Consider the following 72,089-nt stretch of genomic DNA (forward strand, 5'->3'; position numbering starts at 1 on the left):
AGATATGCAAGATTTTTAGCTTTGTATTTATGAGATTCATATATAAAATCCAAGGATTTGCATGCAAATTGCAAGGCTCACATCCAACATTTGAAGATTCGAATTCTGGAGATTCATATTCAAATTTTGGTGATTCACACCCAAAGGTTAAAACTTCAGGGATTCACTTCTTAAATGTCAAAGATTTTATTCAAAAATTTCTCACTTAAAAACTTTAGGATTTCGTCCTAAATTGTCAAAACTCTTCATTTGACTTCAAAGATTCACATTCAATAAATCTTAGAATTTCACATCTAAGTTCAAAGGTTCTTATTCAAAATTTAGAGATTTGCATCCAAAATTTTGAAGCCTCTTATTCGATTTCAAGGATTCATATTCGATAATTTTAGAGTTTCACATCTAAAATTCAAACATTCTCATTTAGAATATTTAGAGGTTCACATCCAAAAGTTTGAAGTTTTTCATTTGAGTTTAAAGATTCACATTTGAAAAAATTTAGAGTTTCACATCTAGAATTTCAAAGTTACTCATTTGAAAACTTTTGGTGATTCACATCCAATAAAATTTAGAGTTTAACATATAAAATTTCAAAAGTTCTCATTTGAGTTCTTCTTAAAGACTTTCATTTAAGAGTCAAAGATTTTCATTTGAAAATTTCTTAAAGATTCTCATTTAAGACTCAAAGATTCTTATTTGAAAATTTCTCAAAGATTCTCATTTAAGACTCAAAGATTCTCACTTGAAACTTTTTTAAAGGTTTTTTAAAACCTTCTCAAAGATTCTCATTTAAGGCTCAAAGATTCTCATTTGAAACTTTCTTAAAGATTATCATTTAAGACTCAAAGATTCTCATTTGAAACTCAAAGATTCTCATTTGAAAACTCAAAGATTCTCATTTATCACTCAAAGATTCTTATTTAAAACTGAAATATTCTTATTTGAAAATTCATAGATTCTCATTTGAAACTCATTATTTTATCTTAAAAGAATTCATAAAAAATATTCAAAATTTTTTTTCCAAATGACTGTCAAAGTCAAAATTTTGTATGTAATGAATGTTATGCAACAATCAAGATTCTCACAACAATGTAGATTCCATATTCTTAGTCCTAATTCAAATGTTTACTAACTGATGCATATCCAAACCAAATTATGATGACACAAACATAATGCATGTAATGTGGATAAATGTCATGAAATTCTAATTAATTATGGTAATATGGCTCTCAAGACTCCATCATCTCATCTTTTACCTTTTTAGCTTCCCAACTTGTTACAATAAGTTTTGTCAATGGATCATCATTATTTCCATCACTTTATCACAATTCACAGGCTTCTCAGCATTAATTATTTCAGACCAAATTCCTTCAACTGTTTTACATTAGGTTCATCACTTAGATCACCATTCATAAGCTTTTTCAACACTAACCATGAATTTCATCCTCTGATCCATATTACTTCCATCATTTGATCACATCTCATAAGTTATGACGATAAATCCATCACCATATTCATTTGGTCACACCATGTGTCATTCCAAATCATCTTTTCAGGTTTTTGCCATCTTTTCATTTTTTGCCCCTATCATCCTAGATTTACTTTTAAAAGAATGAAAGAATCTTTTATGCGCATTATTATTCATTCATTATCATTTCAAATCATGAAAAATATAATGCGTTCATACATTCTCAATTTATTTTAGGAATGCAAAAATAAGGGGGCACAAGGTGAATTAGAAGAAAGGTAATCAATAAGGAGTAAGTTCGATACAAAAACAAATGGACAAAGGAATGAATTCAAAGCATATCAATAAGAATGGTGTTGGATGGTGTGACAATGTCCAAACAATGAATACTTTGAGAATTCTTATCATTAATCCATAATTCTTTCTCAAAAACTCAGTCCATTGACTTTCAAAGTCATTTTGAGCTCATTGAATTTTTTCTCAACTTTAAGAGATTTTTAAATATCTCTGATCTTCCATCCATGTGAACTGTTCATCTAACTCTTAACTCAAAGATTTTTCTACCCAAATTACCTTTTCAGGTTTTCAATTTGAGTCTTTTTTTTCTTTTTCATTTTTTTTCTCATTTTTTTCATTTTTTTAATCCATTATTGGTATCTTTCACTTATCAATCTCTAAAACATAGGAACATAGCACAATTACATTACTCTATCACAAGCATGCCTTAGTCCAACATACGATCATTCAATTCGAGCATTCATATTTAATCGAAATGGACTTATAAGGGTCATAATGTAAGCTAGGGTGAGGAGTCATGAAAGAAATGGATGAAATAGGCTTAAAACATGTGTTAAATCAAAAGATCATTTTTCTTCATGTGTTACACTTTGGCATTTTGTCCCACTTTACATCATTTTACTACTTTTTCCTTTTTCCATTCATTTTATTCCTTACAAAAAGGATTCTCATTAATTTGCCCTATCTCATTTGTGGCATTCATTTTTTTTTCTTTCTTCTTGCTTGTTTTTTTTTTTTTTTACTTTCTATCTTTAAGACCTTTTATGAACATTTACCTTTTTTCTTTCAAAAATTACCCCTCAGTATAAAAGGTGATCCTTGGTTGTGGGTTCTTTTGAAAAGAATCATAATAGGCTCAAAGGAGTAACAAAGAATGGTTTTACACATGGTAAAAGAACAACGACCAATTTTCATCTTAAATGTGAATACTTTCTTTGAAAATCATCTATTGAACAGAAACAAGCTTATGGATCTTTATAAAAGATTGCATATCTTCAAGACATATCTATTCTATATCTGTCAGTAGCTTGTTTCCTATGTTAAAATGGTCTTCATAGATCAATGTGAATGAGTTTCCAAAATTATTATTATCATTATCTAAATATTCACCATCTAGAATTTGAGAATGGGAATGAAAAGTTATGAAAGGTGATAAAGCATGGAATAATGGTTGAATGAAAGAGAAAATGTAATTAAAAGCATTAACTTGCCTTTTATTAAAATGATAATAAATAAAATCTTATTGCATAAAAGAAATCCTAATATTACTCTAAAAGAAATCTCAAAATAACAAACAACTTTCAATTAGCCTTAACATCATTCTCAAAATTATGCTCCTGTGCAATCAGGTGAAAGATCTTTATTGACATCTTGCCCTTTTGATTTGTCAAAGTTGACCAAGCCTTTTCAAACCAAACTTTGCACCTTGTATTTGAAAATAGGGTAAGTTTAAATAGAATGACCCACATTCCCTTATGATAATCGCATGTCGTGTTAGCATCATACCATTTTGGATAGGGTGGTTTCAATGGTTCAAGACTAACTGAAGATACCAAGTTTTTTTTGACCAGTTCTAAAAATAATTCAGTGTAAGTCATAGGGATGGGATCAATATGAGCCTTTTCTTTGTTATTCTGAGATCTTTTTATACCACTCTCTTGGTTGTTAGGCTTTGAAGCTGATTTAGTTATATGACTAGAATCATATGCAAGTACTTAAAAGGCTAATTGGTAGGTTGGTGAGTAAGTTAATTGTGGATATGGTTAGTAAGGGTAAGGTGAGGTATTATTCACTACAGAATAGTACGAAGAGTAACCTTATGGTAGATAGGGTTGATATCCCATAAATTATCTATCAAAGCTCACGGCTTGAGCTTTAGTCTTTCTCTTTTCTGGTGCTTTTTTTATTTCTCCTCCTTTCAACTTGCCTATTTTAATGGCATTATCAATGATCTTGCCTAAGATCACTATGTTGGCAAAATTTTTTATTGTATTTTTTATTATCTTTTCATAATAAAGAGATTTCAAAGTGTTAGCAAATAACACTGTGGTATTTTTTTCAGTTAGAGAAGGTTGCACTTGAATAGCCATGTCTCTCCATCTCTAGGCGTATTCTTTGAAAGATTCAGTCACCTTCTTTTTCATATTCTGTAAAGATAGGCGATCAGGGGATAAGTCTATAATATGTCGGTATTGATTGATAAAGTCATGGGTCATATCACTCCAAGAATGAATACAGGTTCTATCCAGTTGAATATACCACTTAGCAGCAGAGCTTATAAGGCTATCTTAAAAAACATGCATTAATAGCTTTTCATTATGAGCATAGGCAGACATCTTTCGATAGTATATGGTAATGTGAGTTTTTGGACATTTTGTACCATCATACTTTTCACACTCCGGGACCTTGAACTTTTAAGGAATAATCACATCTGGGACTAAACAGAGCTTAATAGCATCTACTGAACCATAAAAACCAATGCTTTCTATGGCCCATAAACTTTCCTCTAATAAGTTTATTTTCTATTCAACTTTTGAGGCTTTTAAAGTCTCCTTAGGCTTCAATTTCTCTTTTTTTTTCAAATCATCTAAGTTGGTGATTTGCACTGGTTTTACTACCTTTTAAGTAAAGTCAAGATTTATATAACTCTGGTACTGCCCTGCGTTCAAAACTGATGGCATTCCAAGATATGTATACTTGATAGGATATGTGAACTATTGTAAAGGTGGACCTTGTGTGGATTGGACTTGATGCGACCTAAAACTAAGAGGATACAGAGGGTCATCCACCTATTGTGATGGATGGTCCTACTGGCTAGTATTTTTCTCGATATTCTTCCCTTTGTTTAACTTATTCAAAGCCTCTAAAATCCTATTCAATTCCTCTTCAAGCTTGTCTTGGGCTTTCTCTATCCTCTCAAGATGGTTGAAAATTTCTTGTTCTATCTATCTAGCTCGAGCCCTTGCATTGTATTGGTGAGTGAAGTTCTTGCTTGGTGGAGCTATCTTTGAACCTTGAACACCACAATTATGTTATTAGAAATGCTATGCTTTATGCATGATATGTTGATGCATAAATGGAATGTGTATTTTCATGGATGAAATCTAATATGAAAGTGATGCACAATGTTAAAAATGACAGTGGAAATGATGCATAATAATACAAATGCACTAAATTAAACAAACAAAATGGTTAGATAATCACGCTATTCCTTATTGTGTCCTAACTTTGGGTTACATCTATCAATGGGTAGAAATAGCTCTATCTCAAGGCTCGCCTCTTAAGTGTAAACTATGTGCAGGGTTAGGTGACTTTGACCACTTAAGGTTCCCAAATTATTCCTTGCATCATCATCCATCACAAACTAGTAAGGCAACCCAATCTTTACCTATCATAGGCTACTAATGGAAATGATTCAATTTGAGTTGGAGTATTTCGCTAGCTATTATAGAGATTATGATCTTACGAGAGCGTAGATACTTTACTCCCTCCTAAGAAAGACGGAGCTCGAGTATAGAGCTCATGAAATGCAAAGGCATGTGATAGTATATGTGAAAGAATATATAGGTTTTCAAACCCCATAAATAAGAGAAAAAAAAAACAATGTTAGCAAACAAAAAAACATAATTATTACACTTCACAACCATTAGACCTAAAGATAGGATAAACTTAAAATTGTTATGGCTTGACTCTCTATAGCATCCCCAGTGGAGTTGCCAAACTATCATAACATATAAATCTGAAAATCTATAGCTAGACTTAACAAATGGAGTCGCCACCAATCTTTTTTATCTAGGTGTAATTGGTCACCTAAGGAATCTATCCTCTTAAAGAGCTCTTAAGCTTGACTAAGGATCTCTAAAAGAATAGGTTCGAGTCTACTAACCAAAATAGGGTTCAGGAGTTCGGTTACATATGGGGAAGGTTATAGCACCCCTATATGCCCATCCATAGGATGGTACCATTTTTATTTTAAATTTATCCTAAGGTTTTGATTCTAAAGGTTTTAAATTTTAATATTCAAATATTGAAAATAATTCTTAAGACTCTCTATCGAATTAGTAAAACTCTTAAAAATATTTTCTCACCTTAAGAGTATTCAAGAATCCTACTTGATTTCTTGAAAAGGCTCCATTGTCGAAAAGATTTTTTTTAGTTTTACTTTTGGTTTTTGTCAAAAATATATCTAATTATTCTACCATTTGGGCCAAATTAGAAATATTTTCTCTTTTGAATTTCTAAATTCTCCACAATTTTGGCCTATTTAGAAATTCTTTTTATTTTTTTTTTATTTCTAAATTTTCCATCATTTGGGTAAATTTAATTTTTTTTTATTTTTTGAAAAAAAATAATATGACAACTATTTTTTTAATTGAAATTTCATTTAAATTCTTCCACCATTTGGGACAAATTTAAAGAAATTTCTCACCTAGAGATTTCTTAAGAAATTTACCATTTGAAATTTCTAAGAATCTCATCATTGGATAATTGTCAAATATTTTTAACTAAAAAATTTTAGTTTTTCTTTTTTTTTGTTTGAAAATAAATATTAATTATTGTTATTGAAATTTTATCTAAATTATTCCATCATTTGGGACAAATTTAGAAAAAATTTCTCACCTAAGAATTTTATAGAGATTTACCATTTGAAATTTCTAAAAATTTCATTATTGGATAATTATTATTTATTCTAAAAAATATTTTATTTTTAGTTTTTAAATTTTTTTAATTTTTAAAATTTAATCATACAAAAATACTTTAAAAATAAATAATCAAATAAGATAACCAAATAAATACCAAAATTAATATTATTATATATTTTATCAATATCAAGTATAAAAATACTTTTTTAAGAATTATACATAAAGTAAAGTAACTAAATAATCAAATAAAGAATTATGAGCTAAGAAAAGTTAGAAAAAGTACCAAAGTTTGACTAAAATAAAGACAAGCACGTGGGTCTCTCTGGAAAGTCTTCAATCAATGCAAGCTTTATCAAATCACTCTACTTTCCTTGTTTTTTCGCTTATGCTTCCTGCATAGTTTCTCTTTTAAGCAAAAACACCCTCTTTTTTTTTTTTATTATTTCCAACACCTTCTTTTCCCTCTATCTCTCAACACTACGTGTGCTTTTTTTTCTCTATATCTCTCTCTTTCAGATCTATGTTTTTGTGTGATTCTCTATTTTTTGCCTTCGATCTCTATTTTTTATTACTTGGTATAGGGCTGTACTTATAGGGTTTAAATTTAAAGAACCCAATACTAAAAAAAAGTTCTAATTCTTTTTAAATTCTCCTTTTAGATTTTAAATCCAACCCAAACTCAGACAATCCACCTCAAACTCTTCAATCCAAGTTTTACCCAAACCAACCACCGATTTTTCTTTTTTTGTTTTTTCATTTTTTATTTTTATTAACAAAATCAATTAGACCCTCAGACAAATTAGGATGTCTATAATGATTTTATCTCACAAAAGACACCTCACAAGTTAAAAGTAATGTGAACATTCTAAACCAACTCGAGTACATAGCCGATGTGAGATTTATGGCACTTATCGAGGACCATAACACCATGCCTACTTGGGATTATTAAATATGACTCGTAGCCACCCATATTGTCTTATATATAAGATAAAAATGAGGTTTAGGTACATAAAAAGAACACAACCATACTTCACACTTAAGCAATTTCTCTCAATTGTAACTTCCTTCACACACCTCACATTCTTTTTCACCTTATCTCCTATACTCCACTAACTTGAGCGTCAAAGCAAGTCTTGAAAAAATGACTCTAGCACCTCTTGATTGTGCTTTCTGGTTGCAAGTTTAGACCATCCAACCTTTAATAACCTCTAACTAGCTCCCTTTAACTAAGATATAAAAAATTTGCACTGTCTATGGGAACAATAACCATGTTTCACCATCCTCACTATTCTAAAATTGCAACACCCATCATAAATGCAACAACCCAACTTACAACTATCTTAAATGTTGTAGCCATGCTAACCAACCCCTCTATAAATCCTATTGCTAGAGTTTCCCTCATGAAATCCTTAGTATGACCTTACATCCCCATTCCCCAGTAACCCACCTCATTAAATGCTGAGACTGCATAACCCTTAAGATATTACCATAACTTGATGGAAATTTTATCTCTAAATGTAACATTAATTCCATTATTTGTCCACACCATTACCGTTAGACCCTCAAACCCAATACCCCAACCATCCCACGCACAAGTCCAATCTTGACATCTTATTAATGCTTCCCAGTGGCAAAACATTCTCTCTTCAACATCCACTATACATATCATACTCCCTATCCAGCAAATTGCAATATACCAACCAAACATGTAACAACCTTCCACAGACTTTTACCCAGCACTAATGACCTAAATATAGCTTTTAAATGCCCAAATGGCCACACAACAGAGGCTATTTCAATAATACCAACAACTAACCCTACAACCCTTATAGAAAAAATCATACTTAAGAGAAAGCTCCGCTTCATCCTTCAGAGAACCACCAGAAAACTCTACCCACCTTGAGAAAAGCTACCAACCCATCTAAGATAGTGTTTACCCCAATGACCCCATTATACAAAACCAAACCCATACAAACCCTAACCCTGACAAAGAACTACATACATAAATGGCTATCGTATGTAAGGAATTTTCTGACCTAAAAAAGGAAAAAAACAAAGATCTCCAATGGCTTGAAGATGACAACAACCCTTTTACCCCCACCATCAGACAAGCATATATCCCCACCTTCTTCAAGCTTTTCAAAAAAAATACAATAGGGTCACTGATCTAAAAGACCACTTAGATCATTTCAGAACTTTCATGAACTTACATAATGCCTCAAATGCAGTAAAGTACAAAGTTTTTCGATAACTCTATAGGGAAGAGCTAGAACCTAGTTCTACTCGATGGCCCTAACCACTATGGATAGTGTTGACACCCTTAGCAGTAGTTTTTGGCCTATTTTTTGAGTAATAGAGTTACAGTGCACTCTTCTATAAGCTTACTGACTGTAGAATAAAAACTAAATAAAACTTTGTGGTAATATTTAATGAGGTTTAATGTTGTCACATTGGAGATCAAATACCTCAACACTAAATGGGCTATCTAGGCTTTTATTTCTAGGGTCAAACATGACCATCTCAAGTATTCTCTAATAGAGAACAAGCCAAAATAGTTATAACAACTCTATGAAAAGGCCTAAAAATTTACCAAGGTAGAGGAGATTAAGGCCATAGATAAAGTTGAGAGATGTGAACAATACCCCAAATGTTTGTAAGGTAACAATAGGTGGATAAACATCTTAAGATAATAATTCCATAACAACTGCCAAGTCATAATGAACCCCAAAAAAGAGATTGGCAAAACAGTAGTAGTCGTTCATCCCAATCACAGCTTAGCCATTACTAAGGTTCAAACATAACTCTTAATGCCATAACCTAATGCCCCACCTAAATACCTAATCAAAGAATGAACCAAGCAAGGCCTCCCCTTAAAAGACCTGATAACCAACCCCTACCAAAATGACATTACAACTTCCATTCAATTGGGGGGCACTGATTTGATAAGTGCATCACCTTTTAAAAAGAGAATGAGAAATTAGAGGGTTTGATAAACACCTAACATAACCACTATGATAATAACCATAATAACATCCCACCCTGACTGATATGAGATGCACTCGTCCACCCTCAAGGTGAAGGCTCATCCCCTCATGACGAGAAAGCTCTCCAAGAAAAAGTTATTGGCAAATAGCCAATCCAAAGAATAACTTATGTAATTGTAAAGGCAATGGAGGATTGGGCTAACAACAAGTCGAAGCATTAATCCCACTTGCACAGTGTTATGGCCATTAATGTGGCTTCCAAGAAATAAAAAATGAAAGATTAGTAGATTCAATTCTTAGATGAAGACATTGACATTTTGGTAAATAATGGCAATGATCCCATAATAGCCATTTCCAATTATCAAGTACAAAAGATCCTAGTAGACAATGGAAGCATAGTGGATTTGATGCAATACAAGACTTTCAAATAGATGGAATTTTTTAACAAAAATTTAAGGTCATCAGGTCCTATATTTGGTTTCACTAACCAACCTATTGCAGTGAAAGGTTCCATCACCCTACCAATCACTATAGGAGATGGCAAGTACACGCTCATGACGTTGGCAAATTTTTTAGTAGTGGACCAACCTTTAGCCTAAAATGTTATTTTTGGTAGGCCACTGATGAAGAAAGTCAAAATGGTAATAGTTATCTACTACTTGAAAGTTAAGTTTCGTATGCTCATAAGAGGGATACATGAAAACAAACCTAGTTACAACCCATCAGTACTATCTGCTAAACCTTTTGTTAATATAGAATTAAGACCTAATAGCAAACATATCACCCCTACCTCAAGAAGAACTTGAAAAATAGTCTAACCCCCAACTTCAGTACACTTAATAAACCCTGTCTTAGCCCAAACACTTAGTCTAGATAGCTTGGATGTCCATGATGAAACAAGGGAGTCCAAAGCTCTCTTGTTCGAACAAACATTGCTAGTCTAGCTACACATGCCAAATTCAAAGTTGGTTACACAAGTAGGTTCTTTGTTAGATATTAAGGCAAAAGGCATGCTACCTAGGTTTTTACAATGTAATACAGATGTGTGTACTTGGTTTACTATGGATATAACAGGTATACATAACTGTGTTATCACCCATCACTTAAATGTGGACCTAGCTGCCAAACCAAAGAAGTAGAAGAAAAGATAGCTTACACTTGAGCGAATACAAGCAGTTAAAAAGAAAGTTGACAAACTGTTGGTGGTAGATATATTAAGGAAGTATAATACCTAGAGTGGACCTCAACCATTGGCAACATTGCAAGGTATGCTGCTAATTATACTAAAATTTTAACATTTTATCATTTTTTTAATGGAATTTCAAGTACATATGTGCTTGTCTCTTAAGAAATTTGGCAAAAATACACCTAATTGCTTAAATATTGAATTTTAGGTAAAAATATGAGAAAAGAGGAAAAATGAAGCTTTTAGACCCATTTTCGATGCATTTTGGTCCAAAAAGTTTTATTTGAATGAAATTAGTATGCATTTGTTCAAGTGCCATACTTGAGAGATTTTTTCTACCTTTTTTTTAGTAGAATTTTATTTTTTTTACCTCTATTTTACATGTATTTTAATATTCAATCAATAAAAGTTCAATGCCTTTAAGATTTCTAGTTCAATTTCATGCATTTTCATTGATTACTCAAACCTGTTTGGTAAAATTTTCTTTTAAAGAAGTTGTAGTTTTCATGCAAGATCTTTTTTAAATCTTGTGAGCTTTCATTCAAATTTTTTTCTATAAATTCTCAATTCATATCTCTATAAATCTAGAAAATTTTTGTGTTCAAATTCATTCTACAAAAAACTACAAAAATTTGGAAAGTTTCAGTTTGAATTTAGCAATATATTAGGTGATCAAGTGAGTGACAGCACTTGAAGACTCAACTTTCCTTGCTAGGTGATCAGTTCAATCTTTTTTCACTTTACTCTTGTTATTTCATGTGTTTACTTGCTTAGATTCAATTTCTTACTTTTAATTCCATGTTTTCAATTCTATTTGGATGATTTTATATTAACTATTCTATTTTATTCTTCACTACACTTAATTTTTTATTAAGTTCATTGAGCTTGATTTTTCATTGTTTTCTTTAATTTTTTTATTGAATTTTGCAGCAATATTGTAGGTCTAGTTTGTTGTAGCTCAGTTTTAGTTTGTTTGATCTGTACACTTGTAGATCTAAGTTTTTCTATTCATTCAGTTAGTTTTTGAATTTGAATTTTCAAGTTGCGGTTTGTGTTTTCTTGATGTTCTTGAAAATTTTCTTCTTTAATTGCCTTTCAATTGTGTTTTGATCTTTGTTTACTTACTATTTTATCAATTTAGGAGTTGTTTGGATCAATTTTTAGGAAGTTTCTAGATCACATTTCCTTTAGAAGTTAGGAGGTAGTTAGTTGTAGTTGAAGTTAGTTATTTTCAATTTTTCTTTGTTAGTTACTACTTGGGTAACACTTGAGCTGTATAATTTTAGTTCTATAGTTTAGATTTACTTTCAAAACATGTTAGATTTAATTCACAATAGTTTAGCTCCTGTTTTGATTAGTTTTTCAAGTATGCTTGCTTCATATGTTATAGATATGCTTTTTGTTACTAGTATTTCTTGCTTATGGTTTTCTATACTTGTTGATACTAGTTTAATCTTGTATACTCTTAATGATTGAATTAACTTTAGATGGAGTGTAGAGATAACAGGTATTTAGACTAAGCAATTTTAGCTAATCCCTTTGGGATGATATGTTGATCTTAGGTCACTATTATTACTTGAACTATCAGTTAGAAGGCACGAGTTGATACCTCTAGATCTTGAGATATAAAGCACAATTAGAAGACTTAAAAGGTAGAGTCAACTTGATTCTACCACAATGGTCGAACAAGCTAGCTCTAAAGCCCTTAGAGACTATGTTATGCCCAATCTTATTGGTTTTCAACCTAGTATTAAAAGGCCAGCTATTTAAACAAATAACTTTGAGATTAAGCCTGCATTCATCTAGATGATTCAAAATTTAGTGCAATTTAATGAACATATGAGCGAGGACCCCAAGGCTCATCTAGGGGATTTCTTAGAGATATGTGATACATTTAAATATAATGGTGTTACTGAAGATGCCATTAAGCTTAGGTTATTTTTTTCCATTAGAGATAAAGCTAAAAGTTGGTTAGCCTCTATGCCACCAAATTCCATTACTACTTGGGATGATTTAGTTTAAAAGTTTATGGGTAAGTCTTTTCTTTTGGCCTAGATGACCAAGTTAAGAAATTACATTACCATTTTTGGCCAACATGACTTAGAGACCTTGTATGAGACATGAGAAAGATATAAAGAGCTCTTTAGGAGGTGTCCATACCATGGACTACCAAGATGGCTGAAGATCCAAATTTTCTATAGTGAGTTGATACCTATCATTAGGACTATTCTAGATGCCGTCGCAGGTAGTGCCTTAATGAGTAAGACTTTTGATGTTGCTTATGATTTGATTGAGGACATGGCTACCAATAATTATCAATGGTCTAATAAGAGACAGCATCCTAAGAAAGTCTAAAAAGTGTACGAACTCAGTGAGTTTCATGCTTTTTGTCCTAAGGTAGATTTCCTTGCCAAATCTATTGAATCTTTGAATTTTAAGGTTACATCTTTTGAGCCTAGTCCTAGTCAACAAAAGTTCACCCATAGTTCAGTTATATGTTTTGAAGTTTGTGGGATAGGTCATATAGGTGATTCATGTCATAGTCAGATCGAGAGTGTCTAATCCTTAAATCAGAACACTAGGTAACCTAATAACCCCTATGCTTTCACATATAACACTAGATAAAGGATTAACCTAATGTTTTCATGAAATCAACAGCAAGGTCAAAATGTTATTCCTATTCAGTTTACTCATGCTACTCAATAGCTTCATTCTATTAAACCACAAAACCCCTTGGTTTTTACCCTATTCCAACTAGTAATAGCACACATATCCATACACCTCTTAATACCAACCTTTGCCACCTTTTGAGAAGAAATTTTTAATTAAGAATCTTTTGAATTCCTTGATCAAAGCTTAGACTTCTTTCATGCAAACTTAGAATACCATGTTTCATAACCACATTGCATACATTAAGAGCCTAAAGACATAGATAGTCCAGGTAACTACTCTCCTTAATACCTGACCCTAAGGTACTTTACCTAGTAACACTAAGCTTAACTTAAAAAAAAAGAAAAGAATAATGCAAGGCAATCACCTTTAGGAGTGGTAAAGAGTTAGCTAGTGGCCTTGTCTAGACTGTACTTATGGATATAGTAAATAAGTTAAAGGATGAGAAAAAAGAAGTTGTAGTTTAAAAAAAAAAAAAAAGGTAAGAAGGTTGTTGAGATGGTTGTACCTACTTAGACACCTACCCAGATTTTTGTACCTAGTTACTTTTGGCCTGTTGCTTCTAAAATTGAGCCATCTAAGCTTTAAATTCATTTTCGTTAGAGATTTCAAAAGTAGAAAGAGGAGATGTAATTCTCTAAATTTTTATAGGTGTTTAAGAAACTTTAAATTAACATCCATTTTTTGGATGCTTTAAAATAGATGTCTACCTATGTTATATTTATAAAGGACATTATCTCTAAAAAAAAAAAAAACTAGAAGATTATAAGACAATGGCACTCACCAACAAGTGTAGCTCACTATTCAGAAAGAACTACCGATAAAGCTTAAGAACCCTAACAGTTTTACCATTCTTTGCTCTTTTGGTATTAATTTGTGTGACTTAGGTGCCAATATTAATTTGATGCCCTAGTTAATTTTGCAAAAAGCTAGGTATAGGAGAAATAAAGCTGACCTTTATTACACTATAGTTGGCTAATTATTTATTGAAATATTTGAGAGGGATAATAGAGGATGTGCTAGTTAGGGTAGCGAAATTCATTTTTCTTGTTGATTTTATGGTCATAAATATAGGGGTAGATCATGAGATCTTAATCATTATAAGGAGACCTTTCTTAACTATTGGTAGAGCTATCACAAATGTGCAAAAAAGAAGAGTTGACTATGAGAATTTAGGATCAAGAGGTCAAAGTTAATGTTTTTAAGGCTTTCAAGTATCCTGATGATTTTGATGAGTGTTTTAAGATAGAGGTGCCTAGTAGTTCATGGATGATATTTTTTTGATTAAGCACCTAAGTTCTCATTTCAAGAAACCTTTTGAGATTGATGATGTAGTAGACAAAGATTTAGATGATGATGATGATAAAAATATAGTTATGGTCTTTACATATCGATTTGCACATACTAGTAGTGAACCTTTAGATGTTTTAGAGTGTGTCCTAAAAATGTTAAAACCTTTCACTGCAGAGACACCAGTTTTAGAGCTTAAACCATTACCCTCACATGGTTACCTAAGAGATGATGATCTTTACATGTAATCATTTAAGCTTTCTTAACTAATGATCAAGAAGACCAGTTGTTGTTTATGCTTAGAGAGCATAAGTTAGCTTTAGAATGGTCCATAGCTGAGATCAAAAGAATCAATCTTTCATTTTGCACATAAAAAATGGAGGATGGATATAAACTGACCATAAAGCTTTGCATCATTTGAACCCAATTAAAAAGGAAATCATCAAATGGCTTGATGCTGGAATCATTTATTTGATTTTGGATAGCTCATGGGTCAATCCAATCTAGTGTATGCTAAAAAAGAGTAGGATAAGTGCAGTGTAAAATGAAAGTAATGAGTTGATACCTTTTAGGACTATAATTGAATGGAGAGTTTGTATGGATTACTGAGAGCTAAACAAGGCTACTAGGAAAGACTAATTTCCTTTGCCTTTCATTGATTAGATATTGGATAGGTTCTCTAGACATGTGTTTTATTGTTTTTTTGATGGATACTTTGAATATAACCAGATAGCTATAACACCTAAAAATAAAAAGAAAATGACCTTTACCTGTCCTTTTAGAACTTTTACTTTTAGGAAAATGCCATTTTGGATAATGTAATGCCCTAGCTACATTTCAAAAATGTATGATGGCTATATTTTTTAACATGGTAGAAGATTTCCTAGAGGTTTTCATGGACAATTTCTCTATCCTAAGTGATATCTTTGGGATGTGTCTTACTCATCTAGCTCTAGTTTTGAATAGGTGTGAAAAAACATAGTACTTAATTGGGAAAATTGTCATTTCATGGTAAGAGAAGGGATAGTGCTAGGTCTTAAGGCTTCTTTTGCCAAAATAGAGATGGATAAAGCTAAGATTGAAATCATAAAGAAATTTTCACCTTCGAATTCAGTTAAGGGTGTTAGGAGTTTTCTTGGACATGTAGGGCTTTATAAAAGATTTATTAAAGATTTTTCCAAGATCTTTAAACCCTTATGCAAGTTGTTAGAAAATGAGGTGAAGTTTTGTTTTGATGATGAGTGCTTGCATGCTTTCAAGGTGATTAAAAAAAAGCTAATTACTATTCTGGTCTTTGTATCACCTAATTGGGCTTTACCATCTAAGCTCATATATAATGCTAGTAACTATACAATAAGAGCTATTCTAAGGCAAAGAATTGGAAAGCAATTTCATGCAATCTATTATTCAAGTAGAACTATTAATGAAATTCCATTAAATCATGCAACCATTGAGAAAAAGTTGTTAGTGGTTGTTTTTGTGTTTGATAAATTTTGCTCTTATCTCATAGGTTCTAAATTCATAGTTTATACTGATCATATTGCTATTAGGTTTTTCTTGACTAAAAAAGATGCAAAGCCTAGGTTGATTAGGTGGATTCTCTTATTTTAGGTATTTGATTTGGAAATTAAGCATAAATGAGGATCGAAGAACTATGTGGTCGACCATATTTCTCGATTAGATAATGGCAATACTGACAATGATTTAAGCATTAATGGAAGTTTTCTTAATAATTAGTTGGTGGCATTTAGGCATGATGTGTTGTCTTAGTATGCCAGTTTTGTCAATTACCTTGTTGGAGAAGTTTTATCCCTTTAGCTATCATTCTATCAAAAGAAAAAATTCTTGCATGATGTTCAATATTATGTTTGGTGTAGACACTGAATTTTATCCTAAATGTTTTAACCCAATTGACACGAACTCGTTTTTTGAATGTGGGCAAGACCTTTATTTTTGGGCCCATTTTACATCCCATTATGTAGACCATTTTATGTGCTCATTCATAACTCGAAAAAAGGCCCAGGTGTGAGTTTAATTCACATCTAATTTATAGCCCAGTTAAAGCCTAAGATGTAGCCCATAATGTAACCTTTTTAGAGGCTTTTTATGAAGCTCCAAATGGAGCCCAAATCAATCTAAACAAAGCCTAAATTGATAGTTTCAAATGGCCTATTTTTATTTTTTTGGTTATTATTTATTATTTTTTGGCCTAGAAAGGACTCAAGACATGGTCCTAATTTGGACATTAAAAATAACCTAAATGGTGAAGCCTAAACCAAAAAAAAAAAAAAAATCTAAACCTAAGCAAATAAAATGCAAAATCAAGCCTGAAAATAAGCTTAAAGGAAAATAAACCTAAACTAAAAAAGTAAGAGAAAAAGGACAAGGAACAACAAAAGCCCAAAGTAAAAAATATATGTATATATCATGTGAAGGAAGCATGAGAGGAGGGATGTAAGGAAACATTCAGTTAAAGAGGGGATAATGGTTTGTTATACTAGACAAAAAGGAGTGGTCTAACAATGGGCAGAAGGTAGTAGAGCTAGTGATATAGGAAAAATGAAGACAATAGGAAAACTTGGGTAGCAAGAACTTGGGTGGTAAAAAAAAGGGGTTGGATTTGTGAAAAAAAAAAGAAGAAAAGAGTTTTTGGAGAAGGTAGAGGTGACAGTTCTCTGGAAAAAGAAATGAAAGAAAAAATGAAGAAGTAAAATAAACTTTTAAAAATGGTGGAAAAAAGTTGTGAAAGAGGGCTAAGAAAGAAGACACAAAGACAGAAGAAAAGGTGAAAGCTTTGTAAAAAAAAGAAAAAGAAAAAAAAAAGAAGGTAGCTTCAAACCTAGAAAAAATTGGTATATATAAGCCTATAGTTTCATTATCCTCACATCTATTACTTAGTTTTTGTTTGATTTTTTGACAGAAACCCATAGCTTGTTATTTTCTATGTTTCATGGTTCTATCCTTTGTAAGGTCTATGGGTGGAAGTCAAAAAATTCATTCCTTCATGTTTTATCATTCCTTTGTTTCTACATATGGTTTGTTATGTACTTGAGTTGTAGTTGATATTATAGTCACATTCCATGCAAAGTTGAAAGCAAGAAACTACTGCAGTAAACAAAAAAAGGCATAAAAATGGGAGCTTGTTCTTCTTACTTGTTTTCTTTTCAAAACTGGTCATAAATATTTTGCAAAAGAAAAAAAGTCTAAAGCTTCATATGTTCTGCATGTGTAAGTGGTATATAGAAGCTTATGGCTTCATGTTCCTAACGTCTATTATTCAATTTTACGAAATTTTTTTGACAAAAACCCTAAAGCTTGGTTTTTTTTTTTTATGTTTCATGATTCATGAATGGTAGCACTTGTAGCATAGGATGCGGTTGTTATATTTGTTTATAAGAGCTAAAGTTTTCAAACATGGCATGGCTACTAGGCTTGATTTGAAAAGGTTTTAAATTATTATTATTATTTTTATTTCCTTACTTATGCTTTCAGTTGTTGATAATGTAGGTTACATGATTTTTCATTGGGTGCACAAGTTGTATTTCTTATCCATTGTGTTTTTGGGTTATATTAGGAAAAAACCACAAACCAGAGAGTCTAAAAATTTTAAAAAATGAAAAATAAAAAGAAAGACTTGAAAAGCTTAAAACTTTCATGTTTCTTTTGCTTGTTGCTATTTTGTGAAAAAAAGAAGTTCAAAATTCCAAATCTATCATGATTTTCAATTTTTCCCCATATAAAGTACTGATAAAAGAAAAAGGTTTTTTTTAGAAAGCTAGCACTTTCAAAAACCATGTAAAGAAAACGTATAAGCAAAAAAAAAAAAAAAACAAAGAAAAAAGAAATGACGACCAGTCATGTTTCTTACTACCTAGAAAGATTAAAATTTTCATGTTTTGATTCCTTTGCCTGATGGTTATTCATGGAAATAGAAAACTTAAAGTTTTAAATCTGTCATGGCTCTCAGTTTCCTTTCGCTATGTAAAATGCATATACTAGAGCATGTAATTTCGTCACTTTTGTTTTGTTTGTTTACTTTAGCACTAAAACACATGCATTGTTGATTGTGGAGTGGGGAAGTTATGAAACTTACATGCTAGATGATCAACTACATTGCAGCTATGTAGGGTAGGGGAGAAAATTCAAACTTAGGCATCATTTCAAGACTCACAACCATGTTTCCTATTCTAGGCTTCATAGGTTAATAGAGTGCATAGTATATTTGTCTTTTATATTATTTATGTCTTTCTCTTTCATGTTCTTTAGTTCAATTTAAGCTTAAAAAAAGAATCCCATCATGAACATCAAAGCTTTCATACCCATTTTTTTGTACTAGATTCCACCATTCATGTTTCCTATTCTATATTTTATAAATTAATAAATGTTATAGTACATTTGTCTTTTACATATTATATGTCCATTTCTTTCATGCTATTAAGTTTGATTAAAGCTTAAATCTTATATATTATGATAGTTATGTGGTTTGAACATTTATGTTCAATTTAATTACAATTTATTTTTTTACATTGTAAATTATTTTTGATTCAATTTATTTTCTATGCACACTAGCTTCATGCAAAAAGTATATAATAATAATAATAATAATAATAATAATAATAATAATAATAATAATAATATTATTATTATTATTATTATTATTATTATTATTATTATTATTAAATGAAATGTCCGATGATGAGATTTTAAGAAAGTCCGAGTAGTGATTCCTTAGAATCTCTAGGTGAAGATATTTTTCTAAAAAAAAAATACTACCAAAATAATGGAGTATTTAGGAAAATATTCAATACCAAAGAGTTTCGTTGATCTATTTTCCTAAAATTATATTAGATATGATGAAATAATATATAATTACTCTTTTAGAAATGAAATTAATATATAGTGATACATGAATATTATGATTAACAATTTGTATCTTTCAAAAAATTAAATTAAAAATTAATTAATTAAAAAATAATAATAATGATAAATAGTAATCAAAATTAAAAATCAGGATCAAAAGAAAAGTAAATGAGAAAGGAAAATAGTAAACAAAATCTCTGAGAATGGGATTCTAAGGAAGTCGAGTAGAGATTTCTATGAAATCTCTAAATGAGAAAATTCTTTTAAAAATACCATCAAAGTATCAAGGTATCTAGAAAAATTTTCAATAAAAGATTTTATTTACTTTATTCCTTTCAAAAATTTTTATTAATAATGGTGAAATAATTGTGGTTAAGACAAAATTAAAATAAGTAGCAAAAGTATAACATGAAGAAAATAGGTAATAGCTTTTTTAAAATATGTATAACATGTTTTTTCATATGCATATTGCACTTGTTCTTAGCATTACATAATCATAAAAAGTAATGGAAATCTTTGATGATGGGATTTGGGAAGTTTGAGTTGTAATTCTATAGAATTTCCTTAGTGAGAAAAGTCTTTTAAAAATTGTCAAAGTATTAGAATATTTAGAAGTTTTTTTCAATACAAAAATTTTCATTTTATTATTATTTGAGTAGTTCTTTCTAATAATTTAAGATTATACATTTTTTAGGAAATAAATTTATAGATAATTATTGCATAACTTTTAAATATTAATAATTATTATAAAAATAATAAACAAAATCTTTGAGGAGGAGATCATAAAGAAATCCAAGTAGAGATTTTTTAGGAATTTCTATATAAGAAAATTTATCTAAGATACTACCAATGTATTGGAACATTTAGAATAATTTTCAATAACAATTTCTTGTTTTAGTATATAATAAATTTTTAGAAAATATTATTTGATCATAAATTATAAATATCATGTTTTACAATCTGCCTATTAAATATAAATTTCGCTGATAAATATGAACTGTCGAGGATGAGATTTATGAGAATTTCAAGTAGAGTTTCCTAAGAATTCCTTAGCTAAGAAAGTTTCCATTAATATTATCAAAGTATTAGAATATTTTCGAGAATTTTTTAATATGCAAAGTTTTTATTTATTTTTCAAAAATAGAAAAAATACCAAAAGATAAATACATTTTTTGCAATAAAATTTAAGACCTTTTTGTTAAAATTGAAAGATAACACATAATTAATTGGTACTGTTTTTAACAAGCGCTGTAGGGGTGCTAATTCTTCCCCACGCATAATCAATTCTCGAACCAAAACTGTTTCATAAATAAAAAAATTATCTTTTTGATAAAGTTTTAATTAATTTAAAAATTTTTATTAAAAGGGTAAGTTTTAATAAGTGGTCAATTGCAACTAACCAAAAAAAAAAAAATGGTGACCCCTCCTTTTTGTTTTCAAATTCATCTAACGGTCCCAAAAACTTTTACGACAGCTTGATGACTCCACTAAGAATGTCAATTTTTTTAGAGAGCCAGACCAAAATTAATATTATGTTATCTTTTTAATTTTTGTTTAATGGACTTAATTAGTATTTAACCTTAATTTCCTCAATTTTAATTTTATTTTTCTAATAATAATAATAATAACAACAATAACAACAACAATAACAATAAAAGGAAAACGAAAAAATTACATTTCATTTTAACCATGTCATTTATTTATTATTTACTCATTTATTTTTTGCTTCGTATATGTTATTATTGTTATTATAAGGTGGTTAGAATAAGGATTATAAGACTTTGTTCCCTCATTCACACACGACACATTCATATCACGCATGACCTTTATACTCGGGCTCTAACCCTCTTAAGAGGGAGTAAAGTACATATGCTTTGATGAGTTGATAACCTCTACAATGGCAAGTGAAATACTCTCACTCAAATTTAACCCTTTTCATTTGTAGCCTATAATAGGTGAGGATTGGGGTAACTTATTAGTCCAAAGTGGACATTAGTGAGGAATAGTTTGGGGACTTTTTAGATGCAAATCAATCTAAACCAAGCATATAGTAAACCATAAGAGCCAACCTTAGGTAAAGCCATGTCCACCATTTGTAGATTGTCCCTAAAATTTAGGATAAAAAAAAAGGGAAAGTTTGTATTGTAATAGTTTTCTAAAGAAAATCATAAATGTACGCATTCATATTTGTTTTGATTTTTCAAAAAAAAATATAATAAGATTTTTGTCTCATTTCTCTTTTTTTTTTTCTAAAAATAATATATAGAGAAAACTTTTTATTTTATCTCTTTTATTTTCCAAGCTTTTTATTACCATTTGTTATTTCCATATGCTAACTTATCATATATTTTTCTCCATTGTATTTTTTTTTGCATAAATTATATTGGCATACTACAATAACATAGTGAGGTATTCGCTCCAAGGCATCTTTTAGCAAAGTTTTTTTTCATGGATCCCATAATGTTACAGATTTGCTCTTTTTCTGTAAGTTGCCTGTGTGAATCATACAATAAGGTGTATGAATGGGCCAAGAAAACTTAGCAAAAAGAAAAGGATTGCTTACCTATTGGTTTTGTGTCAAGGTTGCCAGAAAAGTGCATTTGAATCTTACACAAATTAATTTAGAGGATTTGGCTACCATATGGAATCAGATGAGTGAAGCTAGAAAGGAAAAGTTTTGTGAAAAATATGGGAAAATTGCATCTCTCATCTCAGTAGTGATTGAAGAGCATTTGATTAGAGCAGCCGTCTAGTTTTGGGACCTATCATATAGATGTTTCATATTTAATGGGGAGGATTTAACACTAACCATCAAGGAATATTTGATTTTGGTGGGATTGGAATTGTAGTACCCTAATAAGATATATATCAGAAAACTAAAGTCAGGGTACCTTAAGAAGATAGCTAAACTAATGGGAATGAAGGTAGAGGTCGTAGATGCTTTATTAAAGGACAAAGGCAAAGGTGTCAGTTAACCTTGGCATTTCTTTCGAGATTTCATTTTGGGACACTTGAAAGATTATCAAGGCATGATAGAATTCACCTTAGCAATTTACGATATTCTTCCTAAAAAATTTGGGGTACGTTGAACTGGTGGCAGTTGATTTGTTCAAACAAATTGAAAGTTAGGCAATTAATCTCATTCCAACCATCCTAGCCAAGACAATTAGGTTATTGAATTTTTGTCACCAACACGGGGGGCATTTTATAGGGAGTGCACAGCTATTATTTGTTTGGATAAAATGCCATTTTATATGAAAAAAAAAAGTGTTTTTTTCAAGCCTTTTCTTTGACATAGAACCCTGGTCAAAGAGTTTTGCTAGAGTTAATGGCCAACACTAAAATTGAAAGAAGAGTGGGTAGTATTCTTTCGAAGGCTTACTAGTGATAAGATGATGGCACTATGGATGCCTCATGTGCCTCATGTGCCTATGTTATATCGGGGTGAAGATGATCCGTGGGTACTACTTTTAAGATTGTGGGGAGTGGTAAGTTACGCTCCCCTAATGGTGTTAAGGCAATTCAATACGAAGCATTTTGTCTTTGCAACACATGGACTCACCCAAGTAGAATATGTTTATAGAGAAATAGGGTCATCGAGACCAATGGAACTGTCAATTCAAGTATAAGAAAAGACTCAGAAGGTAAGATTAAGACCTATCCTTGACAAAGTCACACTCGATTTAGAAGGTAAAGCATTTTAGAGATATTGTGCTCCTTCCAGATGATTTATCATTTCAATAAGTGGACCCATAGGCAAAAGAACCCTTGTTAGAAGTTATGCTTGTTAGGCAAGAACTTAAAGCAAAAAAAAAAGAAATTGAGGAAAGAGAATTTGAGAATCCGAGAAGAGATAGGACAATTGAAATATGGAGCAAAAGCCTAAGAAAGTGGACTTAAGAAGGTAATGCAAGATTGGGATATGGCCAAAAATGATCTAAAAGATTTGCATAAAAAAATAAAAAGATGTGAACCCAACTAAAGAAAAGAAAAGGTGTTAAACTTGGTGGTAGGTAGCATAGGAAGATGATTGAACTTTGAGAAGAGATGCAACTTTGGAAGGACAAAGCCAAAGAAAGTAAAGAAAAAGTCATCAACATCTTTCAAGAATAGCAAAGCTGGGATGGTTTGTATTCAACAACTTTAGCAAGGTTGATAGAATGCCAAAAAGGAAAATACTAAATTAAAGGCTTAAAGAGAAGATGAAAAAAGAAAGCACTGTGAAATGCAAAAGGAAAAGGAATCACTTAACTAAGTAATACAAAAGATGGAATAGCAATTATGAGACCATAAGAACCATATTTCCCTAATCATCAAAGAATGGCTAAATAGGGAAGAAGATTAGAGATAAACTTGTGATCTCGAAGTGGATGCTTGCATGTAGTGGTAAGTGGAGAGCTTGGAAAGGTAACATTACATAAAGCATCTAGCTAGTTAATTTTGCAAGGCAATGAGAAAAACAAGGGAGATGGTCGAAAGGATAGATGCTTTGATAGAAGAAATCAACGAAATTGAAAGTTATGGGCAACATCTGTTAGACTTTCTGGTTGAAGTTAAAAATCATTATAAGCAAGTTAAATGTTTCTATGGTTACAATTCTAGAATGATAGACTTTCTGTAATCAAAAGTTATTCGGAATCAACGAAAAGTTCTAATGTTTAAGATGTCTCTTCGAGTAAATACCTTTCAATGCATTCATGCAAAAATTGTGCATGTTCATTCTTTCTCAATATTTTATCTCATTAAAATGATGTTTTTAAAAGTAAAATAAAAAATTTTCTTTCACAAAAATAATATGGCATTCTAATTTTTCAAATTGTGGTAATAAAGGTTTAAGGATAGCTCAACCATCGAAAGTTCAAAACCAATCTGCTCACCACCCATACAATACACAGTCACAGATCAGAATTATGGAAAATGAATAGGCAACCAAGATAAAAAAGGATGGAAAAAGCTTAAGAAGATATGTGAGAACGGATGACTAAAATGCAAGAAGAGATACGAAAACAAATGATGGAGTTAAGGGAGTTAATGAAAGGCATGGCTGAAACCTCTACTACAAGAGAGGAAAATCGACCCTGAGAAAACAACAATGTTAGAGAAGAGCCATTTTACCCACCTAGGTATACGCCACCCATGCTCGAGCTCTTCAAGTGATGTATCCACTGCTTATGGGTAGGCAATCTTACCCATTCATGAATGTGAACTTATCAGCTAATCAACAACACAAGGATAATTTGACCAAAGCCTAGGATGTAATATGGTTAATCAAATTTTTGTTCCCAATTTAGCTAATCCTAAAGAGCAAAAGAAATTAAGGGCATACCGGAGTTAAGAGAGAAAAAAATTTTAACACAAATATGACTTGCTAGAAGAAAAACTAGAAGCCATAAAAAAAAAGGATATTTTGGAAGTATTGATGCAAACAAACTCAGTTTAGTCCCTAATCTCATAATTCTATTAAAGTTTAAGACCACTGATTTTGAGAAGTATGATGGAACTAAGTGCCTATTAGCTTATCTTACAATGTTTTATCACAATATGGTAGGAAGGCCATACTTACAATGACAAGTTTATGATCTACTGCTTCCAAAATAATCTCACTAGGTCTGTGGCTAGATGTTATGTTTAATTAGATAAGAGTCACATACATTCTTGGAAAGATCTTGCTAGATTTTTTCTAGGTCAATATAAGCATGTAACAGACATGCTCTTGATAGGTTGTCATTATAAAATATGAAAAAAATAGCCAATAAAACTTTTAAAATATGCCTATAGATAGAGAGCTTTTACTACTCAAGTACAATCGCCTTTAACTAAAAAAAAACAATAGTGCTTTTCTGTAATACTATGACAAGCTTATTGGTAATGCAATAAAAAATTTTACTGATATAGTGATTTCTAGTGAAATAATAGAAAGTGCCATTTAGAGTAACAAGATCGAGATAGGTGATACCTCTAGCTCTAAGAAAGCAATGCCACTTAAGAAGAAAAATGGAGAGGCATATGCCATGGCCTATAGGAATCAACCCCCTAGAAATTTATCCTATATCACCCTTATCCAACCTATCCACTTTATTACCCCACCACAAATAACTTTTCCCAAGATCCATACCTATATCAATTGGTACCACCACCAAGGTTCCCATAGAGCTTTTGCCCTTGCATGCGTAATGACACCTTTGCACCTGTAGCCTAACCTTTCATTCAATCAAAACAATTTAACAAGCAATCCTAGAGGTCCACAAGCCACTTAAGAGAAAATTTTCATTGATCCCATTCCCATGTCTTACACTAATTTGTTCCCTTTGCTAGTAGCAAACCATCTCATTACGTCTTAACCGATAAAGCCATTTAAACCTCCATACGCTAGATGGTATGATTTGAATACTCAGTGATATTATCATGATAGGGTTGCAAGTCATTCCATAAAAAATTACGTAGCTCTTAAAAACAGAGTGCAGCACTTGATCAAGAAAGGATATGTAAAATGTGACACTAGTAGAAAGCCTAATGTCAATGAAAATCTTTTATCAAATCACATTAAGCCGACAATCAAAACAATAAATGGTGGTATGGTACGGCACGTTAAGAAAAGTGTTGATGAAGTTAAAACCCTAATGGGTCAAGTGTTTAAAAGTTTGGTCAAAGTCGATATGCTTCATCCAATTCCCTTAGAACAAGAGATCCATCATGAAATTATGACCTAGTCCAAACTTGAATTTATCACATGAATATGGTAGGACACTTTATCTAGAATTACAATGTGTTGCAAACAATGATGGATTTATCCTTGGTAGAGCTTTATGAAAAAAATGATCAAAACTCAGTAAATGCAAGAGAATGAGGATTTTTAAGGAGTATGTTCTCCATGTTTGTGCTTAAGTCAATTATAATTTACTACAATGAAAAACCAAAGAGGGCACAAGAGCAATCCATGATGAATGCAATAGAAGGAAGACCTTCAGGGAATACATCTTTCAAATTTGTGTCTAAGCTGGTGACTATCGTCTATAATGAAAAGCCAAGCTTGGCAAAAGAGCAATATATTTTTTCTTTTGTAAGGCCTATAACAATTTGGGTCCTTAGCGCATTCCCTTACTAGAGTGACAAGGTAGTGTTGTGAAAGTATGATTACAATATCATGGCACAAAGATCAAATAACTATCAAGTTGCAAGTGACCTAAATGCCTCCAACACTACAAATATAATCGATATTGGTGGAATGACATGAAGTGGGAGATGTTATACTATAAAAATATTAGAAAAGGTTAAAAAAGAAAAAGCTAAGGAATGAGAAGAGGTGTTAGGAAAAAAAAAGAAGACTCATCCTTTAGTGGCTCAAGATGTATAATATAAAGAGCCTATCACCAAGAAAAAAGCTTTTAATTTCTTGAAATTAATTAAACACAATGAAAATAGTGTGGTAGAACAATCAAACAAGATGCTTACTTGAATATCTCTATTATCTCTATTGTTAAACTTTGAACCACATAGGAATGTCATACTGAAAGTGTTGAATCAAATGTATATAGACTGTAACATCTCTATTGAGAATGTTGACCATATTGTGGAGAGTATTATGGCTCTGAATTTCATAACTTTCAATGATGATGAGATTCCATTAGAACGTTAAGGTAGTACCTAGTCTTTTCATATCATTACTATATGCAAAGGCTATATCCTAGCTAAAGTTCTTATTGATAATGGCTTTTTAATCAATGTCATGCCTATGATCACCTTAACAAAATTACCTATTGATGCCTCTTATATGAAAACCAATTGTATGATAGTAGGGCTTTCAACAAGTCTTGAATGGTGGTGCTAGGAGACATTAAAATACCAATGCTAATTGGGTCATGAATTTTCTCTATAGAATTTCAAGTCATGGACATTTCACCATTTTATAATTGTATGGATTCATATAGCAGGCGTTGTCCCACCATCTCTACATCAAAAAGTAAAGTTTATAGTGATACATCAACAAATTTCATTTTTGGATAAAAAGATTTGTTGGTGACTAAACCCATGACTATTTCATATGTGCAAGCAGTGGAAAAAGCATTAGAGTGTTCTTTTAGATCCTTTGAATTTATTAATGCAACTTATGTCAAAGAAGGATTGAAGGTACCTATTTTGTGCTTATCAAGTGTAATAGGGATGGCCATCAAACAAACAGTTGGTAAAGGATGGCATGTTGGATACGACCTCAAAAAAAATTTGTAAGGAATCAAAAAGCCACCAAGGGTGTTTGAAAATAAGAAAAGGTTTGGATTAGGATTTAAAATCACTATGGTAGAAAAAAAAAGAGCCATGGCTGAAAAGAGAGAAAAGAAGTTGGTGTTGTTTAAGGGACATAAGTTGAAGTATAAGAGAATGGTTATCCTTTACCTTTATGATACATTTCATTTAGGCAAATGTATCCACCCTGATTCACTAAAGGTCATGTAAAGGGAACTTATGTTGAACATAGAAGAGGCCCTCTCCAAACTCCATATCTATATGATGGGTGATAAAACAACAACTTAGGAGGAGAAACCCCTCATTTACCCATGTCCCTTGGGCGAAGAGTTGAACAATTGAAAAGCAATGACATTACTAGTTATCCTTAAATCTTTTAAAAAGTAATGTAATGAGTTAATTTCCCAAATGCTTCTACCAAGAGCATTTCAAAAACTGTTGTATAAACTTATCTTTTCTTTATCATTTCAATAAAATGACTAGTGTTTTGCACATTCATTTCCTCTATTATTTCATTCAGTCAAATTTACAATTTTTTTTTCTTTTCCTACATACATGCCTACATCCTTTCAAATTCACCTATTATTAGGTTTTCAAATAATAAATACAAGGATAATCATGATGATAATCTAGGATTTGACTTTGAAAAACCTATTCATGTTGATGAACTTGATAATGAAGAAGATTCAGATGAGTACAATTTATCCCTTAATTTATTAAAACTAATGGAACAAGAAAGGAAACAAATTGAACCTCATAAGAAAGTTATAGATGTAGTTAATTTAGGTGATGAGGAAAATAAGAAAGAGATTAAGGTGGGCACATCCTTTTCACCTAAAGAAAGAAAGAAGTTAGAAGAATTGTTTCATGAGTTTGTCGATGTGTTTGCATGGTCATACCAAGACATGCCAAGACTTAGTTCAGATATTATAGAACACTGATTATCATTAAAGCAAAAATATAAGGCAGTGCAGCAAAAATTGAGGTGGATGAAGTCAAACATGTTAAAAATCAGAGAAGAAGTGAAAACCAATTTGATGCAAGCTTTTAAAAAGTAGCTAAATACCCAAAATGGGTAGCCAACATAGTTTTGTTTCTCAAGATGGATGGAAAAGTTCAGATGTGCATCGACTATAAAAATCTAAATAAGGTCACCCAAAAGGCAATTTTCTTTTGCCCTATGTTGACACTCTCATGGACAACACTGCTAGTCATTCCATATTCTCTTTCATGGATGGTTTTTCAAGATATAACCAAATTAAAATGGTTTCTTTTGATATGGATAAAACCACATTTGTTACCATGTAAGGCATGTTCTATTATAAGGTGATGCCTTTTAGATTGAAGAATATAGGAGCTGGTTATCAAAGAGCAATGGTAACCCTTTTCCATAACATGATGCATAAAAAAATAAAAGTGTATATGGATGACATGATTGCAAAATCTCACGAGGGAGAAAACCATGTTACCAATCTCAAAAAGTTGTTTGAAAGATTATAGAAGTATTAAGCTAAACTCGACTAGATGCATGTCTGGTGTTAAGTCAGGAAAATTATTAGAGTTTGTGTTAGTGAGAGGGGCATTGAAGTTGATCTGGAGAAAATACTCATCATTCAAAACTTATCTCCCCCATGCATGCAAAAAGAAGTACGAAGTTTTCTAAGAAGGTTAAATTATATCTCCCATTTTATTTCTCAACTTACTTACAAATGTGACTTGATTTTTAAGTTGTTTCAAAAACATGACCTCGGCTAATGGGATGAAAAATGTCAACATGCCTTTGAAAAGATTAAGGAGTACTTATCAAATCCATCAGTGTTAGTACTACCTGTTATAGAGAAACCATTGATTTTGTATCCACTGTGGATGACCATTCTATGGGATGTGTGTTGAGGTAACAGGATAAAATAGGTAAAAAAAAGCCAGATGTTTATTACTTGAGTAAGAAGTTCACTGAATACGAGTTTAAGTATTCAATTGAAGAAAATGTGCTACACATTGGTGTGGATAGCTTATGGGCTCAAGCAGTATATGCTATACCATACTATTTGGTTGATAGCAAGATTAGACCCTCTCAAGTATATATTTGAAAAACCATCATTGTTAGGGAGATTAATGAAAGGGCAAGTATAACACAATATCGTATATGTTGCACAAAAGAAGATCAAAGAAAGTGTAATAGCTGAATTCCTTGTAGAGCATGTAACTAATGAGTATGAGCCTATAAAGTTTACCTTTCTTGATAAAGATTTGATGACCATATCCCAAATGAAAGAAGGAGAACTAATAGAAAAGCCATGGAAAATGTTCTTTAATGGGGTTTCGAATATTTTAAGGCAAGGGATTGGAGCAGTTTTGATATCCTTTAATGGAAATTACTATCCAAGCATTGTGAGGTTGGATTTCAATTACACCAACAATATAGCAAAATATGAAGCATGCATAATAAGCGTGTAAATGCTAATTGAAAAAAAGATTGAGGTATTAGAAGCCTATTAGGACTCGGCCTTGGTAATCTATCAACTACAAGGTAAATGGGAAATAAGAGATTTAAAGTTGATAAGATACCAAAAGTACATGATAGATTTAATGAAACAATTTGAGAAGGTTAAATTTTAGCATGTACCATGAGAAGATAATCAAATGACTAATGCTTTGGTTGCAATGTTCAAAGTGAGATAAAATAGAGACCCAACCTATCCGGTTAAAAGTGTAAGGATCACTGACATATTGCTTAAGTGTTGAAGAAAAGATTGATGGCCTACCTTGGTACTACAACATTAAGCAATATGTTAAGCACCAACAATACCTAGAACATGAGTTAGAAAATGACAAATGAATTATTAGAAGACTGGCTATGAGATTTTTCCTCAATGGAGAAATTTTATACAAGAGAAGCTAAGATAAAATGTTATTGATGTGCATGGATACTACTAAAGTGAAAAAGATACTTGATGAAATGCACGAAGAAAGTTATGAAGCAAATGCAAATGGCCACATGATGGCTAGACAAATTATGAGAGCAGGTTATTATTGGTTAACAATAGAAAGTGACTACATTAATTATGATAAAAAAAATATTATAAATGCCAAATTTTTGTAGATAAGATTCATGTTCTTCCAATTCCTTTACATGTTCTTACATATCTATGGCCATTCTCCATGTAGGGGATGGATGTGATTAAACCCGTCACTCTAAAAACTTTAAATGGGTAATGGTTTATCTTTGCAATGATTGACTACATCATAAAATGGGTCAAAGTAGCTTCTTATGCTAATGTGACAAGGGTGGTAGTGTGCAAATTTATAAAAAGGGAGTTAACATGTTATTATGGCCTTTTAGAAAAGATCATCTTTGATAATACTCGTAATTTGAGAAACAAGTTGTTAGCAGAGCTTTATGATTAATTTAACATGAAGCACCATAACTCGACCTCGTATCGCCCATAGATGAATGGAACAATAGAAGCTGGCAATAAAAATATCAAGAGGACAATAGAAAAAATAACTAATACCTATAAGGAGTGGCATGAAAAATTACTTTTTGCACTGCATGCTTATAAGACATAAGTAAGCATATCTACTGGGGTAATTTGTTTTTTGCTCGTATATGGTATGGAAGCTATGTTGCCAATTGAGGTGGAAATTCCCTCTTTAAGAGTCTTGATGGAAGTGGATTTAAAAGAAATGGAATAAGTCCAAAATCGTTATGAACAATTATACCTCATTGAAAAGAAGAGGCTCATAGCTCTTTGTCGTGGTCAGTTTTACCAAAAAAAAATAATGTAAGCACAAGACAAGAAAGGTTGATTTAGGCGTTTCCATAAGGATGAATTAGTTTTAAGAAAATTCTTTCAAATCACCACGATGGTCGAGAAAAAAGGACACCGAATTGGAATGGTCCACATATAGTCAAAAAAGCTTTTTCAAGTGGAACTTTGATCTTAGTAAAGATGGATGGAAATGACTTGCTAAACCCAATAAATTCATATGCTATGAGAAAGTACTTTGCTTGAGAAAGAGACAAATAAGGGTGAAAAAAAATAAAAAAGATCAAAAGAAAAAAATATATAAAAGAACGAAAAAAATATATAAAAGAACAAAAAAAATGAAAAAAAATAAAAGATGACTCATAATTGAAAACCCAAAAAAGACAGTTTGAGTAAAAAAAAATGATCTAAGTTGAAAACTTAAACAGACTGCTTAAATGCAAATAAGTATCAATTTCCAAGTACAAGGGCAATGTCTAGAATAATGAACTTGGAATGATCAAGTGCATCAATGGAATAGGTTTTAAGAGAAAGAATTTTGGAATGTTGTTCATGATTATCTAAATATTTATTGTCTAAATATGATTCCCTTATTTAATTTTTTGCTAGTGTTCACTTGTTTAAACTTCTCACTTGACATATCATTGTACCTTCTTATAATAAATATTCATATTTCTCTAATTCATCTTGTTTTCTGATAATTTTCATTCTCATAATAAAGGAAATGCTAAGTCATCACACTGGTCATAAAAATTGGAATATGATAAATGATTGATAATATTTGTAAAAAACGGTACATTATTATGCAAGATCAAGGATAACAAAGTAAAATTAAAGATTAAGAAAAAATATGGGAGGTTTGGAAAAGCACCCATTTTCAAACTCATCAATCAAAGTAAAAACTTGCTGTAAGTGGTGTCAAATAATGATATCGGTAAATAACCATCATAATTCACAAGAAAATAGCTCCTAGAATATGCAAAACGGGATTAAGATTGGTTGTTTTGGAAAAAATAAAAAATTAGAAAAGATTGACTTAAAGAACCTTGTTACCACAATTTGGGTGTGTCATATTGGTTTCAATAATATTCGCATCACATGTATGGCATTCATTGCATTCATGAAATACATTCAATATATTTTTCAAAGAAAAGATTTGAACTTTGGGATTTTTAAGGTTGAATCTTTTAAGGAAAAGATCAAGTTATGAGAAATGATTCCGAAACAGGCACAACTTGTGACACCCTTGGGTCATAATGTTATGAAGCATTTTCAAATAAGATTTTAAAGTTTCAAAACCTCTATTTGGAAGGAGCCATTATCAGACAAAATTTTTAAGTTTCGAAGCCTTTGTTTAGAAAGAGCCATTTGTAGACAAAATTTTTAAAATTTTCAAGCATCTGCTTAAGGGAAAGCCATTTCTAAACAAGATTTTTAAAAGTTTTAAAGCCTCTGTAAGGATCCATTTTTAGATAAGATTTTTAAAATTTCAAAGCCTCTACTTAAAGGGAGCCATTTTCAAACAAGATGTTTAAAGTTTCAAAACCTCTAATTAAAGGAGCTTTCATACATTTCAAAATTTATAAGACCTCCAAGCATAATCTCTAAAAACTTCCAAGTAAGATATTTTAAAATTTTAAAGTTTCAATGCCTTTGATTAGATAAGCATTTAAAGATCTCTTGATTTGTAAGATCTTTAGGCATGATCCCTTTTTTTATTTTCAAAAGTTATTGAGCATATGATTAATGAAGTTTTTTGGTAAAAGGAAAACAAAAAAAAATAAAAAAAAGAAATAAATCAAAAAAATGAAAAATGAAAAAAAAAACAAAACAACACAAGAAAATATACAAAAATAAAATAGGAGGGCTCTCTTTCAAAAGCATCATCCGAACAAAATTGTTATTTATGTCTTTGCATTATTCCTAATTTTCATAAATATACAAAAAGGGGTAGTTGTATATACTGAATTGTATCCGAAATGTTTTAACACGATTAACCCAAACCTTTTTTTTAGCGTGGGCTAATACCACTATTTTTTGGCCCATTATATGACCCATTATATTAATTATTTTATAGGCTCATTTGTAACCCAAAAGAAAACCCAAGTGCGAGTTTAATTTGCAACCTAATTTATGGCCCATAACGTAGCCCTTTTAGAGGCCTTTTATGAAGCCCCAAAATGGAGCCCAAATCAATCCTAACAAAGCCTAAATTGGTAGTTTAAAATGGCCCATTTTTTATTGTTTTGTTATTATTTATTATTTAAAAGTTATTATTGTTATTTTTTGCCTAAAAATGACTCAAGACATTGTCTTAATTTGGCAATTAAAAATTACCTAAATGGTGAAGCCTAAACCAAACAAAAAAAAAAGCCTAAAACTAAACAAATAAAATCTAAAATCAAGCCCAAAAAAAAGCCTAAACAAGAAAAACAAGAGAAAAAGGGCACAAAATAGTAAAAGTCCAAACCAAAAAGTATATGTATATATCACACGAGTAAAGCATGGGATAAATGATGTAAGGAAACATTCAGCTAAAAAAAGTTGATGATCTGTTCTAGCAGACAAAAAAGAGTGGTCAGACAATAGGTAGAAGGTAGTGGAGCTAGTGACAGAGGAAGGATAAAGACAATAAGAAAACTTAGGTAGCAAGAACTTGGATAGTATAAAAGAAGAGCTGGGTTTGTGAAGAAAAAAAGAAGGAAGAAGTTTTTGCAAAAGGTGGAGGTGATGATTTTCTAGAAAAAAAAATGAAAGAAAAAACAAAAAAGAAAAAAAATTTAAAAAGGGTGGAAAAAAGCTGTGAAAGAGGGTTAAGAAAAAGGACACTAAGATAAAAGAAAATGTGAAAGCTTTATAAAAAAAAAGTAAAAAAGGCAACTTCGAACTTGGAAAAAGTTTGCATGTATAAGCCATGGCTTCATCATCCTCACATCTATTTCTCAATTTTTATGTGACTTTTTGATAGAAACCCAAAGCTTGTTCTTTTCCACGTTTCATGGTTCTATCCTTTGTAAGGTCTGTAGGTGAAAGTCAAAAAATTCATTCCTTCATGTTTATCATTCCTTTGTTTTTGCATATGATTTGTTATGTAGTTGATATTATTGTCATATTCCATGCAAAGTTGGAAGTGTGAAACTATTGTAGTAAACAATAAAAGGCATAAAAATGGGAGCTTACTCTTCATGCTTATTTTTTTTTCAAAATTGGTCATGGATATTTTGCAAAAGAAAAAAAGTCTAAAGTTTCATATGTTTTGCATGTGTAGATGCTATATGGAAGCTTATGGCTTTATGTCCTTAACATCCACTACTCAGTTTTGTGTGATTTTTTTAAAATGAAACCCTAAAACTAGGTTTTTTTTTTTTTTGTTTCATGATTCATAAATGGTAGCACTTATAGCATAGGATGTCTTTTTATATTTGTTTATAAAAGCTAAAGTTTTTAAACATGGCATGGCCACTAGGTTTGATATGGAAAGGTTTAGAATTATTATTATTATTATTATTATTATTATTTTGTTTACTCATGCTTATGGTTGTTGATAATGTAGCTTACATGCTTTTACATTGTGTGCACAAGTTGTATTTCTTATCCACTGTGTTTTTGGGTTCTGCTAGAATGAAAGTACAAACCAAAGAGTCTAGAAATTTTAAAAAATGAAAAATAAAAGGAAAGACTTGGAAAACTTAAAACTTTCACGTGTCTTTTGCTTGTTGGTATTTTGTGGAGGAAGGAAGTTCAAAATTTCAAATCCATCATGGTTATCAATTTCTTTTTCATGTATTCATGTATGAAGTAATGAAAAAAAAAGGTTTTTTTTTTGAAAGCTAGCTTCTTTCGAAAGCCTTGTGAAGAAGAAATATAAGCAAAAAGAAAAGAAAAAAGAAATGATGACCAGTCATGTTTCTTGCTACCTGGAAAGATTAAAATTTTCGTGTTTTGTTTCCTTTGCCCATTGTTTATTCATAACAAGAGAAAGCTTAAAGTTTTAAATTTGTCATGGCTCTTAATTTCTTTTTCCTACATAGAATACATATACTAAAGCATGAAATTTCATCACTTTTGTTTTGTTTATTTACTTTAACACTAAAACACATGCATGGTTGAATATGGGGTGGGGAAGCTATAAATCTTACATGCCTAATGGTCATCTACATTGTAGCCGTTTAGGCTGGGGGAGAAAATTCAAACTTAGGTCATCATTTTAAGATTCACATTCATGTTTCCTATTTTAGACTTTATAAGTTAATAGAGTACATAGTACATTTGTCTTTTACATCACTTATGTCTTCCATTTTTGTGTTTTTTAGTTCATTTAAGCTTAAAAAAAAATCCCATCATGAACATCAAAGCTTTCATACCCATTTTTTTATACTAGATCCCATCATTCGTGTTTCTTATTTTAGATTTTATAAATTAATAAATGTTATAATACATTTGTCTTTTACATATTATATGTCCATTTCTTTCATGTTATTAAGTTTAATTAAAGCTTAAATCTTACATATTATGATATTTGTGTGGTTGGACCCTTTATGTTAAATTTAATTCCATGCAATTTATTTATTTTTTACATTGTAAATTATTTTTAATTCAATTTATTTTTTATGCACACTAGCTTCATGCAATAATAATAATATTATTATTAATATTAATATTAATATTAATAAATGAAATGCCCAAGGATAAGATTTTAAGGAAGTCTGAGTAGTGATTCCTTAGAATCTCTAGATAACGATATTTTTCTAAAAAAAACACTACCAAAATAATGGAGTGTATAGGAAAATATTTAATACAAAAGATTTTTATTTATCTATTTTCCTAAAATTATATTAGATAATGATGAAATAATATATAATTACTCTTTTAGGAATAAAATTAATATATAGTAATAATGAATATTATAACTAACCATTTGTATCTTAAAAATAAATAAATTAGAAATTAATTACTTAAAAATATAATAATAATGATAAATAATAATCAAAATTAAAAATTATGATCAGAATAAAATTAAATGAGAAAGAAAAAAATAAACAAAATCTTCGAGGATGAGATTTTAAGGAAGTCAGAGTAGAGATACCTAAAAAATCCCTAAGTATGAAAATTCTTTTAAAAATACCACCAAAGTATTGGGATATCTAAAAATTTTTTAATAATGATGGTGAAATAATTAGGTGGTTAAGATGAAATTAAAATGAGTAATGAAAGTATAACATGAGGAAGATAGGTAATAGTTTTTTTAAAATATGTATAACATGTTTTTTCATATTCATGTTGCACTTGTTCTTAGCATTACATAATCTTAAAAGTAATGAAAATCTCCGATGATGGGACTCTGGGAAGTCTAAGCAGTGATTCTCGAGAATTACCTAGGTAAGAAAAGTCTTCTAAAAATTATCAAAGTATTAGAATATTTAGAAGTTCTTTTAAATACAAAAGTTTCCATTTTATTATTATTTGAGTAGTTTTTTTTAATAATATAAAACTATACATTTTTTAAGAAATAAATTTATATATAATTATTGCATAACTTTTAAATATTAATAGTTATTATAAAAATAATAAACAAAATCTTTGAGAATGAGATCCTAAAGAAATCTAAATAGTGATTATTTAGGAATATCTAGATAAGAAAATTTATCTAAGATGTCGCCAATGTATTGGAACATTTAGAATAATTTTGAATAATGATTTCTTGTTTTAGTATTTAATAAATTTTAAAAAATATTATTTGATGTTAAATTAGAGATATCATATTCTATAATCTGCCTATTAAATATAAATTTTGATGATAAATATGAATTGCCAAGGATGAGATTTTTGAGAATTTCGAGTCAAGATTTTTAAGAATTCCTAAGGTGAGAAAGCTTCCATTAATATTGTCAAAACATTAGAATATTTTTGAAAATTTTTCAAAATGCAAGGTTCTTATTTATTTTTCAAAAATAGAAAAAATACCAAAAGATAAATATGTTTTTTGCAATAAAATTTAAGAAAATTAATTGTAAATACCAAAATTAGAACCTTTTTGTTAAAATTGATAGATAATACATGATTAATTGGTATTGTTTCTAATGGGCATTGTGGGGATGCTAATCCTTTCTCACACGTAATTGATTCTTAAATCCAAACTATTTCACAGACCCAAAATTTATCTTTTTGATAAAGTTTTAATTAATTTTAAAATTTTTATTAAAAGGGTAAGTTTTAATAAGTGACCAATTGTAACTAGCCAAAAAAATTGATGTTGACTCTTACTTTTTGTTTTCAAATTCATCTAGGCGTCTTAAAAATAGTTACAACATTTGGGATAAGATTTAATTGTTTAAGCAATGTAAGGATCAAATTGTGAGGCAATGTGTCCCTATGAAGAAGGTTGAAGATATAATAAGACATTGTCACTCTTCTGATTATGTTGGACGTTTTAGTGGGCAAAGAATAGTTGTAAAAGTGCTTTAGTTAGGATTTTATTGGCCCACTTTTGTTTCGAGATGCACAGTTGTTTGCTTAAAAGTGTGATTGATGTTAGAGAGTTGGGAATCTATCTAGAAGAAATAAAATACCCTTAAACCTTATTCTTGAGGTTGAGATTTTTTATGTTTGGGTTTTAGATTTTATGGGTCCTTTTATCTCATCCTATGGTAACTGTTACATTTTGATGGTAGTGGATTATGTGTCTGAATGGGAAGAGGTGGTAGCTTTTCCTACTAATGATGCTAAAGTAGTTTTTTACTTTTTGAGGAAGAATATATTTGCTAGCTTTGGAACCCTTAAAGCAACCATTAGTGATAAGGGCTTGCATTTTTGTAATAAAGTTTTTTATGCCTCGGTAGCCAAGTATGGAGTCACTCATAAGGTTGCGACTTCCTATCATCCACAATGTAGTGGTCAAGTAGAAGTGTTAAATAGGGAAATCAAGTCCATTCTTGAAAAAAACCGTTAATTCGAGTTGTAAGGATTGGTCTAAGAGATTGAATGATGCATTACAGGCTTATTAGACCACCTAAAAGACCCCGATTGGTATGCCACCCTATCAGTTGGTTTATGGTAAAGCTTTTCATTTGTCAACTAAGATTGAGCATAAGGCATTTTGGGCTATAAAGAATTTGAATTTTAATTTAGATGCTACAGGGGAGAAACATCTTTTATAGCTCCATAAGCTAAATGAGTTCCACTAGTGTTCCTATGACAATGCTTGATTGTTCAAAGAAATGGGAAAATTGCTCAAACTTTTTGCAAAATTTTTGGAATTTTCCAAGAGTTTTGCATTGAAATTGAGCTTAACTTGTTGTAGCTTGAATCATTAGTGTGCTATTTTTAATTAGTTATTTATGAAACCAATGATAGGTAGAGTTTTAGAATGAATATAGCTTTAGGAAAAGATTGAATATTGTGTTAAATATGAGATAATGCTTAAGTTTAGTGACTTGTTGAGTATAAGTTTTCATTTGTGAGTTAATACTTTAATCATTGAATTGTTTTTTTTTATCTAGTGCATGATTATGTGAGCATGGAATTTTTTTTTCATTGGTATTTGAAGTTGTGTTTCATGTTTTAAAATTTTTTTTGATCATCTTTCTAAATATTAAAGGACACATGATTAGGCAAATGATATAAGCCATCTTTGGATCGATTGAGGCTTTCAAGCTAACTTTGATTTAATTCTTCCATAGTCATTCTAATTGAGCCTAATAATACTTTTCTTTGTTATGAACCCACATTATGAACCCAAGACTTAATTTGATATTTCCTATCTTTTGGTCCTTTACCCTATATGCGTAAGGGCATTCATGTATCATCTTTAAGCTATACATTATTAGGGAGTAAAGGTAGAGCTTGGAAATGAATGAAAAATTTTTTTAAAAATTCGTAAAAGAAAAGAAACAAGCTAAAAAGAGCTTGTAAAAGAAAAGAAAAAAGTTATGAACAAGAAAGAAAATGAATGAATGAAAACAAAATAAAGTAGTGAAATAACAAAGAAAGAGAAGAAAAAAATGGTATGCAAAAAGAAAAGTTTTGGATGATTCTTTAGATAAGCTTTAAACTTCTTCCCTTGGAGGCTCATCCATGAATGATCTTATGAAGTAATTTATTTTTAGGGTATTTAAGCCTAAAATTACTTTTATCATAACTAAACCCTAACTTTACATTACAAGTTTATAAAGTCCTAAATGATCTTTAGCTATGGGTTTATCTACATTAGTGGAAAGAGAAGTGATAAAAAAAATATGAAACTTGGTCACACTTTATTAATCTTTGTTCTTGAATTTTCTTGTTTTACATAACATCATGTTTCATGCAAGGTTATGAGAGATGTATTGCTTGCATTTGGAACCATAGCTAGGAAGAAACTTAGCCTATGTTGATTCTTGTAGATTAGCTCAAGTTCATGATTTTGCTTTAGTTATATCCATTAGTCAATCCATGAGGCATTCATGTTAAATGAAGCATTGAAAATTGGTAATGATTCTTGCTCAATCTTGTTTTGCTTGAAGACAAGCAAAAGTTTAAGTTTGGAGATTTGATTGCACTAAAATTTTAGCACTTTACCATATCTTCTTAGTGCAATTTCTAGTAAATACTCCTAAATATTCAATGAGTAGGTAAACATATGAGAAGAAAGGAAAATGAAGCTTTTAGACCCATTTTTTATGCAAAAAGTTTTATTTGGCTAAAACTAGTATGCCTTTGCTCAAGTGCCATACTTGGGGGATTTTTCCTACCTTTTTCTTCATGATTTCTTTTGCTTAATTGAGCTTAATTGAACTTTAATTCATGCTTTAATATTCATATTTTTCTTTTGAAAATATCCTTTTTTGTTCATTAGTACTTTGTTATCTTTGTAATAAAGTTGCATGAGCTAGATTGGCGTCACTTGCATAGGTGCAATTTTGGAGCCATAATTGAAGCTGGAAATTTCCATAATGTTACAAGGTTAATTTGGAAATTAAATTTCTATTTATTGGTTTGAATTTGAAGAAGAAAAGGAGTTACAATTGGTGCCTAAAATTTGAGGAAGGAAGCAATCATAGTTATTGGATGCAATTAGAGATAATTAAATGAAGATGTTGCCACTTCTTGGATTCAAAGGGAGGCCAATGGCAGCTGCTTAGTTGGCAATTTGGAGGCTTCTCATTGTTATAATTATGACTTTTTGGAGCTCACAAGATCAAAGGAAGAGAGCTTGAATTGAAGTGAAGTGAAGAGAAACAAATTAGGAAGCTTATAAAGCAAGATTGGATAATAGGGAAATATCTAGCCATGTTGCATCTTAGGTGGCAATTTTATGTAATTTGATTGGTTGGAGCACATCATCCTTGGCCTACGAATAGGAAGGATGGCCAGCTAAGAGTGGGGAGTTTTTTCATTTTTTAGATTTTTTTCATTTCTTGTATTTTTGCTTTTTTGTTAATTTTCTCTCTAGTAGTTTCCTTCTTGTTGTTTCAGAGAGCCATTTGGGAGAAAATTTCCTTAATTTTCTAGCAAAATTTATTTTTCTTGCCTTTTATTTTACTTGCATTTTAAGATTCAATCAATAAAAGTTCAAAGCCCTTAAGTGTTCTTGTTCAATTTTATGCATTTTCATTGATTACTCAAATTTATTTGGCACAATCTTCTTTTAAAGAAGTTGTAGTTTTCATATTAGATCTCCTTCAAATCTTATGAGTTTTATTCAAGTTTTTTTATATGAATTTTAAATTTATATCTCTATAAATTTGGAAAATTTCATGTTCAAATTCCTTCCACAAAAATCTACAAAAATATGGAAATTTTCAATTTAAATTTAGCAGTAGAGTAGGTGATCGAGTGAGTGATAGCTCTTGAAGGCTCAGCTTTCCTTGCTAGGCTATTAGTCCAATTTTATCTCACTTTACTCTTGTTAATTCATATGTTTACCATTTAGATTCAATTCCTTGATTTTAATTCCATGTTTTTCAATTCTGTATGAATGATTTTCTATAATTGTTCTGTTTTGTTCTTTATTGCACTTGGTTTTTTATTAAGTTAATTAAGCTTGAATTTTCATTGTTTTCTTCAATTTGTTTGTTGAATTTTGTAGTAATCTTGTAGATCTAATTTGCTTTAGGTCAGTTTTAGTTTGTTTGATTTGTAGACTTGTAGATGTCAGTTTATCTCTTCATTTGGTTAGTTTCCAGATTTGAAATTTCAAGTTGAGGTTTCTGTTTACTTGATGTTTTGTCATTTTTCTTCTTTAATTGCCTTGCAATTGTGTTTTCATCTTTGTTCACTTACTTTTTTGTCAATTTAGAAATTGTTTAGATTAATTTTTATGAAGTTTCTAAATCACATTTCCTTTGGAAGTTATGAGGTAGTTAATTATGGTTGAAGTTAGTTATTTTCGGTTTACTTTGTTAGTTATTGTTTGTATGTTACTTGAACTATATAATTTTAGTTCTATAGTTTATATTTACTTTTTAAGCATGTTAGCTTTAATTTACAACACTTTGGCTACTATTTTGATTAGTTTTTTAAGTATACTAGTATTTCTTGCTTATGGTTTTCTACACTTGTTGATAGTAGATTGCTCTTGTATACTTTTAATGATTGAAGTAACTTTAGATGGACTGTGGAGATAATAGGTACTTAGACTAACCTTTTTAGCTAATCCCTATGGGAAGATATCTTGACCTTAGGTCACTATTATTACTTGATCTATTTGTGCACTTACATAAAATATTGCAATCACTAGTACTTTGTCTAGGTACCTTTTTATTTCTTCTTCTCGAGTTCTGAATTCTGCATTGACTTGCCCATCCACTAGCAGGAAGTCATTGTTTGCTAAGAGATTTTTTACATTTAGGTCAGTTGCTAATCTTAGGCCAGCAATTAACGCTTCATATTCTCTTTGTTATCTAAGGCCTTGAATATAAACTTTAGAGCATACTTTAATTTCATGTTCTTTGGGCTAATCAGAATCAGGCTAGCCCCACTTTTTTGATTAGTGGATGATCCATCAACAAAAAGCTTCCAAATTCTGCCTTTTCCAGTTATCAATCATACTGGGTTGTTTTTTTATCTCGACTGAGGTGCATTCAACAACAGAGTTAGCTAGCAATTGCAATTTTAAAGCTGACCTAGGCAATATGTGTAAGTTAAATCCTTGAGCTCAACCATCCAATTGATTAATCTATCTATTGTTCGAGTTTCTGTAGAATTTGTCTAAGTGGTTGATCGGTCAAGACATTCACTATATGAGACTAAAATTATAGGATGAGCTTTTTGGCCAAGGTGACCATAGCATAAGTATAAAGACACATTTTGTTTGGGAAAATCAAGTATTTGTTCGAAAATCCAAAAATTGATTCTCGATTTTATTCTAATTTGATCTTGGATTATTCATTAGGCCCAATTAATTTTTAACCCAAATGCAATTTTATTTCTTTTTGTTTTTTATTTACAGTTTTATTTTTATTTATTATTTTACTTTATTATTTTTTCCTATTTGTTTCTTTCTTCCCCTCTAGTTATTTTTCACTGAAAGTTTTTATGCATTTAATGCACAACCAACCATCGACCACCAACCACCTACTGTTTGCCACGACCTAATTTTGGCCAAAAAGTCACCATGGGTGGCTTAAAATTTCTTGCCTATATCCTAGAAAATCTAGGATTTGAAGCTGTCCTTGGCTCTATAAATTGAGCTTTTTAAGCACAAAGAACATAGAGACAAAACTAGAGAAATAGGAACCCTGTGAAGATTTGTTTTACACCAAAACCTTGTCAAACACAAAAAAAATATTTTTTTTACTTGTCGACTGCCAAACCTATCTCTAATTGGTGAAGCAAAAACCTTTCACAACAAAAAATAGCCACATCCTCAAAGAGAGGCTCAAAGAAATCAAAAAAGCAAAATTAAAAAAAAAAATTTAACCGAAGCTCAAGGCTTTATCTACGTTGTTTGAGGCCATTTTTTGTGAAACGAAGGTTGGATCTATATTCAGGAGGTTGAAAAGAATCAAGAGGTATTTTTTGAGATTTTTACAACCATTAATGATGGCACTAGCAATGGTAGAGGGATGCCGGTGAGCCGAGTTATAAAAAGAGGAAGTTTGCTAGAAGAGAGAGAAAAAGAGAGAAGAAAGAAAAAATGAAGTGAAAAAAAATACCTTTCATACTTAAAAGAATGAAACAACATCATTTTGGTAAAGGAAGATCTATGTGTTGACCTAACCTAACATCCATTCACCTAACTCGGCAACCCAACTACTATATACTTATCCAACCTAGTCCCTAACGAACAAGATTAAATCGGTTTGAACTGCTTGAGATTGCTTTGAATTGCATTAAAGTGCACCAAACATGTTGAACTTCTCCAAACTAACTGAAACACATTGAATTGACTAGACCACATTTAGATTGTTGACCGTGTTGACCAACGGCATTTTTAATATTTTTTTCATAATTTTTATCTTTCATTTTTTATTCAAATTTTTTATACATTTTTATTATTTTTATTTCTATTTTTATTTATTTTTATGTGAACTTTATTAGGAAAAATAAAATAAATAATGGCAAATATTTAGAATATAATATAATTTTTAGTTGAAATTTATTTAAATTAATTATAAAAAAATTTAGGAAAAAGATTAAAATATCAATTTTCCTAAATAACTTTAAAATGAAAACATAATAAAATTAAAAATTTTTTGTTTTTGAAACATACTAAGGAAAAAAGTTGAAATATCAAATTTTCTTAAAATAAAATTTTGGGAATATTTAAGAAAAAGCTAAAATATCTTTATTTAAATTAATTATAAAAAAATTTAGGAAAAAATTAAAATATCAATTTTCCTAAATAACTTTAAAATGAAAACATAATAAAATTAAAAATTTTTTGTTTTTGAAAAATACTAAGGAAAAAGTTGAACTATCAAATTTTCTTAAAATAAAATTTTGGGAATATTTAAGAAAAAACTGAAATATCAATTTTTCCTAAATTCTTTAAAAATAAAATTTGATAAATGCTAAGGAAAAAGTTGAAATATCATTTTTTGCCTAGACCAAAATTTTGAAAATATTTAGGAAAAAGTTAAAATATCAATTTTTCCTAAAATATCCTCTAAAAATAGAAATGAAAATGAAATGAAATAAATAAAATTTTTGTTTCAAAAAATTTTTGAAAATATGAATTTTGCAATCAACAAAAATAAATAAAAATATATTTAAGAAAAAGTTAAAATATTAATTTTTCTTGAAAAGAACAAATGTAATAAAGTTTGGTCTTGAATCTACCAAAGATGGAATTACTAGAATGTTGCAATAGCAATTTTAACATAAATTCCTAGGTGAGGTATTATTTTCTGAATGCTGCTAAATTATTAAAATATTTAAAAAATTATCTAGTATCAAATATTCTAATAAGGAAGTTATAAATAAAAAAAAGTGTTTTTGAATCTGACAATGAAACTTTTTTAAGAGTGTTGATAGATATCTTGAATGCTTCTAATGTGAAGAAGCTTTCTTGAATTTTTACTGAAATATTATAGTAATTTAAGAATAATTTTCAATATTAAATTCTTGATTTTTTTATAAAAAAAACTTTGTCAGGCTTAATGGATAACACAAAAGCAATTGTTACCGTCTTTATATGGGCGTTATAGGGGTGCTCCAACTTTCTCCATATGTAATCATACTTACAAACCCAACTTTGATTTATAGATCAAAAGATAGAATTGGTGGCCAATCATGCCTTAGCAAAAAATATTGGTGGCGATTCTTAATTTTTATGTATAGCGATTGAGTTCCCAAATCAATATGATATGATAGCTTAGCGACTTTACTAGGGACCTTGAAAGTCAAGCCAATAATTGATTTTGTGTTATCCAAGTTTAAGTTTTTCTTTTTAAAAAAATCCATTTTGGTTTTTCCTTTTGGTTTTTGGTATTGAATTTCTTTTATTTATTGATTTTAATTGTAGCATTTAATATTCTATCATTTATCTTGCATGTGCATAATATGAGCTCTATATCTATGATTCATCCCTTTATAAGTGAATAGAGTACCTATGATTTTGTGAGATTCTAATGTCTCTATAGTGACTAGTGAAATACTCCTACTCAAATTGAATCCTTTTAGTTTGTAGTCTGTCATGGTTGAGGATCAGAATGCCTTACTAGTCCAATGTGGATGATAGTAAGGAGCAATTTGGGAACCTTTAGATTTTGAATTCAACCATATGTAGTGAGCTTAAAGAGACTTACCCCACGTAAAACCCTGCCTTTCCTTTCTAGAATTAACCAAAATTTAGGAATCATATATTGTTATATATGTTACAATAGTTATATATATATATATATATCTTTATTTTGTAATGCTAAGAATGTTTTTTTCCTTTTTCCTTTGTTTTTGGTTTTTCCTTTCTTACTTGATTCATATTATCATCCATAGGGGTGTATCAAGAATATCTGCCTTAAAGATAGTTTTTTACAATGAGCTATCATTAAGTCCATAGAATGTTAAGTTTGCTCTTCATTTGTATTCACTCCTTGCGAGTCACCAAATGAAATAAAGACTCAGTTAAAAAAAATCCAACAAAAGAAAAGAGATTATCTACTAATAAATCATGTTTTCACTCTGTCAAGTGTTCATGTTTTCACTTTGTCAAGTGAAGTAGGTCTCATATTTAAGCAAAATGATTTGAAAGATTTAGCTAAGATATGGAAAAGCATGAGTCCATCAAGACAATAAGCTGTTGCTAAAAACATGGACATCTAGCACACCTTATTTCAGTGAGGGTTAAGAATTTATTAATTAGAGTAGTTATTCAGTTTTGGGATCCCTCATAAAAATGCTTTATCTATAATGAAGTAAACATGACACCGACAATGGAAGAATACTCGACTCTGTTAGGTTTGCAGCTCATATCTGCAAACAAGATATTTGTCAAAACATATAAGTCGGGGTTTTATAAAAAGCTGCCTTGTCTTATGAACATTGATAAAGAGACCATGGATTTGAATACAAAGTTAAAATATTAGCATGTTTGTTCACCATGGGAATTTTTTTATGACTTCATTGTGAAACATCCCAATTATGAGAAAGGGTTAGATGTGTTCTCTTTAACATTATATGGAATGGTGATTTTTCCAAAGGTGCTAGGATATATTAAGATAACAACAGTGGATTTTTTTGAACAACTAGAGAAGGTTGAACCTCTCATCAGTAATTTTGGTTGAAACCATCAAGTTATTGAGTTATTAACGCCAAATGGGAGGACGTTTCATGGGGTGTACATCGCTATTATACCTATCGATGAAAAGCCATTTTGAATGTAAGAAAAGTGCCTTCTTAAAACTTTACTTCCATAATTGGGCTTCGATTAGAGAGTTTTGTGATAGTGAATGGTCAAAATAGAAATCCAAGAAATAGTGGGTGGCTTTCCTATAGAGACTCATAGATTTACAGGTGAAATGGTTGGTTCCATAGATAAATTGACAATTGATGTCGTATCAGTTTGGAAAAGAGACTGTGGTTCCACTATTGGGACTATGGGGAGCAATAAGCTATATGTCACTCATGGTACAAAGGCAATTTGGAGCAGAACAGTTCATTTTCATGACACATAAACTTGGCTTGGTGGATTTTCTTTACAATCAATTGAAAACATTCTAGAAGATAGATAATGTCATCTAAGCATGGAAAAATCCTTGAAGGATGAGTCTTAGACCCTTTACTAATAAGGTTACTCATGGATATTTGGTTTGGAGATCAAAAGATGGGAAACAAATCATGTTTAGTGTTGAGGATTCTTGCTAAATAATGGATAAAAAATTTGAATAAGTGGCCTCATAGTTAGAGTTCATGAAGAAAGAATTTGAATATGAAAGAGATAAGATGAAATAAAAGATTTGGAGACTTCTAGGAGAAAAAAGAACAGTTAAAAAACAAGGCTAAAAAGCTAGAGGATAGAGTTTGAAAGGTTACTAAGAAACATGATATAGCTATTGATGATCTGTCCAAGCTACATCAAGAAAGTAAGAAATTGCATATCAAAGTAAAGGCTAAAGAGATAAATGTTACTGACTTGATCAACAAAAATGAAAGACTGAAGAAATAATGTTCTGAAATGGAAGATGCTTATATTTAGACTCATACAATAGCATGCTAAGTGACTATATTCAAGATTTGAGATAGAAGATGATTGAGCAAGATGATTACATTGCTGCACTCGTTAAGGAACAAAGGAAATTATTATACCAAGTGTGGTGTGACAAGAAAGAAATTTTAGAAAGACAATAGGACATAGAGCATTTGGCAACACAAATCTCTAAAACGATGGGCAAAATAAAGGAAATGGTAGAAGAAGCTGCAACATTGAGATGTGCAATCAACCTAAAAGAAAAGCATGGACCTACTTAGCTTTCTTGAGGCAGCAAAAGATCAATATGAGCAAATCAAGCATTTTTATGGATGTAACATAGGAATGATAAGCTTTGTTGGAATTAATGAAAGATCTTTAGCTGAATATTATCATAATGCAAATATATTTTGCATTTATGCATTTCATGCATAAGTTATATTTGGTGTCGTGCTTATGAAAAAGATTCATTAATAACATCAAATTTTAAGTTTTTTCTTAAAAATAATAAAAATGAAGATTTTTATTGCTTGATCACTTAAGCTTTCTAATTGTGGTATTAAAGGTTTAAAGATTGCTCAATCTTCAAAAAATCCCAAATAGCCTATTCACCACTCATATAATACCAAAACTTAAGCAAAGATCATGAAACAAGAGCAAGCTAGTCGATTCAAGAACATTGAAAAGATGCATGAAGAATTAAAAGGAGATTTTAATAAGATAATGGATAAGCTCAAGAAAAGTGATAGAAGGAAAAGCGATAGAAAAAAATCCTTGTTTACAGGAGCAATCACCAGACATTATGGATCCTTTATACCTTTAGGGTTCAAAACTTGACAATCCTAAACTTTTCAAAGGGCTAGAATGTAAATTCCTATTCCTGAAAGATATCCATATGCTTATTGAGGAATGACATCCACACTCGCTTTAAAACAATTCCAAAATCTTGATCTAGTTTTTGCAAAGAAACCATCTAAGCAAATCTTGATTCCTGATTTAGATTATCCCAAGGACAAAGATAAGTTAGGAATAAAAGCATCTAAGATAGGAGAAAACATAAGTTCCCAGTAAAAGATGAAATTGCTAGAAAAAAAATTTAAAGCCATAAAAAAAGATGGATTTTTATGGCTCTATAGATGCAGTTAAGCTTTCTTTGGTTTTGGACATGGTCATCCTACCTAAATTTAAAGTCTTTGAGTTTAAAAAATATAATGGAAATAAAATACCCAGTGACTCATATCACTATGTATTGTCGTAAGATCATCGCATATGCTTGTGATGAAAAGCTATTGATGTACTTATTTCAAGATAGCTTTATGGTTTTATGGTTAGATTGTATGTTCAATTAGATATAATGGCATTCATTCATGAAAAAGCTTACAAAGGCATTTATTACTCAATACCGGCATGTCATAGATCTAGCTTAACATCGTTCATCCCTGTGAAGCATGGAAAAGAAAGCAACTGACAGCTTCAATAAATACGCCCAGAGATGAAGAGATGTGGCCATGTAAGTATAGCTTTCCCTTATAGAGAAATAAACAATTGTTATGTTTGTCACCACCCTGAAAAGCACCATATTCTAAAAGGCTAATTGAAAATATGGCCAAGAATTTTATAGACATGATGGTCTTAAGTAAAATTATTAAGAATGCCATAAAAAATGACAAGCTTGACATAAGAGAGGTGAGTGGCACAAAGAAAGGCGAATAGCCCAAAAAGAAAAAAGGTGATGCCTAAGCAGTGAATTATATAGCGCAACAAATTAAAGGTTTTGCTTCGTACCCTATACTGATATACAAAAGCAATTACTATCTCATAAATAATGTGACATCCATCCCTCATTTGTATCAACCAATACAACAATCAATTTATCCACCCTTTTTTCAAACATCTTTTTAAACACCCACCTATATATACAATTGTCTTGTTGCACCTACTAGACTATAATGGAGACCGAACCAAGGTAATGGCCCAATATCCCTCAGAAATACCCAAGAAAAAGCCTCATTCGACCTTATCCTCATGACATACACTGACTTGTTTCCTCAACTTGTTAAAAATCATTTCCTAGCCCTTGTTCATCTTCAACCATTGAAACTTCTATATCCTAAATGGTGCAATCCTACTGCATATTATGATTATCATTATAGGAATGTAAGCCACTCTATGAAAATTGTACTACTTTGAAACACAAGGTGAAAGGGTTAATCAAAGCTAAATTGTTAAACTTTGATGCCAACAACCGATGGGCTCTAAAATTTAGTGCAAATCCTCTACCAAATCATACTAACTTGCAATAAATGCTTTGATTGATGGCCAGGCATGCTATGTTGAAAAAAGGATAAATGAAGTCAAAATTTTAATGGCTAAAGTGTTGAAGCTTTGGTTAAAGTTATATGCTTAGACTAGTAAAGCCTTACAATTATCATGGAACAATTGATCTAGCCTAGAGTTGCTATTACTATAGAAGTGTTTCTAGGCATTCTATTGAGAATTGTGATCAATTCTGTCAAGAAATACAAATAATGGATATGGGTTAGATAAAATTTTACGAAAAGAGAAAATATTTGATAAAAGTCAAGGTATCTACCATTGACATGCCAATGAAATTTATGTGTAGACCTATGATCATCTATTACAATGAAAAGCTAACCCTAATGATGGAGAAACCTATCTTCTAACTAGTTGTGACTACTAGTGTCCCTAGCTTTTTTACATACTAGAATGACAAGACAGTGCCACAAAAATATGATTATGATGTCGTGGTTAATATAAATACTGCAAACATAATAGGTGTAAGAGGTATGACCAAGAGTGGACGATGTTACACTCCAAAAAAGTTGGAGAAAGCTAGAAAAAAAAAGTCAAAGTAAAAAAAAAAAAGAAATAAAAGTAACCTTGAAAGAATATTTGATTAAGAATACCAAAAGTCAATCTCTAAAAGTGAAGCTTATAAATTTCTAAAGATGATAAAGTATAGTGAGTATAACGTGGTAAAACAATTGAATAAGATACCAACTAGAATTTCACTATTATCATTCCTGCTAAGTTCATAATCCCACCATAAAACTTTACTGAAGGTGTTGAGTCAAGCCTATATATCACATAATTTATTTACTGAGTATGTGAAACATCTTATGGGTAACTTGGTGGTCTCAAACTACATATCTTTTAGTGATAAAGAGATTCCTTTAAAGAGTCAAGGAAGTACCAAGGCTATTCATATTACTATTAAGTCTAAGAGTCATATTATGGCTAGGGCTCTAATAAAAAATGGCTCTTCAATTAATGTCATGTCTGATTACATTTGCAAGACTACCTTTGAACAAATCCTATATGAAACCCAGTCATATAGGTTGTTCGGGCATTCAATGAAACCTAACAAGAGGTGCTAAAAGACATTGAAATGCTATTGTAGATTGGTCTTTGTACTTTTAATGAGAAATTCCAAGTTATGAATATCTCACCCTTATGTAGTTGCTTGTTGGATAAGCCATGGATTCATATGCCATGTACTATTCCATCTTCACTGCATCAAAAAGTTAAATTCATTGTTAATGGAAAGTTAACATGCATAGTTAGAGAAAAAGATTTATTGGTAACCTAGCCGATGAATACTCCTTATGTGAAAGTTACAGACGAAGCCCTAAAATGTTCTTATAGCTCATTTGAGATTTTGCCAATGTTATGTATGTGACAAAAGGATCCAAGTTATACTAATTGCATATGTCTACAACTATTGAAATGGTCGCCAAGCAACTTACCAGGACAGGATGAAACCAAAAACTATACTTGAGAAAAATCTGTAAGGGATAATAAAACCACCAACAATATATGATAACAAAGATAGATTCAGCTTAGTTTATAAACCAAAAAAGAAGGAATCAAATAGAAATGATGAATAGGAAAAAAAAAGATGGTTAATCTCAAGGGATATGAGCCAGAGTTAAAATCGAAGGTTACCCCCACACCTCTATGATTCTTTTTTATTATGTGGATATATCTATCCAAATCCATTTGAAGCCTTAAATGCAAAATTTTTGAAATCTTTTTTTGAGCTAGCCATTCAAATGGTGAACAATAAAGAAAAAAAGAGCCAGGATGGAAATATGTTTGTGCATCATTGTTCTTTGAATTTTAAATTGAATAATTATAAAGTCATAAAACTACCTATTATCTTTGAAACTTTTGAAAAGTAATGTTTTATGAATCTTTAAGTCTGTAATTGCTCATTCTATAAGTATCAGGAGATCTTTTGAGGTGTGTTTATGTTTGTTATTTTAATAAAAGACTTAAAAGATACATATATATTTCTTCTGTTGTTTCCATTCATTCATTACTTTTTTTCTTTCTCCCTTTTCCTTTTTCTTGTGATACCACCAATATTTTGTCAATATTTTCTTTATCTCACCCACTTACAGGTTCTCAAATAATGAACATGAAGATAATCAAGATAATAATCTTGTATTCAATTTTGAAAACCCAATTCATGTGACAAACTTGATAATGAAGAGGATTAAGATGATTACACTTTGCCTAATGATTTGTTGAAATTAATAAAAGAAGGAAAAAAGCCAATTGAGCCTCATTAAGAAGTTATTGAATTAGTTAATTTGGAGGATGATGAAATAGAAGAGAATTTAAGGTTGGTACATCTTTTCTACCAGTTGATAGGCAAAGACTAAAAGAACTACTCTGAGAATATATGGATGTATTCGTATGGTCTTACTAGGATATGCCAAGACTTAATAGTGATATTGTAAAGCACAAATTACCTTTAAAACTAGAGTGCAAGTTGGTACAGTAAAAGTTAAGACATATGAAACCAAAAATATTGCTAAAAATTAATGAAGAAGTAAAAAAGCATTTTGATGCTAGATTTTTGAGGTGGCAAAACATCCTAAATGGATAGCCAACATAGTGCTAGTTCCCAAGGAAGATGAAAAGGTTAGAATGTGTGTCAACTATCGAGATCTAAATATGGCAAGTCTCGAAGATAATTTTCCTTTACCTTATGTCGATACTTTATTGGATAACATTGCTAGACATTTCATGTTTTCTTTTATGGATGGCTTTTCAGGTTATAATAAGATTAAGATGGCTCGAAACAATATGGAAAAAACAACATTTGTAACTATGTGATGTACATTATGTTAAAAAGTCATGCCATTTAGATTAAAAAATGCTGGTGTTACTTATCAAAAAGTAATGGTGACTATTTTTCATGATGTGATATATAAAGAGATAGAAGTATTTGTGGATGATATGATTGCAAAGTCTCATTAAGGAGAGGATCATGTAGTTAATCTCAAAAAGTTGTTTGATAGGTTGGAAAATTTTCAATTTAAGTTGAATCTTACCAAGTGTACATTCAGTGCTAAATCAAAAAAATTATTAGGCTTTATGGTTAGTGAAAGAAGAACCAAAATTGATCCAAATAAGATATGTGCCATTCAGAACTTATCCTTTCCTTGTATCCCGAAAGAAGTGTGAGGCTTTTTAGGAAGATTGAACTATATTTCTTGTTTTGTCTCTCAACTCACCTATAAATGCAATCCCATTTTCAAGCTTCTTAGAAAACACGATTCAAGAGAATGGAAGATGAATGTCAAGAGGATTTTGACAAAGTCAAAGAGTATTTGTCAAATCCATTTGTGTTGGTATCACTAGTTTGGTAGAAGCCTTTAATTTTGCACTTAATAATACATGAAAATTTAATGAGATGTGAGCTAGGGCAAGAGATGAAATCAACAAAAAAGAATGAGCAATTTACTACTTAAGAAATTCATTGATGATGAGTCTAAGAATTCACCATTGGAAAAAAATATATTGTGTATTAGCTTGGATAGCTCGAAGGCTCAAGTAATACATGCATTGTTACACTACTTGGCTTATAGCAAAGTTAGATCTTATTAAGTATATCTTTGAGAAGCCTTTATTGTCAAGAAGAATAGCAAGATGGCAAATTATGCTTTCTATATATGATATTGTCTATATAACAAAAAAGGTAATTAAAAGAAGTGTAATAGCAGTGTTCCTTACCGATCGTGTAGTCAAAGATTATGAACCAATTAAGCTTAATTTTTTTTATGAAGATGTGATAGTCGTCCTCAAATTGAGGAGAAAGAACCTATTGAAAAAACTTAGAAAATGTATTTTGATAGAGCTACGAATGCTTAAAGACATGGTATAAGGGCAATTTTGATATCTCTCAATGAACACTATTATCCCATCACAGCTAGGTTGAATTTCAATTGCACAAATAACGTAGCTGAATATGAGGCATGTGTAATGGGTTTACAAGCAACAATTAAAAAGAAAATTAGAGTGTTAGATGTATTTGGAGATTCAGCTTTAGTCATATATCAGTTACGAAGGGAATGGGAGACAAAAGATTCCATGTTGATTCAATACCAAGAGTATATTTCTGAGTTGGTTAAACAATTCAAAAGAAATTTAATTTGAGCATTTGCCTAAAAAGGAGAACCAAATTGCTAATTTATTGGCTACTTTGACTGTAATGATTAAGATAGACGTAAATACTAAGATCCAACCAATCAAGTTGGATGTGAAAGAGGCACAGGCACATTATTTAGGTATTGAAGAAGAAATCGATGGGAAACCATGGAATTATAATATTATGTAATATATCAGAAGTTAACAGTACTCTAAGTATACAATAACAAATGATAAAAAGATCATTAGAAGACCAGCCATGAGTTTCTTCCTTGATGGAGATATCATTAGAAGTCGAGATCATGTACTTTTAAGATGTATGTATGCTACTAAAGCAAAAAAGATTCTTGAAGAAGTACACAATGAGATTTGCAATATACATGCAAATGGTCATATGATGGCTAGGCAAATTATGAAGACTGGCTATTATGGGTTGACAATAAAGAGTGACTATATTAATTATACTAAAAGATGTCATAAGTGTTAGAGTTATGTCAATAAAATTCATACTCCTCGATTAGCTTTGCATGTTTTGGCATCTCCATGGCAATTATCTATGTAGGGCATGGATGTCATTAGTCCCATTACTCCAAAAGCTTCAAATAGATATAGATTCATATTTTTGATAATTGATTATTTCACAAATGAGTAAAAACTGTATCATATACTAGCATAACTAGGTCAGTGGTATGCAAATTCATAAAAAAAGAGATAATGTGCAAATATGGGTTTTAAGAAAGGATTGTTTTTTATAATGCCAAAAAGTTGAATAGCAAAATGATGAATGAAATGTGCATTTGATTCAAGATCCATTATCATAATTCGTTACCATATTGCCCAAAGATGATTGGGGTGATAAAAACTGCAAATAAGAATATTGAAAAGATCTTAGAAAACATGATTGATACTTACAAAGATTACATAAAAAGTTACCTTTTGCCTTGCATGCTTACAAAACATCAGTTCAAATATTTTTTTGGGGCTACCCTATTTTCATTAGTTTATAGAATGGAAGTTGTATTGTCAGTTGAAGTGGAGATTCCTTCATTGAGGTTCTAATGAAAGCAAAGCTAGAAAAAGCTAAGTGGGTTCAAAATTACTATAAGTAGTTAAACTTTATTAAAGAAAAAAAATTATGACACTTTACCATGGTTAATTGTATCCAAAAGAGGATACTGAGAGCCAATGATAAGAAAATTTACCCTCACTGCTTTCGAGAATAAGATTTAGTGCTAAAAAAGATCCTTCGAGATCAACATGACAATCGAGGAAAATAGTTACCAAATTTGAAAGATTTATATATAATGAAGAAAAATTTTTCGATGGAGCATTAATTTTGGCAAAAATGGATGAAAATTATTTACCTGATTTGATAAAATTAGATGCTTTGAAAAGATACTTTGCTTAAAAAAAGAAAGGAAAAAAAAAAGAGAAAAAAAAAAACCTAAGAAGGCCTTAGATAAAATGAAGAGGTAATATCAATGATGACCTCATAACACAAGGGCAAACATGGTTTGATGAGCTTTAAAGGATCAAAGATGTCATCTAGTTGAGTTTTGAAAAAAAAATTGAGAATAACTTATTCATGATTATCTTGTAGTAATTCTTTGGGTGCTTTTATTCTGGCCCAAACATTTCTTATTACTATGCTCTTGTTATTTGTTTGATGAAATGTGTTCTTTTTTCTTTGAAAAAATAAAAATAATATATATTCATTACTTTATCTCATTCGCTATTTTTGTCCACCCTACAAATGAACATGAGAAACATATGATTACATTTTATTTGTTTTGAAATTAAAATGATGAAAAGGAAAAACAATAACATGGAAGATCCCAACATTACTTTTTTGAAAGTTAATAAAGGTAGGTAGAAAATGATGAGAAAAGCATGACAAGACATTGATATTGCAAACTTCTAGAATAAGAAAGAATATTGTTAAGGAAAAATGCAATGACTAGATGTTAAAGCCAAGTTGGTCCTATGGCAAATGTTTAAAATTGGGTTAAATACACATTTAGTCCTTAAACTTTAAAATTTTTATCACATTGGTACCTTAAGAATTTTTCTATCATATTGGTACCTAAACTTTCAAATTGTTATCATGTTGGTAGCTCAGACTAACATTATTGTCAACTTTATTGACATGGTGTCAACATCCAATAAGATGCTGAAACGTGTCAAAAAGTCCAGTTAGTGCCACATCATCATTGCCACGTTAGTGTAAAAAAGAAAAATTATAAAAAAATATTTTAAAAATTAAAATTTTTTAAAAAATTTTTAAAAATTCAAAACAATTAAAAAAAATTTAGAATTTTTCTTTTTAAAATTTTTTAAAATTTTTTTATAAATTTTTCTTTTTTTTTAACGTGGCAATGATGATGTGGCACTGATTATACTTTTTGATATGTATCAGCATCTTATTGGATATTCATACTATGTCAGCAAAGTTGACTAACGGTGTTAGTCAGAGGTACCAATATGATAACAATTTGAAAGTTTATGTACCAATATGACAAAAAAATTCTTAAGGTACCAATTTGACAAAAATTTTAAATTCAAAGGCCAAATATGTATTTAATCCTTTAGAATTTTAAGGATCAAAGTAGAAAAGGTGAGAAATTTTAAAAACCTTTAACCATAATTGGAAGCAAATAATTTTGATTACATTACATGCTTACATTTAGAGTATTTGGTGCATGATCCATTAAAGGTTAGGATCCCAAATTGTTGCAAACTTAGCAAAATAAGATGGATTTTTCATTCCCTAATGAAAAATAGGATTTTGGCCTTTGTGTAAGGATAATGATCAAATATGAGACTTCAATCCTCAAATGAAAGGAATTTTCTTTTTCAAAGATGAGATTTCAATTTTAAAGGTAAGAAAGATTTCAAGAAAATATGATGAATTTTGGTTATAGTTTTCAAAGTTAAAATGCTTCTTATTAGAGAAGCCTTTTTCCAAAATAAGATTTTCAAAATTTCATTGCCTTTGCTTAAAAAAGCTTTCTTCATATGAGAATTTTAAAGTTATCAAGCCTTTGTTTAAAGTAACAATTTGGCATAAGAATTTTAAAGTTGTGAAGCCTCTATTTAAATGAGCATTCATAGGTAGTCGAGATTTATAAGACCTTTGAGTGTAATCCCCAAGTTTTCTAGGTAAGATTTGTTGTCGAATCTCTATTTTTAAATTCATAAGCGGTCAAGCATTCATGTTTTAAAATTTTAAAATTGTCAAGTCTTTGTTTAAAGGAGTATTCATTATCAAGATTCAAAAGTTCTCTAGGCTGAATGTTTTAAAGTTTCAAAAAGTTAGCAAGTCTCTATTTAAAGGAGGCTTCCAAATTTTTTAAAAGTTGTTGAGTTTATTTAGAGAAGTCTTTCAAATATTCAAAAAATTACTAAGCCTTTGTTTAAATGAGCCTTTCAAAATTTCAAAATATTGTCAAACATCTGTTTGGAAGAGTAAAAAAAACTTATGTTCAACGTCTGGTCTTTTGTATGTGTTTGCCCAGACAATATTGTTATCTTTTTATCTTTGCCTTATTCTTAATTTTCATAAATCTACAAAGATGAGCAACTGTAGGCACCCATTTCGTTTAGAAAAAATCAAGTATTAGTTCAAAAAATCCAAATTGATTCTCGATTTTATTCTTATTTGATCTTGAATTACTTGTTGGGTCTAATCAAGTTTTAACCTAAATGTTAATTTTTTTATTTATAATTTATATTTATATTTATATTTATTTTAATTGTTTTAATTTATTTTCTATATCTATTTCTTTCTTCATCTTTGATTATTTTTCACTAAAAATCTTAATGCATTAAATGCACCGACGGACCATCCACCACTAATCGTCTACCACCACCAGTGCATGTGCTAGGTCTGTTAGGTTTTGCCTTGATTTTCATAATCCCGTATTGAAAGTTAAAGTGAAGTTATAAGAGTTTGAGTTGTCTTGTATCACACACTGAGAGTTTAGTAAAGGTATAAGTGATTTCACCCTTATAAATAAGATATTTTGTTTCAGTTTAGTAATCCTAGATAGTTAGACACCAAGAGAATAGCTAGGTGAGTAGGCTATTAAAAGGGTGTAATTGGGTTTTGGGTTAAGTTTTGAGTAAGGACTTTTTGGTGACTTTTTTCATTCCAAAAGTCTCTCAGTTGTAAAGATTTATTTGATAGTGGATTAGATTTGGAGTAGGCCATTTTGAGTTGGGTCGAAACAAATATATTTATGTGTTCTTATTCTTGATTTAAGCTTGCTATTTTATGCATGGGTGCTGTGTATGCGTGTTGATTTCTCAATAAGTGGTATCAAAGCTGTGGTGAACCCTAATAAGTGGTATCAAGATGTCTAAAGACGTATGTTTAGTATATCTATGCCTAAGTTTGAAATTCTGTTATTTGATGAAAATAGTAATTTTATATTATGACAAAGTATGATTCAAGATATATTAGTACAACAAGGGTTGGATCAGGCATTAGAAAGTAGTAAGTTGAAGGAATGTCTAACAGTAATTAGAATAGAAGTAAAAAAAAAGTTATTAATACTATTAAATTCAAGTTTGCCCAGAGGTAAAGTATAGTGTGTTAACTAAGAGTATTCCAAAGAGTTTATAGGATAAGCTTGAGGTCATTTATGGATCGAAGTCGTTAACTAATAGATTATATTTGAAAATAGATCTGTGTTATCTGAAAATAGAAGAAGGTATGAGTATTCATAATAACTTGAATGAGTTTAATAGGTAGGTTTCTCAATTACTAGTGATTTTCTATTTATGAGTCAAAAGATAAAGAAAAGGCTTTAATTTTAATGTCATCTTTGTCCAAGTCTTATAGGCTTTTAGTTCAGACTTTATTGGTAGGTAGGTCTACTTTGAAGTTGGATGATGTGACTGCTTTGTTGTATGAGAACAAAAAGTTTATGGGAACACAAAGCTCATCACCTGGGGGGAGTATACTAGCTGTAAAGGGTTTTGATCGATGAGGACTTAAAAGAGGATTGATGGATCAAAAGGGAGATCTAAGTCAAAGGGAGATCTAAGTCAAGAGATAGAGATTATAGTGACATAGAATGTTATTATTGTGGTGAAATGAGACATATCCAAGTACGCTACAAGAAACTAAGAAAGGATATGGCTATTTTCAAAAGGGTGAATGATGAAAAGAAATTAGATAAATGAAAGAATGATACTGCTAATGTCAGTCTAATGATGATACTATCGTTTTGGCGACTTGTATTGATAAGATTCAGATTTTGAAAGGTGATAAAGGTTGGGTTTTAGATTCAATTGCTACAGTCCATATCTACAATGATATGAGTTATTTTATGGAGTTGAAAGAGAATGAAAAGTATGGGGATATTGTGGTTGCCAACAATGAAAAAGTGCAGATTCAAGGCATTAGAAGTGTTTGCCTTAAATCTCACAATGGTGTTGTTAGAATGCTTCATCATGTAAGTGTATCGAGTTGTAGCTACAATTTAATTGCTTTAGGTGAGTTAGCTTCTCGATGGTACACATACTATGGTAGTAATGATTGGTTGAAAGTGTACAAAATGGTAGTGTGATTCTACAAGGTAATAGGGTCAAAAATCACTTATACATGCTTGATGGAGGCTTAATTGCTGGGTTTCCTACGATGAACTAAAAGAAGAAAGGTAAGCATATCAACTTTACGAATATTGTTGACATGTTTAGAGATTCAAGTCAAGAAAGGATTTGTTGAATTTTGCCTTGAATCTCATAATCTTACATCGAAAGTTAAAGTGAAGTTATAAGAGTTTAAGTTATCTTGTATCCCACACTAGGAGTTTAATAAAGGTATAAGGGGTTTCACCCTTATAAATAAGATGTTTTGGTTTTATTTAGCAACCCTAGATAGTTAGACACTAAGAGAATAGCTAGGTGAATAGGCTATTAAAAAGGTGTAATTAGGTTTTGGTTAAGTTTTGAGCAAAGAGTTTTTGGTAACTTTTGTCATTCCAAAAAGTCTCTCAGTTGTAAAGATTTATTTAATAGTGGATTAAGTTTAGAGTCAACCATTTTGAGTTGGGCCAAAACAAATATATTTGTATGTTCTTATTCTTGATTTGAGCTTATTATTTTGTGTATGGGTACTGCGTATGCGTGTTGATTTCCCAACAAGGTCTTGGTGGCTGCAATAAACCAAATGCCTTTCACGTTACAAAAGCTTACATACCTTTCACGTTTGAACTTCAGTATATGGCCCAACATAGGACTAATCATTTTTACGTAAGTCAATAATAGAATAAAAGTCATATATCTTTTCTTGCATGTATCAGAATTAAGGTTTGGTCGGATAAAATGGGAAAAACAATTTTTTTTCTTTTATTTTTTTAGAAATGCAAAATAATACCAAATCTTTTATTTTGAAACAAAAAATGATATTGCATTGTATTTATAAACTCTTACAGCATATATATGCATAATCTTAAAGCACAATAAAAGCATTTTAAGGTGAAAATAGACTTTTATTGAAATTTACATATACAGACATATATATATCTATATATATATATATATGATCCCAAAAAAGCTAAATTAGATATTTACACAGAAAAAGCTTAAAAACAAGTAAACGAAAAATTACAAATTAAAAAAAAATTTGCAATTGATCAGTGGCATAAACAGGTGGTAATTGACTTGAAATTCAAATTGTTCTCTATGCATGAAGGTGGTGGTTTGGAGATTTTTTTTTCCATGGTAGAACTCAAAGTTGCTATTTTAGATGCACTATAAGAAAATAAATTTTTGGTGACATATTATTAGCAGTGTTTCACTTTAAAATATATAAGTATTAAATTATTAAAAAGTTAATGACATTTTAAAAATTGTAGCACTTATACATAAGAGCGTCACCATATTCAATATTTTAAAGGTGATTTTTTTTTGTAAATATCATTATATTACAAAATTTCATGTCATTTGTTAAAATTAACACGCCATGTATTTTCTCCTGGAATCTTACTTATTAGTTATTTGATTCCAATATTTGATTCAAGGTAATATGATTTCGAGAGAAAGTGACAGATTCCCAACAATACTCAAAGTTTCAAAATTAAAAACTCACATCTTCTTTTAGTATTCTAGGAGAAAATTACGTTATTTTCAAATTTGATCTGAATAAAAAATTATAAAATAGGTGTTACTATCTTGAAAAGCATGTATGGAAGTGACTGCAAATCAGTTGTAGATTTTTGCTACTAAATTTTTTTTTATTGTAATTGATGGCATTTGGCATGAAAAATGCCTTAAATAATACTATTCATTTTTTCTAGGATTATTTAAGATGTTTTTGACTAGAAAACATCTTAAATAATCCCCTAAAAAATTGATCAACATTATTTAAGGCATTTGCTAGCCAGAAACACATTAAATAATCCCCAACAATAAACGCTAAAAGGAGAATTCAAACCTACGACCTAATGATTAATAGCCATATACTCTAACCAATTGAGCTACTCTAATTTTTTTATATTTTATCTCTTAAATCTTATAAGTAATGAAAGGGATTATTTAAAACGTTTTTAGTCAAAAATGCCTTAAATAATACAATCCAAAAAATTAAAGGGTATTATTTAAGGTATTTTTACTAAAAACGTCTTAAATAATCATCTTAAAAAAATTAAAATGTTAGAAGAAGGAATCAAACTTACAACTTTATAGTTAATAACCATATATTTTAATCGATTGAGCTATTCTAATTTTTTTATATTTTATCTTTTAAATCTTATAAGTAATGAAAGGGCTTATTTAAGGTGTTTTTAGTCAAAACGCCTTAAATAAAACATCCAAAAAAGTGAAGGTTATTATTTAAAGCATTGTTTTACCAAAAATACCTTAAATAATCTCCTTTAAAAAAAATTAGATATTACTTAAAACATTTTTTTATAAAAAAAACATTTTAAATAACTCCCTTTAAAAAAAATTAGAGATTATTTAAACGCCTTAAATAATCCTTCAAAAAATTGAACGGTATTATTTAAGGCATTTTTGACAAAAAAACCTTAAATAATCATTTTTTAAAAAAAATTAGAGATTATAATCCCCTTCAAAAAATATTAGAGATTGACCAAAAAAGCTTTAAATAATATCTTTCAAAAAAATGAATAGTATTATTTAAAACATTTTTGGTCAAATAATCCCTTTTAAAAAAATATTAGAGATTATTTAAGGTATTTTTAGTCAAAAACGCCTTAAATAATCTCCTCTAAAAATATTAGAGATTATGTAAAATATTTTTGACCAAAAACGCCTTAAATGATATCTTTCAAACAATTGAAGAGTATTATTTAAGACATTTTTTACAAAAAAAATTTTAAATAATCTCTTTTAAAAAAATATTAGAGATTATTTAAGGCATTTTTGAACAAAAACACTTTTGATAATTCCTTCATATTTTTTAAATGACATTTATTTAGTACGCTTTTGGACAAAAAAACCTTAAATAATCACTTTAAAAAAAATAAAAGGGATTATGTAATGTGTTTCCCAACCAGAAACGTTTTAAATAATCCCTAATATTTTTTATTGATAATATTTTATAAATAAAAATAACAATCAAATAAAATATTTATCTTCTTTTACTGTTAAAGGTATCATTTGTCATTTTGATATTTATTATTAATAAAAACTAATAAAAAGTTATCATCATATATGTTAAGGAGATTATGATAATTATTCATGAATTAATATATGTGAATTCCTTCTAAAATGAATCTAAACACGAAATGCCTTAAAAATTAAAAAAAAATCTTGAATATCGCACTTTTTTTTAAATCACACTTTCTCTATCTAATATTTCATAAACCAAACACCCTCTCATCTTATCTTTTTTTCAAATCCCATTTTCCTTGTTTCGCATTGTATTCCAGATCCTATTCTCTTTTCCCTTTACCTTTTTCTCTTTCTCAAATCTTATTTCCCTTTTTTGTGTCTTCCCTTTCAAACTACCATCCAATTCCTCGTCTCACTCACTTGTTACGCCACATCCAGTTTCAGCGGTTTTCGCCCAACCTGCTCATTGTTCAGTCCGTCTATTTTGTTGTTGTCTTTCAGTCCGTCCATTCTGAACACGCTTCTAAAACCTTAAATTACTAAATGGAGTTTCTTTCTTTAATTTTCTAGCAATGCCTTATTTTGTTTCATTGATGTCTGCATTTGAAGGATAAACAATCACTAATTCGTAACAATTATCTGTTTTTCGGAGGCTTGTGAATGATTTCACTTGTTCTTGGCTGAGAAATCACCGATGCATCTGTTGCTGCTATTGTCTAAAGTTATTCAAGATTAGAATTACTTAATCTGAGTGGGTATGTTTACTTTAGCTTTGATTAATTTATTCATTTATCTAGGTTGCTCTAAATGCTGGCTTTATGTTTAAATTGCTCGAAACTCAATGATCTTAATTTAACTTTTGTAAAAATGCAGCACCCTAACGAACGTAGCAACAGCTAGCGGTAGCACGATTGACGCTGTCCTTCACCAACTGAAGGTGATGTTTTTTTTTTCTTTCTTGATGAAATTCTTGCTGTTTTTTGTTCCATAAAGCCTATGTAAAAAAAAAAAACCATACATCATGAATTTTTCGGTTAAATATTTGTAGAATTTTATGATTATCAGGATTCTATTCCTGACAATGACTGGAATATATTTGTCCCTGTTGGGATTTGCCTTGAATCTCAGAATCCCACATCGAAAGTTAAGTAAGTTTGAATTTGTCTTGTATCCCACATCGGGAGTTTAGTAAAGGTATAAAGGGTTTCACCCCTATAAATAAGATGTTTTGGTTTTAGTTTAGTAACCTCAGAGAGTTAGACACCAAGAGAATAGCTAAGTGAGTAGGCTATTAAAGGGTGTAATTGGGTTTTGGGTTAAGTTTTGTGTAAGGAGTTTTAGGAGACTTTTCTCATTCTAAAAGTCTCACAATTGTAAAGATTTATTTGATAGTGGATTAGATTTGGAGTAGGCCATTTTGAGTTGGGCTGAACCAAATATATTTGTGTTTTCTTATTCTTGATTTGAGCTTGCTATTTTGTGTGTGGTTGCTGCGCGTGGGTATTGTGGTATTTCCCAACAAGTGGTATCAGAGCGAGGTTCGAGGTTCGTGGGTCCAAGAGATCGTGAAGCAGTGTTTGAAGATGTCTGAAGAAGGTATGTCTGGTATGTCTATGCCTAAGTTTGAGATTCCGTTATTTGATGGAAAGAGTAATTTTATGTTATGACAAAGTACGATTCAAGATCTATTAGTACAACAAGGGTTGGATCAGGCATTAGAGAGTAGTAAGCCTGAAGAAATGTCTGATGCTAATTGGAATAGGATTCAGAAGAAAGCCGTTAGTACTATTAGATTGGCGCTAGCTCCAGAGGTAAAATACAGTGTGTTGACTGAGAGTACTCCGAAGAGTTTGTGGGATAAGCTTGAAGGTATTTATGCTTCGAAGTCGTTGACTAATAGATTATGTTTGAAGATGGATCTATATTCTCTGAAGATGGAAGAAGGTATGAGTCTTCATAATCACCTGAATGAGTTTAATAAATTGGTTTCTCAATTGTTAGCGATTTCTGTTGATGAGTTAAAAGATGAAGAAAAGGCTTTAATTTTGTTGTCATCTTTGCCCAAGTCTTATAGGCCTTTAGTTCAGACTGTGTTGGTAGGCAGGTCTACTTTGAAGTTGGATGATGTGACTGTCCTGTTGCGTGAGAATGAAAGGTTTATGGGAGCTCAGAACTCATCACCTGTGGGGAGTACACTAGCTGTAGAGGGTTTTGATCGAGGGAGGACTCAAAAAAGGATTGATGGATCAAGATGGAGATCTAAGTCAAGAGACAGAGATTATAGTGATGTAGAATGTTATTATTGTGGTGAGAAGGGACATATCCAAGTACGCTGCAGGAAGCTGAGAAGAGATATGGCTGCTTTCAAAAAGGCGAATGATGAGAAGAAATCAAATGAAGAAAAGAATGATACTGCTGCTGTCGTGTCTGACGATGATGATGTTGTTTTGACAACTTGTGTGGATGAGACCCAGACTTTGAAAAGTGATAAAGGTTGGGTTTTAGATTCAGCTGCTACAGTTCATGTTTGCAATGATAGGAGCTGCAATGAGAGTGAAAAGTATGGGGATATTGTGGTTGCTAACAAAGAAAAGGTGCAGATTCAAGGTATTGGGAGTGTTCGCCTTAGATCTCACAATGGTGTTATTAGGACACTTCGTCATGTAAGGTATGTACCAAATTGTCACTACAATTTGATTGCTTTGGGTGAGTTAGCTTCTCGGGGGTACACATTTTATGGTGGTAATGATTGGTTGAAAGTGTATAAGAATGATAGTGTGATTCTACAAGGGAATAGGGTCAATCACTTGTACATGTTTGATGGAGGCTCAGTTGCTGGAATGCCTGTGATGAAAGAAAAAAAGAAAGGTAAGCATGTTAGCTTTGCAGATACTGTTGAAGTGTTTGGAGATTCAAGTCAAGGGAGGATTTGTTGGGATTTGCCTTGAATCTCAGAATCCCACATCGAAAGTTAAATAAGTTTGAATTTGTCTTGTATCCCACATCGGGAGTTTAGTAAAGGTATAAAGGGTTTCACCCCTATAAATAAGATGTTTTGGTTTTAGTTTAGTAACCTCAGAGAGTTAGACACCAAGAGAATAGCTAAGTGAGTAGGCTATTAAAGGGTGTAATTGGTTTTGGGTTAAGTTTTGTGTAAGGAGTTTTAGGAGACTTTTCTCATTCTAAAAGTCTCACAATTGTAAAGATTTATTTGATAGTGGATTAGATTTAATATATTTGTGTTTTCTTATTCTTGATTTGAGCTTGCTATTTTGTGTGTGGTTGCTGCGCGTGGGTGTTGTGGTATTTCCCAACAGTCCCTACAAATGGAGTGCACTTTCGCGTGTCACTAATCAAAACAAAACAATAACGACATAATTCAATGCTTTTACGGTGTTGGATGTTGAACGTTGAAAGAATTAATAAAAGCGACAGTTTTATATCAAAACAGAGACGAAGACTGTGCTCTACGCGTAATGTCATCAATCATCTAATGGGGTACACAAAAGGAAGAATTGTGAATGGCCCCCGTCACACCCTAATTTCTTTCAATTTGTTGATCGCAAAGGGCGATAACGAAGAAGATCTTAAAAAGAAGGGGGAAACAGAGAGGATTGATGGGGAAGTGAAGCGATAATGATTTGACTCTTGCTAATGACCAAAGCCCATGATTTGTCTCTTTGGTACCTCTTTTGCGGCTAGGCCAATGCATTGATCAACTGGACTAATCAATAAGAGCTTCGTAATTCAACTGAAATGTCCCTTTAACGATCAAGTTTGATTTTGATTTTGATTTTGATGTTTCATTGTTTGTAATGAAATATGCCAGGCGATATATAGATCATATTGTAGACCAACATGTTTTATATATTTGTAGTAACGGACGTAACAGGAGGATTAGCCTCAATTCTAACGTTGAAAGTTTGGACGATTTTCCTAGTAAATTCGGGGATTTTTCAACTGCCTTAAACTTTTAAATTGAGGAAAAATATTAACTGAAGGAACAGTTTGGTCTCGTATTTTCAGTTTCAATGTGAATGGCTCCGTATATATACAACGTAGTAACTTCTTGTTAAATACATCATATTTAATGGTGGATGCAAAAGTTTTTTTGAGATATTTACTTATAATATATTTAAAAAATTATTGACTGATTTATCAATTTTTTTGGCAAAAATATTCAAGCAAAATTTTTGTAAGTTTTCAAAGGAAAATTTTTTGTTCAATTTTTTAGAATGTTCATAAATCCGCTAACTTAACATCTGGATCTGTCTTGCTCATATTACTTAAAATAAAAAAAATTAAAGTTGATTTTCCTTTGAATCAATTGAGATGTGACTAGAGCAAGCGCTTAAAAATTGTAGATATGAAAATGTTTATTAACATAATATTCTCGTAAGTCAAATAAATATAAAAAAAAAAGTAAAATTCAAAACATTTTCAACTTAGGAAAGCCTAACTCTAATGACCTGTTTATGCAGGCGAAAAGTGAAAATTCGTAACATTTTTGTCACATATATTACCTTACATTAAAATTTTTTCAAAAAAATAAGATAACAAGTGTATAATTTTATAGGTTTATTGAGTTTTGAGGTATGATAGATGTGTCTATATGTTTACAAAGATGGGTCGTGTGTTTATAGTTTGTATATATTAAGTGGATTGGGTTAAGGTTTATTGATTTTTGTTGGTTTTGGGGGATAATTAAGTTAGGATTTTGTTTTATTAGATTTGATTTTGGAGAGATAAATGAGCTAAGATATTATTTATTAAATTAAAATAAATTCCTAAAAAAGTTTTTGACAAAGATTAATTTTATTCCATCTTTCTACAGACTCTTTTACACCTTAGAAATATTTTTTAAAGTTTATTTACATATATTTATTTTACATATTACTTTAAATAGTAAAAAAAAGAATTAATAATAAAAATGATTATTTTAAAAAATCTTCAATGATGAAAATTATTTTGAAATTTGTAACAACTTTACTAATAATCCTGAGTTGAAGAATCACATAGTCAACTTTACTAAGGTTTAAGAACGTTTTTTCGATTTATTCAAAAAATAATAATTTCAAATGATCATAATGATAATAATTTTTTATTATTATATATTATCAAAATTAAAAAATTTCTTAGTTTGTTAGATAATAGAAATATAATATAATACATTTTTAATAGTTACAAAACATAATAATAAATTTTATTTAAAATAATAAGATTTCAAATAATTATAATTTTTTTTGAGAGAATATAAATATTTTGTAAATCAAATTTATTTTTATTAAAAAAATTTGAACCCAAATCTCACAAGGAGGTGGAGATATCCATTTAAAGATAATTTTAAAAAAATTTTAAAAATTACTTTCTCTCATTTCTAGAGAAAAGTTTTTGGCCAGCAAAAAAAAAGTTGAGGAAAACCTATCTCATTTTTATAATTGAAATTTTCAGGGAGACCAACCTTCCATTTTATATTTTCAGAGAGAACGGCCCTCGAATATTTTATGGATCTAATTTTAAGAAGGGTATAAAATTCTTAAATTTAAATTCAATGTAGAGTCTTACTATGTTCACCTATATATGCCACGTTTGCATAGTGCAAATATGTCGTGCATGATTCAATGTATAGAGTCTTACTATTTATATTTCCTGCATATGTTGTTCTTTTGTTCTAGTGTCAATCATCAAGGACAGATTATAATTTAATTATTATTTATTGAAGAGGATTTAATTTTTATTCGTACAAAATTTTTGAGTTTAATTTTTTTAATTATTAATTTTAATAAATTTTAAAAATGGTATTATTTTTTTAAAAATTTATCTCTTTTATTTTCATATTTATTGAAATTAATGATTAGAAAAATATAAAAATAAAAAATTTTACACTAATATAAGTTGATTTATCTCTTTTTTATATATATCATATTTAATATGATATGAATAATGTGATTTGTTAATAAGATATTAAATTTTTAATATCAATAAGTAAGATTTAATTCTAACAATTTGAAATACAAAATATTCTTCTGTGTGTTAGTGAATAAATTTAAATTGAGGCTTTTGTAAAGAAGATGTGATCAATATCTATAAGTAATTATATTTAATTTTTAATAATTTCAAATATAAAAAGAAAAATTCGACATGTTAGTGAAAATTATAAATACTAAATGAATTTAAATTTAGGATTTTGTAAGTTAAAAGAGAAATGATGAACGCCTTGGTTTGGGGTGTAAAATATAGATCATGGACTCTTGCTGTGCCCTTTCTAGCTTGCTTCTAAATTACTTGCTGTCTATTGCAGTGGGATTGGTGTGTATTTTGTTGCTTCTCTAGGAGGTGATCACTTGGGGAGTTCATACTATGTTTAGTTCTTGATCGTATTCATGCTAAAATAAGCAACAATAGACTTCATAATCAAACAATACCTAAATTAGACGGTGATCAACATGTTGAGGTCCAATTAAATTATTCTTTTTGGGACTATATATATACAATAACTTTGCTGTACAAGAGTGTATATGCGTACGCATGCTCATCCATTAAAGGACATGAAATATATTTTGCAACCTGGCATTGAGAAAAAGTAGCTAATTTTTAGCGGTGTATTAAAAAATATCAATAGATTTATTAATTTTATTAACGAAAAAGATATCTAAAAAAATTTTAAATGTGTTCAGAAAATTTTTTTCTTTAAATTTTTTGTTTTCAATCGTTGAGGGTGTCTATAGGTACCCTACAATTACACATGGATTCGCCTCTGCTAGTTATGCAGGATCGTTATGCGAGGATGGAAAAATAATTACAATTTATAAAAGTATTCGTGCCTCTACACTCACATAAATTTTGTACATCGTCCGTATGCTACATTTTCTATACGAGATGCATGAGAACAATAAATTCCTCTCAAGGACAATGATCTAATAACTATAGTCATCAAACCTATTAGGGGTATTTTAGCATTTAAATGGTAAAATGAACTTTTTTTGTCCTCAATACAAGTCAATGAACAAACGGGATTATTCTAGTTATTTTGGCCAAGCTGATGTGTCAGGTTTATTGGAAATCTCAAGATCCACATCAATTTGGCTACATCAGCATTCTATGAGCTAATGCCATAAAATACTGAATTGTTGTGCCTTGAATGCATAGCCAACTACCAACTTAGCTCAGGTCTACGAGGTCAGCTCTAGTCATTTTGGTTGATCTTGGGTAGTCTAGGCCCAAAATTCTCCATCATATAGATATAAGTAGCCCTATCCGAATTATTTTAATTCATCTTGAACTCTTAAGCTTTTAAACCTTTATTCCATTCTATTTTACTTCCTCTCTTAGACTAATCTCTGACTTAAGCATCAAAACACAAGTGCTAGGACCATTCTTAGCCTTTGTTGCTAATTGCTCTCTTTCTCTCTCTTATGTTTTCAGGGTTTTGCCCTCATCAGATAGCTTGGCACAAACATTAACACATCAGGTAGGGGAAATTTTCATTTAAGTGAGCTAAAATGTTTTAAAGAAAAAGAGTAGTAGAGGAATGAAAAACTCTGTAGGGATAAAAACCCAGATCAACCAACCAAACCTAGACTAACCTAACACAATAGTCCCCACTATAGAACAATTCAAAGCCCTTACCCAACAACTCCAATCCCTTAAAGAAATGATACAAAACCCAACCTTATCACAAACTTAGAAGGCACCAAACCAATAACTCTAAAAAACCTGCTTACACAAAAGCTGCCAACCTATGATGACATAGCAACCTTATCGACGTCAAATGAGGATGAAACACCGATAACCCACTACTTCACACATACCTCAACACAAGCTACCACCTAATAGTCCAAACAAGCTACCTCGAAACCATAGCCAAATAGAGATTTAAAAGCTCGAATGAAAGCTATAGAGAAAGAGCTGAAGATCCAAGCCTTCACCTTTGATGACGAGCGTAGGTTCTTGGAAACTTCCCCTTTCATTGAGGAAATTGACTGAGTAGGACCTTCTAAGAGGTTTAAGATGCCAACCTTGGAGACATATGATAGTACATTTGACTATTTTCATCATCCCACAAATTCACTAATTCAATAATTTCTTAATAAGGCTCACTAATTCAAGTCGATGCAATTCTCGATGTTGTGGCTGTAGTCTTTATGGAAAGCACATATTTTTGTAGGATCTCTTCAAATATTTTATCTTAGTGGCTTCGACCATCTAGGCCCGATATCCCTTTCAATGTACATCAGAATCCTCTATCGACATTTATTTAGTGTAGTGTAGCCATTTTGCTATTCGTTTAAGCTCTTGGCATTAGGGTACCCCCAATATTTTCCCTCGCAAGGATCATAGATTTTTTTCCCTCATGGGGGATCATAGATTTTCTTATCTCGTGAGGATCGTAAATTATTTTTTCTTTTTGTGCATTGAAAAAGAGGTGTAAGCCTCTCTAACCTCAACTGCTTTTCATTATACCTTCAGTGTTGATGTATTTTTTAGCAATGAGTAGAACATTTGCCAAAGTCTTTGGTAGCTCTAGAGATAAAGTGAAGTTAAAGTGATAAACTATATCACTAAGCCTATTGGTTAGAGCAGTGACTGTAGCTGACTGCTCTAAATCTTTCACTTAAAGAGCCTCAACATAAAAATGTGTGACATATTTTTTAGGGATTCATTTCGACCATGGTAGATTGACATCAAACTTAGTGTAGTTTTCATTGTTTAACTACTACTAATGAATCTGGACAAGAAAAAATTGTTGTGCTATTTGAATGTAGTAATGGACCTCGACTCTAGACTGTAGTACCATGACCGAACTGCCTCTTTAAATGTAGTAGCCAATCCTTTACACATCAAAGATTTTTGGCCCCTTACATCATCATATTAGTCCAATAAAGTTCCAAATAACAACAAGGGCAAAGTTCTAAATAATAATAAGAGTCAAATGTACCGTTAACATTTTAAACCCTTTTAATGGCACTGTTCGATCGATCTTTTTAATAAAGGGCAAAGTTTCCAAAAATTTCAATTCATCATCAAATGATGAAGCCTTGTTCCTTAATTCATTTTCTATGGCCTACATTTGAGCTTTCAGGTCCTTATTCGGTTGGGGTTCTGAGATTGCTTGTTTGGATTTTTGGGTGGTGGCTTGTATTGAGGTGTGTGTAGGGTAATGGGTCATTGGTGTGGCTTCTTCCTTATCACTTGATGCTGACGAAGTTATAGTGTCACCATAGCTTGGTAGCTTTTGCACATGTGGGTTTCTTGAAGTGGTCAAGTTAGATGCCTTTGAAGTTTAAGATGGGTAAGGTTTTGAATAATTTCCTTTAGGGATTAAAGTTGCTGGGTTAAAGCTTGGAATTGCTCAATTGTAGGGCATGTTGTAGCAAGTCGGTTTGGGTCACGTTGGCTAAGCGATGTATTTATTCCAATTGCAGCAACAAGTTTTCCTTTCTCATTGGCTTTCTTTCTAGGTGGCATTTTGTTGTAAGCTCAGCTACATGTGAATGCCCCTACCTGGTATGCCAAAATGTTTGGTGCCAAGCTAA

This window comes from Durio zibethinus, chromosome 5 (genome assembly GCF_047325235.1).
Source record: "Durio zibethinus cultivar Kanyao isolate XHJ-2024 chromosome 5, ASM4732523v1, whole genome shotgun sequence".
NCBI lineage: Eukaryota > Viridiplantae > Streptophyta > Magnoliopsida > Malvales > Malvaceae > Durio > Durio zibethinus.